At 37.9% G+C, this 62,617-nt stretch overlaps 1 protein-coding gene across 2 annotated transcripts; it reads left to right on the top strand.

The window, feature by feature from the left end:
- The first annotated feature begins 17,213 nt into the window (after positions 1-17,213).
- On the top strand, positions 17,214-41,507 carry SLC13A1 (solute carrier family 13 member 1). 2 transcript variants are annotated; one of them, XM_010706336.2, is made up of 15 exons: positions 17,214-17,358; positions 18,283-18,411; positions 19,059-19,195; positions 22,397-22,584; positions 23,159-23,216; positions 23,536-23,602; positions 24,092-24,255; positions 29,423-29,542; positions 30,766-30,864; positions 30,954-31,055; positions 37,891-37,994; positions 38,837-38,946; positions 39,588-39,749; positions 41,053-41,190; positions 41,323-41,507. In XM_010706336.2, exons 1-15 carry the CDS (start codon positions 17,260-17,262, stop codon positions 41,464-41,466), a joined length of 1,821 nt encoding a protein of 606 aa, XP_010704638.1. In that variant the 5' UTR covers positions 17,214-17,259; the 3' UTR covers positions 41,467-41,507. The 2 variants fall into 2 exon arrangements, with proteins under 2 accessions (XP_010704638.1, XP_010704646.1); XM_010706344.2 differs by having other exon boundaries at positions 24,095-24,255.
- The last annotated feature ends 21,110 nt before the right edge of the window (positions 41,508-62,617 follow it).

A 62,617-nucleotide genomic window follows, 5' to 3' on the forward strand; every position in this document is an offset into this window, starting at 1 on the left:
ATCTTATGTTATGCACCTCCAGTAAATAAATCAAAAATTGCTACTACAGGATGATGTGCCTAATATTAATAATAGTAATAATAATAAAAAGACACAAGAGGCAACTGGGTTTGTGTTTAACTTCAAATACAAATGATAGCATTTGAGTCAATTATGATGGGTAAGTAGCTCCATAAGTGAAGCCTGAACTTTTAAAACTTTAATTAAGTCTATTGCTGGAAGTGTGCCACTTCGATAAACCAATTATTCGTGAAGAGTATTTCTGTCATATCTCTGACAGTGTAGCCTTCGCCCTGAGGAGCACAAGAAAGTCTGTGAGGTTTGGTCATTTTTTAGCAAACAATGGAGAGGACTGTCAGATTTCACTGTGACTTTCAATTTTTGAACCTGCTGGCAAAAATGAAGCGCTTGTCAGCCCCGTTAGCCTAATCATTTTCAGTTTTTCTCTCACTCGATGGCTGCAAATCAATGGAGAGGACTGACAGCCAGACATCTCAGCTCAAAGGTTTACCCTTCCTTGCTTTCTCTTGCCCAGCCCTTGCATGCACTGGGTACTCGTGCCACAAGCCTTGTCTAAGGCAGCCTTGGGAGTAGAGAAGGGAACCTGCTGCTCCTCAAAGCTTTCAGTACATGTAATTTTATACTCTGCCTTCAGTAACTTCAGCTTATACAGCAGAAGACACAATAAGGTGATTGTAGGAGCTGTGATCTCATCCTGGTTGCTAGAGTATCGCAGAAGTCTGTACTGCAGAGTAGTGTTTGGTCCAGCATGAAAGTAGGTGTCCCTGGCAGCGTGGTTCGTATGTCACATATTTATTTGTCAGCATGGTTTTAAGCTCATTCCTTTGCATTGTTATTTCATATTGTTTTTCATATTTACTTGATACAAAGCAGACACTTGAGGTCAGATGCTTCCTTCTCACTTCCCTTTAGGTCTTGAAACATTATGCTCCTAAATACGGTTCCTCAAAGCAGAATGCTGTGAGCACATCAGGAAGACTTGTAGTAGGGAAGCGAAATTACCTGGAGGTTAGAACTGAGGAAATCTGTTGTCTTCTGACTGACATTTGGTCTACTGATAATCTACAACATGTCATTCTGTGCTAAATCCTCAGTCTCCAATTTTGGGCACAATTTTTTAATATCTGCACTTGGAACAGCGATGAAGAGCTGAGCTGAAAGCCTCAGACATCAGGCAGGTTAATGCAAGCAGAAGTTGCCCAATGTGGCTGAATATTGTGACAGCTGAACCTAAACTTTCAGGTTTTGACTAGAAATGAGCCTTGTTGAAGATGAGCCTGTGACACAGGAGCTTTCCCAATGACAGGCTGCTTTAGAAAATTCAGACCTTCCTCTCTGTGTGCCATGATTTCTGCTTCAGTAAAACAGAACCACTGAGATGTGCCTTGAGATGCTCAGGTAGATGATACTGCGCCACTGCAAAAGATTTTATGTTTCTTTTGATAGCCAAACATCTACTTTTGCAGGTGAATGACCTGAATAATTATTTCTTTTGTGTCAGAAAAACAGCATTCTTTTAAAATAAATTGGAAAAGGAGACATTTTTAGTTCAGATTACATTGTAGATTAAATGGTGCTTAGACTCTTGACAGCAGTCCTAATTTTCCCTTCACTTAGTGTAGTGGTAAAGTCAGTTTTGTTTTGTCTAAGTCAACAAAAAAGAACATCTAATGTTATTTTGGTTATTTTCTTGCATTTTTCCCCTTTCTTTTGAAGAAAAAGGCAATTTACAAGCTATAGAGAAATTAGGCATTAAACTCTCAATGCAGTGCACCCTCAGTTTTTGGATTGAGCCTTGTAGGCCTGACTGCAATATAAATAATTTAGCACAAGGATAAGGCTGATTTCAAAAACATACCCCTGCCCCCCAAACTGAAACTTTGATCCAAGTTCATTTACTTAGATGATTTAATAACATATCCTGTTCTGTAGTGTAAATTGAGCATTTCTCTGGAGGCATGAGGCTTTCCTGCCTCTTTCACTGTTGAAAATTAAATAACTGAGAAAAAAGAAATGATTTCCAGAATTCAAAGGAATTTATAGCAAATTGCATCCTGGTTTGTGTTTCAGAGTGGAGCAATGTGAAAGCACTTGGAAGTCATGGATCTTCATTGTTTCTGCTGTTGATGCCATCCCCTCCCCCAGCATATTTTACCTGCTCCTGAGAAACAGAGCAAGGGTTGCCAGTTCTTCAAAAAATTACAATTCTGTCTGCCTTTGTTCATGAAAGTTTGTGTCCAGCTGGTCCTAGAAGGCATCAGGAAAGGCCAAGTGCACTGACATCCCAATGTTTGCCAAATACAGCTAGGAGAACAAGGATTATTCAGTCTGGAGGCTCAGGAGAGACCTTATCGCAGTCTACAACTGCCTGAAGGAAGGTTGTGGAGAGGTGGGGCTTGGCCTCTTCTCCCATACCCAGTGATAAAACTAGAGGGAATGGCCTCAAGTTGCACCAGGGGAGGTTCAGATTGGATGTTGGGAAAAACTTCTTTTCTGAAAGAGTGGTGAGGTATTGACACAGGCTACCTGGGGAGGTGCTGGAGTCACCGTCCCTGGAGGCGTTCAAGAAATTTGTATGTGGTACTAAGTGACGTGGTTTAGTGGACAACACTGGTGGTAAGTGCACAGTTGTCTTATAAGATCTTAGAGGTCTTTTTCAATCTTGATGATTCTATGATTCTATACTAATGTTTTATTCTCTTATTTTATAATTTCAGTATATTTTGCATCATGATTGCACAGTTTACTGAACCTAAAACAAAAATGCCAAATTCATTTTCTTCTGTTGTCTCTCTCTGCTTTCAGTTCATGTGCAGTTTTCTTTTACAGTTAATTCCAGGAATTTTAGGAATTCCTAAAAAGGAATGTGATTTCACAGCAGAAAGACAAGGACACCAAGCTGCAGTCCTATTGAGGAGCCCAGGTCCTCTTAGGCATAAGCTAATTGCATACATTCATTGTGTTGGACTCAAAACAAAGTGCTGTGGAAAGCTAGGCTCTGAGTCAGTATTTATTCAGTTAAAGACATAAGCTGTTTTATAGAAATTTGGGAACCCAGCTGCTGTTCTGGATGCTGATGCTCAGCAGTTGAGCAACTTGCTGTTGCTTGGAGGAAATGAGAAGTACTGCCCTGGGAACCATGCAGCAGCACTGCCTTTGCTGGGCACGGTCGCGCACTGAGCTCCACAACAGCTCCTTGTGTCACTGACAGTTACATCACTTCGACAGTCCTTGGACCTTGCGTCACTGCTTCCACCCAGCACTTCCATGAACTTCCTTCAGTATCTGCTCTGTTATATAATTGGGTTTGGTATCGGGAACATTTTTCATACTGTCAGATCTTCAGAGCATTTTAATTTCTTCAACGCTGTCTGCCTGGCTTTTCTTGTCCTTTTAACCCCTGTGTCAGCGACTATCTGTAATGGTGCCAGATCATCGGATATCTAACACACGCTGCTTCATCGTGATTTGCTGAGAGAAGAGAAACATTCCAACTTTTTAATTGTGAATGAGAGGGGAAAAAAGTGAGGAGAATCTATATGAACCATCTTTTATTCAGAGGATTTTTAAAAGCTGCAAGTGGGAGAAGTGAGCCCCTCTTAATTTCTTACTCTTCCTGCAGGAAGAATCAGACCTCTCTCAGCCCACCTTTGGGTAGGAAATAACCCTTAAACCAGTAAACCTCAGGAACATGATGTTACCTTTTATTTCTCATTATCCAAGGAATGAATGAAGATTAATAGGACTTTTTTAAAAGTTACCTATATTAGAGACAAATGACCCAGAGGGTTTGATTCCTTGTGAAAGCTCTGTTCAGCTGCAGAGATTAGGCATCATTAACTAGTATTAGGTGAGAGTGTTAGTGCCTAATCATTACTTCTATCATTGTGCTGCTTTCAGTATCGGTATCAGAGGGCACAGATGAAAGATGAACATTGTTTTGCAATGATTCAATCCGCAGCACTGAATGATTCTGCAGGTCTGCATCTGGCTCTCTCCAAAGTATGGTGATGCCTTTCAGATCTGGGATTTAATTTGGGGTAAAATATCTCCTTTTGGAATTTATTCACAGAGAACAAGGCTGAAGTGCATTACCTCTGTGTATGCATAGGCGTGGGGAGTCCTGTACACCTGCCTGCGTGGACATGTCCCTGCAGTCTATGTCCTAAGCTCCTGCTGTCTGTGCTGAGTCCTGCAGAGCCAGGGCAGGACCTGATCCAGGAGTAGACTGCTATCGTGACCAAAGCATGGTAGTGATGGGACAGCCCAGGTGATACTGAGTGGACCAAGGCATGAGCCCAAGTGTTGCTGCCTGCTCTTTCTGTGCAACTGTCTTCAGAGCTGGCTTTACTATTTGGCCTGTTAACGAAGGGGATATTAGCAGGCTGTATGGCTTTTAATGGGGCTGTGGCTGTTCACAGTGCAATTGATTTTGCCTCCAAGGCTGAGTAGCAGGATCTAGCTAATCTTCTGAGTACTGGACACCAAAAAGCACAAAAGGTAACTTCAGACAGACTTGAGGTTTGAACTGTTGGTACTAATGTTTTCATGCTGTTTTTTTAAACAGAAACTAGATCAGCTGCAGCCAATTGGAAAGAAAGAAAGGTAGGGAAACTGCTTCTAAGCAGATGTGCTTCAGGACAGGGAGAGCTGGCAGGGAATTGTCACTGGGGAGCTGGGTGCAGAGCTGGGAACCTGCAGCTGAGATGGAAACTGCTGTGGGAAAGGGAGCAAGTCCTACAAGGCTGGAGAGAAGCCTCCAGATCGTTGGAGTCCGTGCAAAGCTTCCTATAGTCAGGAAGTCATGAACATTTCTAAATCAATATATTTAGTTATATATTATATAGGAATATATATTTATATATTTAATTATATATTTAATTTTAGTATTGTCTTACCTAGCTGGTTTTTTGTTTGTTTGTTTTTTGTTTGGTTTGATTGCTTTTGAGGCTCCCATTCTATGGAATTCTCTAGGGAGAGGACTGCAGAGCTGAACTGAAAGCAGACAGCTTTCAGTCTCATCACCCAGCCGTAGTCAGCTATTCCTTCAGCCCCAGCAACACAAATTTGAGTTTAGCTGAAGACCAAAGTTGTAAAATAGACAGTATTTCTCTCCCTGGTTGCTCTGCAACCAGCAGCAGCAGGTTTCTTGTTGTTAGATCACCCTGACACTTTGCAAAGGAATGTGGAAGCACTGGACCTTGTGACAGAGGAATTTACAGGTTGCTTGATTTGCCAGGAGAGTTTTCCAGAATCTGACAAGAACACTTGTGAACACCTCATTATCAGTTTTTTGAATACCTTGGGAAATGGGTGCATGTCTGCATGCACACACTACATATATATCCTGTAAGTGAGAGCTGCTACCACTACCCTCAGAAGTCAGAAGGGATGGATCTGTTTTTGGAAACCATGTTTCAGGCTGCCCTACAATCTCCTGGCTGGGAGGAGTGCCTACAGGTGGAGTAATTTTGTTGTTTAAGCACTGACTGCTGCTAACCAGCAGTTCTCCTCTTCTGGTAAAAGCAGCAAGCCCAGGGTAGGTTTCTCATTGAAAAAACCTATGTGTGAGATGAGCCAGTGCACAACTGTGCCAGTCTCAGTAGAGGAGATATATGGGAGGTGTATTGACTGCTGAGGGATGGGACCAGGTGAGCCTGAATAGTTGGTACAGCATCAGACTGGTGCAGAGTGCCGGAGCTGGGAATGTCATTCTTGTTCTCCAGAAGCATTTTTGTATACTGAACATATAAGTGTGTTATAATGAGACTTTGAACTATTGACTCAAGTAGGACACAAATTTTTTTGTATATAAGAGAAATTGACCAGGGATAATATAGTATTCTCTTCCCGTGAAAATTACTGTCTCATAAATAGGAAAGAGGGAGAGAAAGAGTTAATTTCATTGAAATACTGACAATGTGTTTAAAATTTATCCAACAGTTGGCCAAGAATTTCATTTAAGCTACTACTCTTCAGTTTGCTTTTTAAGAGCATAGCCCTTGAGAGCCCAGGGCTGCTGCTACGTGCTCTCCAGCAGCACACACAGTTATAGTCTTTTTTCCTGAAGTACTTGCTGCTGGCCCTTCACAGGTAAAGTAGCAATCACTCAGGACATGCCATAGAAAAAAATGACCCTCTTCTGAAAAAGTCTTACTGATAATTTGTTATTGTTATTCCGTGATAGCTGGATGAAAAATTTGTTGAGTACGAAGAGAAAGAGAGCACACACAGTTGAGAATTTAATTTGGAAGAGCCAGAAAGACGGGAAGCTTGCAGGGATATCTGAAGCTCATTCCTACAACCTCAGTCTGTAAATCTTTTACATGTGAGTTGGCAGAATGTTAATCTTTGCAAAGATTAAGAATAAAGGTAGTGACCTGAGGCCAAGGTGGAGGGCACAGTGATTAATGTCTCTCCATAACTAATTTCATTAAGGAATTTCAGAGTGCCACATTTTAAATATATTTGAAGCTGTATATAATCCTGCTCCTGCATATTTTCTTGGGAATAGAAAATATATGACAAAGGAAGTCATTCATATAAAATATTTATTATTATATTAAAACACTATATTATAATATTATCATCATATTATAAATAAATTACTATTGATTTAAAATATATTTTGAAAGAAATTTGCATCCCTTCCTTCCTGATTCACAGCCATTGGATCTGAATGATCTGATGTGAATTTTCTGGCCCAAGCAGATCCTCTGGGCCAGCAGGTCATTGGAGTGGGCCAAGGCAACATATTTCCAGTTCATAGGAGAAGTTTGTAGCCTGGCTACCTGAGCAAGTTTCTGTGTTACTGTTATTGATACTGCAAGATCTAGCATGGGCACCTTCCATTGCCTAATAGCTGATGTGTATACCCACCTCTAGGCTTTGTTGCAATGGCTTTTTGGAGGGGTCTGGCCTAGCACTGAGGTAAATCTGTGAGGCCATTGACTCTGCTCCGGAGGCCTGGTCTCACCTGGCTGAGCTGGAGGGAGCTGGGAGCCCCAAAATTCATCACCAGGACTGAGAGTCATCTGCAGAATGTTTCTAGTCTTTGGATGGAGGGTGTCTGATTAAAGAGCACATTTCAAACATCCTGACCATGCTCAAATAGCTTTTCTTACACTTAGCCATTTATGAGGGGAATCAGTATGTCTTCTGTCCTCCCTCCATCGTAATGAACTGCTGGGGTACTGTGAATACCCTTCAGTGCAGTACTATAATTGATGAACAGATTTTTTATTTCTTAGGTGCCCACTGTATACTCAGAACTCCTGTTGGCTTCAAAGGATGATACAGATAGGCTGTAAATGAACAATTGCTGAAGATGTGAAATGCAAGCCTAGGGAAAGAGAAACATATAAAATATCTTAAGATATTTAGTACAGGCTCAAAATTACTTTTAACAGCAAAGTAATAGCATTTTTCTGTGTTTTTCATGTATCCTCTTAGGTATAATTAAGAAGAATTCTGATTCTTTCCAGAAAAACAGCATGGCCTTGCAATCTTAATTTACAGCTTGTTTGAACTTGAAATAAGTAATTATTTCAGAAAAAGGGAAAAGGGATCGTTGTTAACCAAACCTCATGATTAGTATTCCCCAATCTTTCCGTCTGTTAGAATTCAATACCGATTCAAATTCAAATGATGAAAATTGGAAGAGCTTTAAGATATGGTTTGATGTCATTCTGGACCTGATTTCTATATATGGGCTATTTTAGAAGAAAATATTAATGGTTAAGCAATTACTGATTGATAGTTTTCTCTTCTGATTACATTAATAAACACATTACAGGATTCAGAGGGAGATTTATGGGGAGGTTTTTCGGTTTTTTTTTGCATCTGGATTTTAATCTTTAATCATGGAAATTTGTTTTCTTAGAAATACATGTTTCCATTGAAACGTGATTTTCTTCTTTGTTGCTCAAATAACATTGATATAAATGTGCTCTCTTGTTGTATGACTGCTCCTGTATCCCTCAAGAAATGGTTTTCTTGGAAGGAAAAAACACTTAGAGCATGGCACAGAAGCCTCCTGATGCACATTATGGTGATTGGCCTCAGATTTAGTGAAATAGTAAATTGCAAACACTTTGTTTATCTAAGTTAAGTTAAAACTTGAAGTTGGAGTTAAAAGTTGGTAATTCCACCAACTCCACCAAGCCAAGCCTCTATGGAGCTTACTGGGTATTGACAGAGATCCCAGAGCAAATTTTGAAAACAAATATATTCAGATAGCTCTGAGACTGCACATGCCAATTTTATTGAAAGTCTAATTTGCATGGGAAGATGGGAGTACTTGTCTACTTTGTTTTGCAACTAGATTTTTTTTGAGAGACTCTAGATTACTGAGAATCCCTGAGTAAATATGTCTGCAGTTATTGTCCAAAATCAGTGAAAGATTAGGAAGTAAAAGCTTGATCAAGATAAACCCAGCTTTGATCTAGCTATGAAAGAGAAATATTCTCAGGATGTATAAACTAAATGACTGCTACAATTTTATTGATTATAATCTAGTCACAGGAAGACAAAGGATGACTGAAAGTTGAAGGAAAGAATAAGAGAACTGAAGATTAGCTAACATATCTGCTTGTCAATGAGAAAATTTTGGATGAGCACATGTAGCAGTTTTATAAGCACTGTAATGAAAAGTAAATAAGATTATTGACAGAGAAAGATATACTTCCAAATTCAGAAATAATATAAAGTCCAAACTTTATACATAGCTAACCATAACATAAAAAGTATTTTTTTCACATGATTTTGCATGTAAAAGTTTATGAAGAATAAAGTATTAGTTTTAAGACTGGGGCCAAGGCAGGAGAAGATCTAATGAAGAATTCCAAAAATCTGCACTAAGAAGAGAAAATGGTATTATAATCCTATGACTTGAATGTAGAGAGCACGCAGGTAATATAGTGATACATGAAAACTGATCAAGGAAATACCTCTTGGGAAAGTCAATCATCTGAAAAAACCACCAACATTTCTTTTCTCACAAGTGGGAAAACATGACGAAGAAATATTAAATAAATTTAATGCCTTTTAAAGTATATTAAAGAATGGAATAAAAAAAGTACTTTTTTCAGAAAATGACAAACTTGAAATCATTAGTGACTATAAAATGAAAAAAAAATAGATAAAATTTAGGAATTATCAGTTTAGAATAATCACTCCACCAAAGCAAATTAATCAGTGACACTGATTGGTTAAAACTTCCTCTATACTGCTTTTTACAGAATATCTCGATCCTGTTTTGTGTTTCACCAGAATAAATGTAGTACTCTTGTTTGCAGTAATTTATCCTCCGTTCTTCCGAGGAAGTGGAAGCTCAACATTTTTTTGAGGATAAATCAAACATAATAGTCAATGATTTTGCCTGATTAAATTCTTTCCTCGAGAATAACACAAACTGATCAATCATCTCAGACAAAAGTCAGCATGGTTGATGACATTACCCTGCCATCAACACACAGACAACATCAATTGCAGAAAGTATAATTATACCACTTCTAGTTAGCTGTCATCTCTTGAAATAATTAAACAACAAAAAGCTCTTAAGCTAGCAAACAACTGATGAAATGATTTAAATATTTTCCCCTCTCATATTGCTTTCTCAACACATATCATTATGGTACAATATTATAGACTCAAATTTTAGTTGATGGAAGACCACATAAAGTAGATTTTGCTGTCATAAAGGAAAGCTCCCTGCAAACAAGACCACATTTTACAGTCAGCAGTACCATGCTAGGCAGACTTATTTTCCTGCTTATTTTGCAGTTCAGTGAGATGAAACATGCAAACTTCCAAAAGAGAAAACCCTTTTCTGAGAGTCATAACATGCCATTAATTTTGAAGTAAAATTCATCTTCCAAAATGACATAGATTGAAAGCGTGCTTAATTAGGTGAAACCTGAGTTTTTATAGGTCAGATTATCTGCTGAAAAATTGTGAACTATTTTCACAAACATATTTTGAAATTCATTGCCAAACTTGTTATGTATAAGTTAGGAGAGTTTTATTAGCAATTAATGAGATGAAGGGGCTTCCAAATTTATATTTACAGTAGCACACTGATACAAAAGAAATGTATACCTTTGAGTGAGGAGAAGCCTGAAATGTGTCTGTAAACATTCTAGCAGAGCATTAGACAACACACTCAGCTGCACTGTGATACCGAGACTTGACCCGACATCGGGAGTGCCTGTTCTGGTAAAAAGACTTGCCCAAGAAGATACACTCTATGTTAAAGAGTCTCATGCACACAACAGTCTTAGATTCACACATCATCAACTACATGGCCATCATTTAACAAGAATAAACATGGGCATCATATTTTCTCGTGGTTCCCTCATAAAAAGGACAATACTGAGCTCGAAAGATTGGTCTTAAACAAGTAAATAATGTATGATGTGGAAGTTGCATGTCAGTTTTCTCAGGCAGGTTTCCAGAATGGGTTCCAGTACGTGGGATTGATCTCACCTGGTTAGTGTCATGCTGCAGCCAGGAAATACTCTCAGCAAAACTAATATAGCAGAGGCACAGAATTGCCATGATGAAGCTAATTTGCTTCCAGTTCTGAAGCTAACTTGTCTGCTGCTAGTTCAGAGGTGAAGAGACACATTATTGAGTTGTTTGAGCTTCAGCTAAGCTCTTAGGGTGTTCTTTATGTATGAGAGAGATCATTATTTAACCCATTATTACTTTAGAATCATTTATTTAATTCATTTGTATTTTACATTTTTTATAAGCAGATATGGATGTAGTTTACATGTAAATTGCATTTCAGAAATGCTACTCTGTGACACTATATTAGATCCTGGGCAGTGACCCTGGTGCAAATCCTGGAGTCCACAGGAATAGAGCCTACTTGGGATGAGTATAGCAGAGAGTTCAGCACTATTTGGCATCACTAGAAGAGAGGATTTAGCTTCATAAGGAATTGCAGAAGAACTTGAATTGATTCAAGGAACTAGTCTGTGAGTACAGGTCACTTTGCAAAATCATGGCAATAATGTCCTTCTAGGCACAGTGGGTTTCTACTGAAAACTAAAAGGAGTGATACACTGGATTTACAGTGAAAAGTGTTTCAATAGGTTTTAGTCTTTAAAATTTTTAAAGTCAAAAAGTTTCAAGTCACTGGGTTTTGCTTCTTCTTATTTGTTTGCTTTTACAGAGTAAAGAATCTGAAAATCTACTCAGCGCATATCACATTCTATCCATTCAGAAGTACAGCCTGAATGTACATATGAAATGTCTCTTCTTCTCTCACCACATGATGAAAACAGATGTCATTTGGTTTCTATGAACTGCTTCTCCAAAAGTTGTCAGTAATCTCTTCCAAACAGCTCTCACTTTCCCAGCAGTTCTGTAACTTTGGAGCAGAAATGCAAGGAAAATTGGAAGGAGAACAGTGCTTTGTAGGTATTTTTTAACTGCTACTCTTTTGCAAATCAAGCTGAGATCATAGGAATACATTATCAAAATTATTTCAGAAGCTTCCATCCTCTGACTGGAGATAAAGTCACATGTTGTCCAGAGTGTTGAATATCATAATGTTAGAATTCTGTGAAAATATTTTCCCCTCATCGCTCTGCATGTTGGTTTACATCCTTTTCCATACAAATATCATTGTCCCTGATAGCATCCTGCTAAGCTTAAAAGATAATGTTCCTTAGAAGACAGTTTAAAAAAAGACCAATGGGAGAATTAAAAAAAAAGTTTTACATGCAACATATCACATTTCCAGAAGGATTTATGAAATTTGAGAGTTTTTAGGGCATGTAGTTTGTTGGAGCAGTTGTCTGCCATCGTGTTGGGTGCTCACTTGGAAAAGGGAGCACTTCAGCATGTAATTTCATCCTACCATCACACCTAAGTGCTAAATCTTAGATGTACTATTACATTTCCCCAACATCTGGTGCTTTGATTCCCTTGAGTGTTTTTTATAAAAGGGAATCTTGACCAAGGCCCAGTACATTCATATCGTCATTTCTTCTCACCACTGATTTGATGGGAGGCCCTGTGTGGTGGGAGACATCTGTAACTGCATACTCGATTCTGCCACTGATCCTTGACATAATACTGATTGTTTTCACTTCCCTACTTTCCCCTCTCTAACAGGGAGAAAGGGAGGGAAGAGAGTTTCTTTCCTCTCAAATGTACTTTCTGGGGATGTGAATTAAATGTTCAATCCCAGAAGTTGTTATGCTTTTGAGGAAAGTTAACGAGATGTAAAAATAGGAAACAGCTAGGCAAAATTTCCTGAGACTTTTGATAGTTTTGCTGAATATGTAAGATTTTGGGAAATTAGTTCTTGTGATTTAATTTCCATGCTTTCCATTTAGTAAACATATATCCTCAATGGCATCTTTCAAAAGGTGGCAATTGGTATTGGGTTTGTACTAAATGTAGTTAGATTTCTCCAGCAAAAAAGAAACACCTTGATCCCAGATGTTAGTGAATAAATACACAATTGGTAGAGGTGTGCAAAATTCTGTTTACAAGAACTCTGAAAACCCAGCCAAAGACAGTATTACTTTCTGCAATATCCCAGGTCTCTTGCAGCCATTCTTGATTTCATAAAGGTTGTTTTTTTGTTTTGTCAAATAGGCAAAGAATAATACATATCTGTCCTAGCATAGAAATATTAAATTTTGTGCTTGCAGTGCACTTGCCTAGGGCTTTTTATAATCAGTGAGGAGAAACAGCCATCTTTAGAGTGCAATTCACTTCAGTCTGGTGCAAGCAGCTCTGTTAAGCAGGCTGAGAGTACTAATATCTCACTGCAAACTGTGAAAAAAATAGGTTACTGTAACTAATATTGACAGGTCCATGTAAAATTAGAAGTGAACTCCACCACAGTGCTAACTCAGACTACTTCTAGAGCTTTCTTCTCTGCCCATTAAATTTCTCAGAATGTGGTAACTTTAGAATTAAAGCTCACAATTCCTTGTATTAAAATGTTTACTTTGTTGACAGTGCCTCTTGATTTTATCATCAATGATTATCACCTTGACGATTATCAATAATTTTTTTTAAAAGCATAAATCATACAAAATCTTTCAGAAGCTGTTTTTCTAATGTTATTTTGCCTGTGTTTTTCTTCCACTTCACTTTGGCCCATACTTTGTCCCACTTTACAGCTGTTGTAAAGCTATATAGCATTCCTGTTACAACGATGAGTTATGTAGTAATATAACAGATACTTTGCTTCTAGATATATGTATACGTATACATATATTAGATGTGCTGCTGAAAAATATTGCTTACCATCTCATTCCATAGAGGTATCCTGCTAAATCCAGATGGTCAACATTTAATAATGAGATGCTGATCTTTTTCCTGATTTCTATCCCCACATTTCCAAGGATACTGCCCTGCTGAACCATGTACTACAATTTTGTATGGTTTTGAAAATCTTTGGGATCAACGTGTAACTGGAGTGTTCCTCTTAGTTTCGTAGTGTTGCCATTAGGTATGTAATGCCCAAAGACAAAAGTAAGATAGAGAGTAGCAGTGTAGCTTACAAGGCTGTTGACAAGATAGAGTTGATTGACTTGACTCAGCAGCTAAGCACCCCCACCTGTTCACTCTACCACCCACAGGAGAGAAAAGGAAGAGCAAAAATGAGAAAACTCATACATGGAGAGAGGTTAGTAAGCAAAGGAAAGAGGAAGAAAGAACAGAAAATCCAAGTGATGCAAAGGCTATCGTTGTCTACCTCCCATAAGCAGACCTGTCCCCAGCTAGATAATGCAATACCTCAATATCTCAAAACATCCCTCTCCTCAGTTTTTATTCCTGAGCATGACAACTTGTAACATGGAATGTCCTTTTTGCTGTGTCCCTTCCCAACTTCCTCCACATCCCTAGTCTATGCTCTGAGGGGGCAGAGTGGGAAGAGGTAGAAAGTCTTGATGCTCTACAAGTACTTCTCAGTTATAACACTGGTATGCTATCACCACTGTTTTAGTCACAAATCCAAAACATATCACCATATAGACTGCTAGAAAGAAAACTCCAACCCAATCAGAGCCAGTACAATCTACACTCCTTATTCCATATCACCTGCATCAAATCCTACAGTATCCAGTGAATCCTTGTTAATAACCACTCTCTTTCCTGTCTTCCTTTGATATGTATGCAAATATTGCTCTCTCTAAGGTTAAGATTTTCTTAATATGTGCATTGACTTTATGCAGTCCATGACTTGGGCATATATTTTGATGATATTTCTTGCCAAATAGCTTTTTCAACTCACTTGATAGAGAAGACTCACAAGCTGACTATAACCTAGAATATGCATTCTCCAGAATCCCACAATGTCTAGAAAAGTTGGAGTTTCTTTTTTGTTAATTAGTTAATTGGTTATTATGTTATTGATCATATCTATTGAAAAGTGCAAATGCCATTTTTGCCATATTTTTTTTTTTCCCCAAACTCTTTGTTATGTAGGTCCTTTGACCCTACTTTGTTTTATGGCAAAACCAGCTTTCAGAAAAATCTGGATTACTCTTTTCCCCTTTTTCAAAAACCTCATCTGCTGTGTTGCCTCAGACAATGTGTCATTAAGAATGAAGGAGAAATATTGGTCCTCAGCTGAGCTGCAAATACAGCTAACTTGGACAAAGCTTTGGCATAAAAGTATCAGCCTCACAGGCCTTCTCAAAGTGGAGAAAGATAAACTGCAAAAGTCAAACTGGTTACTGAGAAAACACAAGGAAATTGTCCACATAGCAGATGTAAATAAAGTATACAAGAAGGATAGGGAGTGAAGGATCAGTACCGACACAGATTATAGTGTGGCTGGTGTGATGACAAATATTCTTTCTCTCCCCAAAGTTCATCTTTTTTTTTTTTTTTCATTGCTCCTAACAATAATATCTCAGATCACATTAGAACCTCTTTCCTCACCCTATGCACAGATGTATGTTTAAAGTCCTTTTAATCAGCTTTCAACATCCTTATTTGTTTCTGGATCCTGGCAACAGGGAAAGTTTTTGTACACTCCTAAGTACTCTTCTAGAAGAACTTTTTTTTACCAGTTGTTCTCCCAAATGTGATTTTCCCTTGAACATTTTTTCTGTGCTCGTTTGTGGATTTCTTGGTTTCTCTAAAAAGCGTACTAAAATGAAATTAAATGCATATATTTGATGTTTTATTGCTAAGCTAGTTATCCCATAAGAGAAGAAAGTTTTGCATGACATATTTTAGCCAAATTTCAGTTCCATGTATGCCTGACCAATTTTCTAGGAACTTGTAAACCTCCACAGTTTTTCAAATATATGGCACTTCAGAATGTATTAAAATATATTCCAAAACAGTTCTCAGATTACTGCATGAATTCTCACCAATGAATTATGGGTGAATTTTTTCTGGAACTGTTGACTTAAATACATATCTAAAGTCTAAATGTTCAGCTCTCTCACCAGCACCATACTCATAGTGCATTCCTTTTTCCATATCAAAATTAATTTCATGGAAGAATTGACTGTCATTTACTTTTGCAGATACTCAAACAAAAAACGGCACTTTTTGCAGTTTGCCTTCCCTTCTTTTTCCTAAATCCCTCTCCACTGTTTTCTTCTTCTGACATTTCTACAGAATTTTTCCTTGATATCTACAATTGAAATATATCGCAATCTACCCAAATTTATTCTCCCATATTTATGTTGTTCCGTTACAGTTGTTCTCAGACACAAATCATTTTTTTCCCAAATCTCAAACAATTCATTTTAAATTTCTGGATATTTTAAGGTTTCGTGATGCTGGTACCATAGTTTACCTCTGTGCTCACTGTCTTTGAACTCTTTAAATTACGATAGTTTACAACTATGTACTTAGAATAGAGCCTTTCAAGAACTACTGATTACCAGAACTTCTTTATCCCTTACATTATCTTCTCAAGATGTCTCAGTCTCAGTTCTTTGAGTTGTGCCAAGCCTATCTTCCCAATTTTTACTTTCTGTGAATTAGCAAAGGCTGTCATTTCATGATTGCTTTCACCTCCAAATTATTTTCCATCTTTGGGTTTTCAATTTCTTACCGCCGGGCTTGAAATACTGCTTTCTTAGCAAAAACAAAGTCCTATTTCAGAAACTAAAACTTTGTCCCTAACACTAGTAATCTCAGCATGTGATACAATAGATCCATATAATCAAAAGTTACATGGATAGCAAAAATCTACCTTATTAACTGGCCTTTTCGTGTTTCAGAAGGTAGCTCAAGGACTCCTTCATGCCTCCACTTTCAGTCTTCTACTTCACTTTAGATCCTGAGCATGAAACAGTGTGTTTTTCCCCTTTTGATCTTCACCCACAGACAGTGTGTGCAAACCTCTTTCCTATCTTTTCTTCTATATTTGATGTTATTCTGTTGTATAACAAACACTGTACCATGTTTCTTTTATTGAAAACAGGAAAACCAAGTAATAGGTTGTATTCATTTTTTATTGTCTTGAAAATTCTACCATTCTCAGAATTCTTCAAAGTTTTATGTGATATACATGGAACGTTTTATCCTATTTTTCCCCAAATAAAAGAAGATGAAAAAACAAACAATCACATGCCTCTTGACAGGCAAGACAGAGAGAAGCTATTGTTCTCATGTATTTCAAATTCTGAAACGATAGGATCAATAGAAAGATTAAGGCTGAAATGTGCATCTGGGGCTCATACAATCCAAGCATTTTTTCAAAGCAAAACCAAGTTCAAAGTGAGGTCAGGATGCTTAGGACCTTGTCCTCTCAAGTTCTGAAAACCTCCAGACATGGAGGTGAATATTCTTAATTCTGTCCAGCAAAATTATCTTACATGTGAAGTTTTCACATCATGACACAATTGCTCCTGAACACATATTCTATATATATTAGGTGTTTTGATTTCCCAAAGAAGCCAGCATTGACTCTGAGAACACCTGAAATGTTTAGTTATATAGTTGCCTAAGACCTGTTCCAATTAAATAGACTTGTTATGAGGAAGGGCACAGGGAGAAAGTCATGAGGAGAGAGGCAACTAGCCTTGGTTTATGATGAACACTTATCTTATCAACCTACTGTTAATAAAGTCACTAAGACCATCAAGAGCAAGATTTAATTTTAACTTGTTTTACTGGTCCACTTTAGCAATGGCTAAAGGTGGTAGTTTGGAAAAATATTAATCAGAGTTAGCTATTTAAAGTCAGACCTATCTTTTCAGCAGTTTCTTCAGGAAAGTTCAGCACCAGCCATCAGCCATGAAGATTCTTAAATACCTCCTTGTCTACCGAAGGTTTCTGCTCATTGTCCTCACCCCACTGCTTTTACTTCCACTCCCACTTATCATCAAAACCAAAGTAAGTGACCTGCTGCGAGAGGTAATTATTTTGCACTGCTATGTAAACCTGAGTTTGTCAGATCTTTTCAGAATTACTTCATTGTGTTTGCATTGTGGAGTTCTTGTTTTGTTTTGTTTTGTTTGTTTGTTTCTTTGGTCAGCTCAGAGTGTTTTCATAGAAATATACAGAAGGCAACAGGTTTAATCTAGGACTCCATACTGGTTGTATGAAGTTCTGAATTATTATTTTTTTCTTGTTTAGGAAATGCTTTTCTTATTTAACAACACCTAGATTCCCTTGACAATCTTGTCCTTACCATTAGGTTTTGTCCACTTTTAAACAGCTCTGTATGTTTGACAGTGGAGTTGAATTGACAGATGCAATTACCTTTTCATTTCATTATGTATTTTGTTAAGTTGATCATATATTGTGTTTCATGATAGCAAATGACTGGAATGAATGATCTGAGAAATTGTCTCTGATTTTCATATTAGATGCTATCCTCACATTATTGATACTGATGACAAAATCTCATTGATTACAGTAGAGCCAAAATTTGACCTATTATTGACTGCAAATATTCCAAGAGATTTAAATGTGGCATTCTGCATGCAACTTTAATTCAGAGAAGACACCAGAATTACCTACATAGTTAATTAGGCTTGAAGGAAAAGAAGGAAAAAGCAGCTGTCTTTTGCTCTTTCATAAGAGGTGGAATTTAAGTAATTTTACTGTCTCTCAAGATATTCTTTAAAACTAGTTACATACAGTTTCATACCTTAGCAAGATTACCAATAGCAAGAATGTACCCTGAATCCAACTCCCTTAAGTCATACCCATTACAGATCTAGGTAACCTTTCAGCTGACATAGCCAGACTTATTGCAATTGTGATTTTTTTTCCTGGGTGAATTTGCTCTTATTGGTGCTTTTTGTATTCTAGGAAGCAGAATGTGCATACACACTGTTTATAGTTGCCATCTTCTGGCTTACAGAAGCTTTGCCTCTGGCTGTTTCAGCTCTGCTCCCTGCCTTTATGTTCCCATTGTTTGGTATAATGGGATCCAAGGAGGTAACCTTTTTTTTTTTCCCCTGTCATACTAAAGATTTCAATGTCAAAATGTCTGAAGAAAGAACCTGATGGGTTAATCCATGGATTTGATAAGTGCCAGTCTCAGTAGGCCTACCTCAAGCTCACATACTTTGTCCTCAGGACTTGTTCATCTTTGTTTTTAATATTTTTTTCTAGATTGTTATTCTTAGATGCCAGTCAGTAGAAAATGCTAGATAGAAGTAAAATATCTTTAATGCTACAGAAGTGATAGGATACAATAAAGACTCCAAGTTCAAAATGCTGAGTATCCATCTTCATGTCAAAGAGATGACACCACAGATGATCATATTGTAAATTTCTACGTTTAAAACTGTTCTTTTATCTGTTGGATTGGCAGCACTTCATTGGCTGGATTGTATGTTAGATGTGACTGACAATCTTAGGATGTTTAGCACAAGTCTTGCTTTTCATTAGGTTTTAACATTATGCATCTTAACGCACCATTATTTAGATTAAATGAAATTAAGAGCTTTAATGAAATCTAACCATCTAAGTTTAAACCAGTAATCCTTTTTCCATATGCATGCATACATGCATACCAAATACTAATAGAAGGTCATCATTTAATTTACAGTTTTTATTTATTTATTTATTTATTTTTTCAGGTGGCATCTGCTTATTTTAAAGACTTTCATCTATTGCTGATGGGAGTAATTTGTTTGGCAACATCAATAGAAAAATGGAATTTCCACAAAAGAGTGGCTTTAAAAATGGTGATGTTGGTGGGTGTGAACCCTGCATGGTACGTGCTGTCCTGAAGGACAATTCTTGTTGAAAGCTGTGAATTCCAGAAATAATTGCATATTGCTCATTCTGCAGTAGTAATCCAGCCTCTCCTTTCTATTGAAACAATGTAGATATTTGAAATGATATGATTGATTTGTAGGTGACATTTTTATTATTTCACTGAAGTATTAATTGCAACACTGAAAGTTCCCTATTGTGATTTTGTTTGTTGTAAGGATCTTTCTGAACAAAAACCTGATGAGTCTGTGAATAATGTAAGGGTTCTGTGTCTTAATGATGGTTTGTGCATACCTGATGCCTACAACCAAATATCTGTGCTACGATTATTATTCATCTATATTTAAGTACTGTTTGCAAAATCTGGAAGCTTCACAAATACACAAAAATCATTCAAGAAATGAAAAAAAAAATCATGAAAGTCAAGGTGGCAAATGAATAATGCACCCAATGCAATGTCTCTATGGTTTTTTTGTTGTTGTTTTTGTTTTTGTTTTGTTTTGTTTTTGTCTACTTGTGAAGACAATATCAAAGGAATAGGAACTTTCTCTGCTGGATGAGGTGATGAGGGAGATGAAATTACACACTCTACTGACTTGCTATCAGCATATATATATCTTATGAAGTGAAAAGTTTTCTTGCTTTACAAGCACCCAGGAAAGCTTTAGACACCCTAACTCATCTGGCAGCACATCAGTGAGGCTTTGGAGAAGATCTTTAGAACAAAGATGGCTTCCCAGAGCAAACAATGCTTATGATTCCTTGTCAGGAAACAGAAAGTGATGGGAAGTAAAAAGTCAGAAAAGTAGAAAGCTGGGTCTAAAACATGAAGTGCCACTTGGGTGATGTAATAACACTTCTTAAATATACTGGAGTATTTCTATTCCACTGTGACATAGTCTCTCCTAATTTTAACTATCACATGTGTTTTGATTTTCCCCACATCTTTGGACAGATAGTACCTTTGTGTTTTGTTTCGTTGTTTTTTTCTCTCAATAATTTTTACATTCTTATTCAACTGTATGACACTGGTTCTATTCTTGAGCTATTCTGGTTTAATTACTTTGCACTCTCTTTTTGATCAATCCTAAATTCCCACCTTTCAGTTCAAATCTTGAAAAGGAGAACACAAGTAAATGGTGTGCTGAGCACTGCTGATGATCTTGCTGTGGACCCTGAAATCTGTGTCCAGCTGCTAAGGAAACCTGCAGCAGTTCCAGATTGTAGCCCTGAGAAAGCAGCATCCTTCCTATCTCAGGTTTCCTAATTATAAAGATCATAAAGATTATGATAAGGTGATTGCTAAAGGAGAGGATCTTCCTGTCTCCTGGCATCTGTTGCTTGTTAGCAGTGTGCCTATGCAAAGTGCTGCATGCTCTTCTTTTTGCACTGCCACAAGAAAGAAGCCCCACCCAGCCTGTGCTCACTGGTGCATCCAGCCCAGGATGGAGATGTCATTGCAGGAGGCTTCTATAGCAGAGGATATGGAGGATGCAGTGTTGGGTGTAGGGCAGCAGGAGTCCCTGAAGGCTTCTCATCATGTGAGCTATGCTATCTGGTCAGCAGATTAACAGGTAATATGCTTCTGCAACCCTTTGGGGATTAGCACTAGCACACTGGTTGTGCATTGTACAGCACAGTTGAGTGAAGTTATTATCTAAGGTTTTGTGCAGAATGTCTTTTATAAACTCTCAGCAAGACTAATCTGGAAAAAATGTGAGTTAACAGGTTAAGATATATTTTGTTATTTTTAAATCTGTTTCAGTGTGCACCACACTGCTAAACAAAATGGTTGCTTGACCATCAATCCATCAGATATTGGAAATTTATGATGTTTTGAAAACATGTCTTCAAAACCAGATGTTAGTGAATGCTTTGTTTGCTTTTCTTTTAAAATGTTTTTCAAGTTGTTCTAAAATCGTATTCATCCCCACTATACTTATCCTGACCAGTGCTTTTTACACAGATGTTTCTCCTGAAAACAAAATTCTTACCCAGTTTTCATCTGAGGACCTAACTGAAAGCTGAATAAAGTTAGTAGAATTCACATTATCGCTGACAGTCTGTTAATTAGGTCCACCACTTGGAGATCTGCAGCTTATTTCATCATTAAACAACTAAAAGTGCATGGAGAAAAGACAGGGTGTAAAGGTATTGAACTTTTTGTACCCTTATTGAGGAACAAACAAGTTTAATAGCTGAAATGGAGAGTTATGAGAGCATTTTGAAAACTGTTTTTATGTAATAATGCGTTGCTTACATTATTTTTGTACAAAATCCTGTACAGACAGCCTTTGGGAAGGTTTTTGATCTAGCAAGGAGCTTTGCAAATTGCACAGATTTCTCAGAAACTGCTGTGATACCACAGTCCCTCACTACTGGTTGCTGTCTTACTGTGGTGATTCGTGGCAGGATTCTAATGACACTGCCAACACTTGGGGATGGAAAATCAGGAGAAGTACTCTCATTTACAACTCCAGGAGATGCATTAAAAATGACAATGTGGTCTGTATTTTAAATTTAACCAAACTTCACCAGATATGACATGGAATATTTGTTTTTGCTTTTGGTATAAAACTAGAGCCACTCTAGTAAAATGCAGTTCTTATTTTGAAATTTATTTAGCATAAGCTGAGCCAAGACAAGACTGAGACTTAAAATGACCTTTGCTTCCTTCTTTAATACAACATTTATTGAAACACAAATAATCCCTATAGCTGTCTTGGGACTGGATTAAGAACTAAGTACCACCTACTTAGTTGCTAATACTTCTCCCTACAACACCTGTACTGGTATCCAGAGGGCTGACACTAAGGGATAAGCTCAGAGTTTTAAGCCAGCCTGTACAATACAGCACTAATAGCACTAATTTAGCCATTTTAACTTTCATTTGAGCTTGTGATATGCATGATGATCTTTCTTTGGAGATGATTTGTACAGATATCATTCTGTGAATAAACATTATTGCTTCCATTTCCTTTTATAAGTGTCTTTGACTCATATTACTAAATATGTTTCAGAGAAAAAATGCATTTGATCAAAATCATTCTAATTTATCAGTTTCCACAGAGGTCAATTACAAGATGCTTACTGTTTCATAAACTCAAGCTTTCTGTTGAAAAAGATTTCCATTTACATAAACAGAGCGGTGATAGGAGATGTTGCTGTAACGGTAACAGACTCTTCTCTCCTCTTCCAGGCTTACTCTGGGCTTCATGGTTAGCTGTGGTTTCTTGTCAATGTGGCTCAGCAACACTTCGGCTGCTGCCATGGTGATGCCAATTGTGGAGGCTGTAGCTCAGCAGATCACCCGAGCTGAAGCAGAAGCTGACCTGCTGGAGATGTCCTGCTCCAATGGATCCACTAACCTGGCACTGGAGCTAGACGGTAGACATGCAGGGCAGGTTTTGTTTGCCCACTCTCACTCTGCAGCATGCTAAAACACCTTTTAACATGAAGTTGAATGGCTAGGGAAGTAATAGCATCATTATGTGTTTTGTTGAGAGACATGTCTTTGACTGCTGTTCTCCCGTTCTTTGACTGACCCTCTCCCGTTCACCAAGCTGAATTCAGACTGACCAAGTGCAGAATACAGCAGGAGAGGAGGAGACAAGAGGGTGGCTTTCCCAGACTAGTAAAACTAAGTCTGGTAAAAAATATGACTACAGAATATAAATACACTGGAGGTTAAGTGTTTGCAAGAGCAAAGGGCTCTTTCAACTTGAGGATAATGTTGAAAGAACAAATAAATCTAAACTAAACAGATGAATTAAAATTTAGGAGAATATTTCTCATCATTAGATTGAGACTCTAGGGTAATAGGAGTCATGTAGGAAATGTTTTGCACTTGAAATTTATTCATGTGATGATAAAAAGTTTCATGGAGTGAGACATGCTGATGGAGATGTTCCAGTTTTGTATCCTTAAGCACTTATTTGTTTTTCCTGTCAATGTCTTACAGAAAATATAGGACAAAGTGAAAACAGTGACTGGAAAGAGAAAAGAAAACAAGTGAATGGGTAGGTTATTCATTTCCTAAATTCTCTTTTAAGAATTCTTCTAAGTACATTGATTAGACTGAAAGTAATACCTCCTATTTATTTCCATGGGAACTACAACAGATACAAAAAGCGTAGTGACACTGTTTGATAGAGCAAATTCTCAGCTACTAAAAATTGTTTTCAATGTAGTGACCATTACTATAACTTTCACCACTGATGAACAAGAGCCTGTATGCCAACATCCGCCTCTGATGTTGCGAGCTGAATAGGAGGCATTACTTTCAAAGTAACCATCATAGAATATCTGTTTATTACAATTAATACCTTTGTTTTCCAGATATGACAATGATATGGGGAGCACTGTGTGCACAATTGAAAAGGAAAATGAAAAAGAAAAGGAACAGGTACTTAAATTGTCTTTATTTTTATGCTGCTAATGTGTATAAATTGGTTTTAACCCAAATCTCATTCCATCTAACGTAGCACTGCTATCGATTAAGTTAATTTTATGTGAACAATATATATGTGTGTAGATACTCATATACATTCAGTTGCTTATTTATTTATTTCATTAGTGATTTTGTGCTCCAGATGTATTTTGCCTAATTAAATCAATCAGTAAACAGACTCTATATATCACTTGCTATATATAAAAGAAGTACAAATTTTATATAAAAGAAGTTCCTGCACAAAAGAGTGAGGCAGATCATGCAAAAGACTTGAGGATTTGACTCTCCTTTCTATTTCTTTGCATGAATAACTGTAGTAGAGTGCTTTGGTAATAGCAAACCAAACCACATAGCATATGGCTATATTACCAGGAAATATACTGTTCTGGGACATCTTTGAGTCCTATTTTTGTGCTTGATTATTATTATTATATTCTTACTAAGCAGAACCTACCACCTGCTGAAACAGGGAGAAAAAGCAGAGAGGACAAATACAGTGGGATTTTCAAAGTGATGTGCTTATGTATTGCTTATTCTGCTACCATTGGAGGGTTGACAACAATCACAGGAACATCGACTAATTTGATTTTTGCTGAGCACTTCAATACGTAAGAGACTATATTAAATTATTTGTATTCTTCTTAATCCAGAATTTTAACTATTCTTTAAGCTCTCACATGGCTTCCCTAAAATGCATTAGAAACTTTTCCCTTTGATTTCATAGTACTTTATCCTATTACTTTCTTTTCATTATTTTTGTTAAAGAGATTGCATGGTTGTATTTAACTTACACTGGGAAAGCCTGTAAGTGATCACCCAATACAGGCACAAAAAAGATGGCCATTCTTTGGTTGAGTGGTACTCTGCTCTTTGAATAGCTGTCTGCAAAAAAGATGAAGGCATTACCTTAACATGAGTATGACAGACACTAAGAATGTTATTCATTTCTAAGTAGAGCAGGAGCTAAGTTCAGGTCGACTTAGCAAAACATATTAGGAGACTTTCAGAAGGCCATGCTCAGTGCATTGCTGAAATGAGGAATTTAGGTCTGTCAATCAAAGAAAAAGTAAATGATTTCAAACCAATCTGAGACTTGATATTCAATTGGACATCTTGATTTTAGATTCTTTTTTAACATTCCTTTTCTCTGTGAAACTACTTTGAAATTACAATTGCCAGATGTTTTGAAAAAACAATAGATCTTATTTAACTGCTTTTTTTAATTATTATTATTCCACTACTTATTGTCAGAAGCATTACAACTCTAACATAGGGGAAAAAAAAAGGAGGAAACAACAATATTATTATTAACCTCTGCCCAATTTTTGTATTAAGGACAGCAAAACATTGAAAGACAAGTCATTGACAGGTTTTCTTCCTATCTGTGTTCTGTGAATTGATTAAATTTGGCTTCAGCAAACTTCTGAAGAGAGCTGAAGTATGGTCTGTAAATCTGTCTGTGCTATGAGAAGGTCTGGTGCAGACAGCAACAAGAGAAACAATATGGAAATTGTCTGTTTGGGGAGGGGGCAAAGAAACAGGGCAGTCTGTGTCATTATAAGTCTTCAGACTTAAACTTTTAAACATACAGTCATTTCTGGTTCAAGCTGGCTTCATACTCACCAGCCCAGCAGAATCCAGAATTGATTACTAGGGTTAAGAACTGCTCTTGTTCATTTGCCCAGAGTCATAGGGAACTTGACACAAACTGGCTTACAGCTGTTATTTTTCCAGTTTGTCTTAACTGTTAACAAACTCTCCAAGAAAAAATAAGCAGATTGTTGTTCTCTGCCTGGGTCTTCATCCTCTTCTAGGAATATAGGGCGTACATGGAGCACTGTGTGTAATCCAGTGTCACACACCCCCAGGTTTTTGTTTAATCTTTACACAATCACTGAGCCTTATCCTTAACTGTTTCTACCATCTCACTGTGCAAATATTTTTTCTATTTAACTGTCTTGCACTCCTCTCCTACGAGGTCTCAGTTGTATTTATGTCCTGAGTGAAGTGGGAATTGACCCATTAGTGTGACTTGGACACATTTGCAGTCCATTTTTATCCATCATAAGCACAATATCCAACATAAGGACAATAATTCATAAGTATCATAAGGAGCATCATAAGGAAGACAATTCAGCAAGAGAGCTGTACATATCAAGGATGCTCTCACATATTCTATTCAGTGACAAAACACTAAGAAATTCTATATTCCCTCTATATACCTGATTTTAGTACGAAGTAGGCTACAATCAGTGCTCACTGTTCTCCCCCCTCCCTCACTTTCATTAATCACATGAAAAGATGAAGAGGAAGCTAGTATATCTGTGTAAGGGCTGAAACCCATTCTTTGCTGAGAACTCTCAGCCTGATCTTACTTAGGACATGCTATTAAGCCATTTTCTACAGGGCAGAAGCACACAGTGGCAATGTTGATGCAATACTAAGCATCTCTGACAGTGAGACCAACTCCATAAGGCAGGCATCTCCAACCTGCAGACCATGGGCCGCCTGCAGCCTGGCAAGGCTCACACTGCGGCCTGCCCTCTGCTGCCACTTCATCATGGCAGCAGCTCAGCACCAACCGAACGTCGGTGTGCTGTTAGCTCCATCTGGGCCGAAACCAGGGCACAGAGTGCCGTGCAGTGCTAACTCAACTAATGGCAAACAAGTTTATGGATTTTGTTACGCTGAGTAAACAGAGTCCTGTTAACAGTGACAAATATGCAGCCATCCTTTAGGTTTCGATAAAGGAATTGGAGAATAGGTTTCAAGCTTGAAAAAAATATATCTATTTTTGGTTTATTTGTGACTCCATTTTCAGTTGACATAAATACATCACTTGCAATTTTCAAATGAAACATATAGAGTTGCAGTCCGAAATCTGGCTATATCTCTTTACCAGATTTTCATAATCTCTCTCTTACCAGAGAGAAGTAGCCCTTGCTTCACAGTCACCCCTTACACATGTCATGGATTTTGGCTGGATGTACTTTTTGAATGAGTATTTTCCAGAATGAAGTATAGGAAGAGTAAAATTTCATGGAAAATCTTTGATGAACAATTTGAGAGCTCACTGAGAATGGCAATCACTGCCATCAAACCAGCCCAGTGCAGTAGTTTCACAAAAACAGGCTCACATATCTCACTGGTTTTATGGTTTTGTTGTTCTCTTTTGTATACATTTGAACAACAAGCATTAAAATTAAAATATGATTTGTTTCTTTTGTACACTTACTATAGTATATATTTTATGAATGCTTCTCCAAAAGTAATGCTTCCTGTTGTATGATGTCAGCCCAGCATATCTGAGGTGGATGTTGGTGGTACAGCAGTAGAGACTGAACCTTCCCACCAGTATCCCATTATATGTTGTTTCTGTGTGAGAGATGGCAGCAGAGGGGCAGTCTGACAAAATGGTGTTTAAAGTGGAAGTGCATATAAAACAAAGGTGTGTCATTAAACTGCTCCATGCAGAAAATACGGTGCCCACTGATACTCATTGATGCTTCCTGAATGTTGATGGAGACTAAACAGTGGATGTGAGCACAGTGAGGTGGTGGGTGGTGCATTTCAGCAGTGGTGACAGCAACAGTCGGTTGCCTCCTCTGCTTCAGAACATTATGAGTGCAGCATGCAGACTCTTATTTATCACTAATGAAAATGCTCAGCTGATGGTGATGACTATACTGAAAAAGAACATTTTGTGGCTGAGAAATCGCTCTATTAGATAGTGTTATTGTGCTCTTTGTATATGTTGTAGTTTCCATGGAAATAAATAGGAAGCAGTACCTTCAGAGCAGCTTTTGTAGATGCAGCCCTAGATAATTCCTCTTCACACAGTGTGGCCCATACAAGCCAAAAGGTTGGACACGCATACCATAAGGGCTCCCTTTCAAGAAAGAATTGTTACTGATGCTCACAGGGTCACTCTATTCATTCTTTAATTGCCTGCATAGAGACACACAATATTTACTCCGATACTGAGAAGATGCCCATTAAACAGTTAAGCATTAGTCTGCTCATCACTTCCATAAGACACCCAGAAGCTTCTATTTGCCAGGAGAATGAGATAGGTTGGACCTCATTGCTTTCTGAACAGATCTTTTGTCCCTTTTTCTGACTCCATATTTTAATGCTGTTTATTATTTTATCCTTTTCCCTAGAGGTGTTTTTCCTCTGGAGTCCTTCAGGTTGCTGCAGTCTGTCAGATTGCTCATAGCTGCAGTTTTATCTATCTTATCTTGCTGTACAGACTTTCTCACAGCTCTTTTACATGACCAAGCAGTTTTTCCTGAACTACAAGTCAAGGTGTGCAGCTGGGCCATATCAGAGTGGCGCCAGGGATCCTAGAAGCAGAAGCAGAGTAAGACTGAGGGAAGGTTTCAGAGGGAAATGGTCACCAGAACATATAGCATCACAGAGAAAACTACTTTTTCCTGTGCTTGAAGAAGAGCAATTTCTACAATGAAATGACTTCAGTGTGTCTTCTCCATCCTTACCTCAAGCAAGACCTGTAATCTAACTGTAACAGATAATCCAGCCAGTGCTATGTAATATATATATTTTTAACCAACCTACCCCAGGAATATTTGCTATCAAAATGAAGATTAGATAACTTAATTAAGATTACTATAAATGCTTAAAGACATTCAGTTATTGTGAAATCTGACCACTGTAAATTAACTTTTTATAAAGAAATTAACTTGTTAGGATAAAATTTTCAAGAGCTTGTTGTTCTGTAAGTTAATATTATACATAACTGAGGACATTAGATCATGAAACTTAACAAGTGCTTAAATGCTAGGACACTGCAGTGCTGATGTCAATATTTTCCTATCTTGGAATTCGTACATTCAGAAATAGATGTGGCTAATTATGTAATAAAAGCTAAATCTCCATGTAATCAGTAAATTGTATATATGTACAGTTGGAATTTAGAACATCCATCTCAAGAAGTTCATAGGACTTTTACTTCTGTCTCAACTGCCACTTTAATTGCAGTGTATGCGAACATCATAAAAATATAGATAAGTCTTAAGAATTGTGCAACACATAAGGTAACATTTGTAATAAGTCTTTATCACCTCAGTGACTTCTGTGCCCATCACAATTCCTTTTCTTCTGGCAAGGCATGAAATACAAAAGATGGGATAATAATTGGAAATAGTCATTGCAGCCTCCTTCTGGACATTGTTTTTTCCCTTTCATCCAATTTTTGCACCAAGGAAGAAGGTTAGAATTTTCTTACTTTTAGCAGAAAACTCTGTCAGCAGAGCTGGGGGGGCTCAAAGATGGAGAAAACTCTGTTCAAAGAGTAAATTGATCAACTAAAGCACAATTCATTTAACTGCCCTTTTTGCCTATCTGGAATCTATCTCTTTAAAGAGTAAATGTATTTATTTCAGAAAACTTTCTTTTTAAATACACATGGCAGGAAGATATCTGGTTGTTAGATTAACATCTATAAACAGTAGATGATGACAGCCTCATAGAGACAACGCAAGCTGAGAAACAATCCACCTGACAAATCAACAGTCTCCACCTCTCCTGGAAAGTAGTAGAAATAAATTTGTAATTTGTCCTGTAATACTTATGATGATCAGGAACAGAATGGGAGGGTGAAGGAAGACGACACCAGAGGCCACCTCATGCTAAAAGCATGAGCACAAAAAGCAATCTACTGCAGCAGGGCTTTCTGGTACTTCTCACAGGTCTTTATTTATTGCCAAATTGAACTAAATGTGGTTTGGGTTTTTCTTTTTCACTTTAATCCAGACGTTATCCAGGTTGCCAGTGCATCAATTTTGGATCTTGGTTTGTCTTTTCTATCCCCATCGCAGTTGTTATTCTGCTGCTGTGCTGGGTCTGGCTCCAGTGGCTTTTCCTTGGATTTGAGTAAGTAGATGTTGTAATCAATAAACCTGAAAGTGTATGATATAAAATATCTTGTACCAGGATCAAATATTGTATCTAAGCTTAACTGGCTTATAGAAAGATAACTCAGCAACGGTGATTTTGTATTTCTGATTAATATAGCTGAGTCTCTGGAGGAAACAAGAATTCTCTAAAATAAAGATCCTTGACTACTCAGCCCAGTATGAAAAATCCATATTGCAAATTATATCTCTTCCCGTCAAGCATACACACGTCATCATTAAGTAGTGCATGCATGCAAGCTTAAAGAATATGGAAATTACATGAATTTTAGCCTAAGATCTGAAAATGGTAAAGACATCCAGAACGTTGCTCTTCACTGGAATCAGGGAAGTATTCATTGACTTGAATACTTGAGTAATACCAGCTTTATAAGCTGGATGACTACAATTCTGAATGTAAATTAAGAAAGTTCTTTTTTTTCCCAAAATGGTGGTGGAATGCTTTTTCTTCCCATGGAAGTTTGTGCTTTCAAAGTTTGGTAGAGGACTATTCCTTTCTGGCTGATTCTTCAAAGCCTTATTCTACATGATTTCACTCACACCTGCAGAGTTAATGATAGGGACCTTGTCTTCCACAGCTTCACGGCTACGTATGCTACAAGAGATGAAGACTGAGATTGCCTGCTCTTAAGCAGATGTAATATCATCTCAAGCTTACCACTCCATACCTGAACATTTATGTGTTCATTTTTCTTGACAGGTTTGATAGTGTTCTTGTTAACACTGTGAGAATGAAAACCTAGCTTGTAGCAACTATTCTTCTGATCAGTATGCAGGCTACTCACACATTACTAACTTTTTCATCAAAAAACAGAGTAAAGCAAAATCATGGATGAATTTCATTACATAGATACGTTATGCATTTGATTGATTCAATTAGTTCCCATGATTAAGGCTTCATTCTTCCTGTGTGCTATATCTGAAATGTCCTAGACATTGCAGGAAAAAACAAATGAGCTAGTCAATAGCAGGACACAATTGCTGCCTCTTTCAAGTTCCCAGTGGACTTTGTCTATTAATTCCAATATATTCAGTTTGGTATGTGATAACTAAATGGGAGAAACTGCATTGTAAAGTGAAAAACTTATTTGTAAAGTGCTAATACTAGCTGAAAAGAGTGGACATTTTTTCTTCTGTATACACTGTTAATTCTTCCTCCAATATTGTTGATTAACATTCCAGTTTTAAAAATATGTTCAAGTGTGGCAAGAAAAGAACAGCCAGAGAAGAGGCTTCAGCAAAGGTGATTCAGGATGAATACAAGAAGCTTGGACCAATGAGGTATGTCACACTATAAATTAGCAAACAAGAACGAGTAAATCCAAATGTGAGCTCAAGAAAATATATAACACATTGTTTTTCTGCTATAGCTACCCAGAAATCGTTACATTTGTCCTATTCATCTTAATGACCTTGCTGTGGTTTACCAGAGATCCAGGCTTTTTTCCAGGATGGTCTTCACTTTTCCCAAAGTAAGTAATCTTTTTAATACACTAACATGAGCAGCACTGTGTTTTAAATGCATACCTTACTTTCTTGACAATATATTAAAAATAATGCTTTTAATATTTTGGAAAGATTCCAATTTTTAAAAAACCTTACTAGTATATACTGGAGGTACAACTCCAGTGATTTCTTAGATGTATGTGTGCAACATCTGAAATATCCCAAACACATTGCAAGTTGAAACAAAATATCTACTAAAAGTAATTATGCCTACCTTTTAGACTTAATCTGGTGATGGAGAAGGCATAATGATTGATGTTATTGTTTCCTATATCCTCATCAAATCTACAGTTACAAGAACATTACCTTTGGTTAGGATTTTTTGATCTACTGCCATTACTGGCAGTCCAACTTCTGTGAGTACAGGCAAACATCCTCTACTTTGATAGCTCTCTAGCTTTTAATATAAATTTCTGTTTGTTCATACATAACTTGTGAAAAGTCACAGTTAAATCATTGCCAAAAAGCAGGAGCTATTTAGGAGCTATTACTTTTCTCTTTTTCCCTCTGCTGCAGCTTGTTTATGCTGTCCCTTTCTCAGGATCACTTAGACATTTTTTTTCCTCTAAGAAATTGCTTGGTCTTACATAAATCTATAATGCTCTGATGACTGTAATAGTTCCTGATCTCTTGCTGTAATTACTGTAATTTTGATTTTGTCCTTCTTTTTCAAAGGTCTGAATTTTGCTCTAGAGTAACGGAAAGTAGTTGGAGGCCTGGGAGGAGCAGGACTTTGTGCTGCTTAGGGCTTTACAGAGTCAGCATTTATTACTGAGTCAAAGGCCAGAATTAGACTTGGATGGTAATCTTCCATTTTGTGTTTCTTTGTCTCCACCACAAATGACGTGCACATGTGTCCATCATTCCTTTTCTCTTCAAGTATTCTGCCATCATTCAGGATCTCTCTCTTATTACAAGGAATAATTGTAGCCCTTTTAAGATTTAAAATGAAGTGAAAAAATATCTTAGTGTAAAAATTGCACTAAGAAGTGCATAAAAACTAAGATTGTTTTAAAATGATTTACTTTTTAGTTACGCCCAGAGTTGCAAAGGAACAGGTTTTCCATCATCTCAACATCATGACAATAGAACTGATGATCAGTGTCCCATATGAATCACAGTATTCTTAAAGGGTTTTTAGTGTTGACCTAATCAAGCAATCTGTCAGCTAGGCAATCAGGCTGGTTTTGCCTCCCTTTCTGCTTCACATTAACATTCAGTGCTCGTTGAGCACCATTTAGTGAAATACTCCTGATACTGAAAAACTGACCTTGTAAACAACCTCTCAGGTTTGGGGCTTATTACTCAAATGGATTATTCCAGTCCAGAGATCTACACTTTCCCTATTTGAAGTTGTCTGTTTACCTCTGTTCACTGAAAGGGAAAAAGCGGACTATATATTTAATAAGTGTGGTTACTGCATGGGGATGTTACTTTGTGGATGCCTGTAATGTTTTCCTTGAGAGGGAATGCAAGTACATGCCAAGTCACATAAGGCTGAATCATCTTATAATTTCCGTGAAGTAACCTGAGGAGAAACAAGACCTGTGTTAATCTCTAACAAAACATTTAAGAGGAAAAAAAAAAAGAATTATTTCTTACTATTCAGGCCTTTCCTATTTCTAGATAGCTTGGAATTATCAATCATTTGCATTAATAGGCATCATATCTGGAATTTATGATTTTACTTTTCTGATCAACAGACAACTTCCCAGTTAGGATACAGAGAGCCAACAAAGGTATAGTTAGAGTGAGCCATCATGTTTCAACAAAGCAAAAAAGAGGCAAAAGACCTGTATCAATGGATTAGGGCCTTGCAGAGTCAGCACTCATCTCTGTAATGTCCAAGGGGCTTCTACAGTGCATGAGCTGTGGCTTACATGTCTCATGCATTTGTTCACTAATGCCTCTGCACAAAAAAACTTCTGCATTTCAGTATAGTGACAAGCATGTGCACAACTTCCTTAATTACATGCTAAAGAAAGCAACTGTAACAAAATGTTTTCTTCTCTTATGTTTGTTACAGTGCTTATTTTCCACAGGATTTTATCCCAGTCTAGAACCTGTCTCAGGGAAATTCTGTCACCTGCAGAGATGAGCTTTGGCCTTATTATGAGATTGTTTATTAGACTGGAGGAACAAAGCTGCAATGTCAGAGCTAAAATACCCTCTGGGCCAATGGGTGGGACATAAGTAGTATCCACCACACTCCCAGGGTCTTGAACCAAAGAGTACTGTCACCTCTATTGTAATAGCATGCTGAAGATCAGAAGCAGCTATATTGTTCTGTGTGTCAAGCCTGGTAGAGATTTATTTTATTAGAACATGAATTCCCGGAAAATAACCAGGCTTGATTTCCAGATGGAAAAATATAGGTTCCTCATATTGTGAAGTTTACTGCTTTCTTTGAGTTTGGTCTTGTGGATAATCATCTCTGTTGCCAAAATAAACAAGACAAATTTACACCTTGTTTTATGTCTCAATATAGCTTCCAGCCATCTGTTCTTGTCTTTCTCTGCTAGATCAAAAACTTCTTCTGATAGGTACTTTAGGGATATACCTACCTGGTTTAATTATGTCACATTACAAGTTTTTTGACAAACTACATGGAATGCTCTAAGTTTTGCTTTAAGAAACAAAATCACTCCAATCTTATCACCCTTGTTCATGTTTTCAGCCCCTTCTGTTCATCCTCACAAGTTAGTGAGTACCCCTTTTTCAAATAAGACTGATTTCTTTGAACCTAGCAGAAAGATTGATATTTAATGACGTCATCATTTTTAAGGTCTAGTTTTTGAAACATTAGACATTTCTTATCCATGATTATGCTATATCAGTACTGAGTAGAGCTCATTTTTAAGAAGCATTGTTGGTCATACTATGTCAGTGCCTTTCCAACTTATGTTACATTTATAAGTTAATTTTTCTCGTGGAAATTTTGTAAGTCTGTCAAAGACATTGCTGTGCCCTGAGACCCAGTTACCTCCCTTTGGAGGAAGATAGCAGGATGATTTAATCAATGTTTAGAATATTACAGAGGGAAGTGCAGGGTAAAAATACCTGTTTTCTCTCCATCTGTTGACAGCCAAGGGTCACATATTACTTCTGCTACAGCAGTTTCCAACCGTGTCCTGGCTTGATTCCAGGCTGTGGGATACTGGCTTCAATTAGATGAATTTCAAGTTGGCCCTTGGCTAACACTTTACAAACATCATCAGAATTAAAAATTTCGACAGTGGGCTGCACCTGATGCATACAAGTTGGTCTTCTTTCACTCTTCCTCACATTAGTGCCTGCGGGTATATACATTTTTTCTATGGGTCTTTTCTGCTAATACAAGGCCACTATGTACTTTTGCCAACAGTTCTTTTCTCTACAGTGATATCAGTTAGAGTAGCATTGAATTTTCACCAACCAGTGGATTTTTTACTTACAGGGCAAACAGATTTGCAGTTTTACAAGCAGGTAGATGTTGTATACGCAATTGTTTTACATTTTGGAAAAACTGGACTTTGAAAAATGTTTACCTCAAAATTCAATTACCATAGAAGAGCTGCTGTCTGCTGTCACTTGTGTCTCCATAAAAAGTAAGATTGAAGGTTAGGATATTGTGTTTGTGTCCTAAGCAGGCTTTCTCAGAACTGTATGGCATGAGGAACAATTAATTTTTGTGAACAAAATTGCACAAGGAGCAGGCAAAGTCCTGCACGTGAGGAGAAATGACCCCATACACCAATATATGCTGGGGGATGCCCAGCTGGAAGGTGGTTCCACAGAAAAGGGCCTGGAGGTCCTTGCAAAGGCCAATAGTATCTTGGGCTGTGTATGGGGCTACTGAATCACAGCCTGAACCTTTGATTGATCACCTGAGGCGAGCAGTGAGTCAGCCACGGGAGCACAGGTGAGGGCAGTTCACCAGTGGGAAAGGATCTCTCTGGAGATCTGCTCCATCAGAAGTTAATCTCATGAGCCCAGGACAGGGTGAGTGACTTTCTCTCATTTCTCCAATATAAATTATATTAGCCAAGCTCCTGGATATATATATATACACACCCCATCTGTATATCCACTGATTATACAGGCTGCATTAGGCAAAGTATTGTCAGAGGTTGAGGGAGGTGATCCTTGTCCTCTATTGCTGAGGCCAACCCTGGAGCACTGTGTCCAGTTCTGGGCCTCCCAGTACAAGACAGACATCAAGCTACTAGACAGAGTCCAGCAAAGGGCACGAATACAGAGAGACTGAATCTTTTTTTCTTTGGTGAAGATCTGAGAAGGCTGTAAAGGCTCCAGGGTATCTTATCAATGCTTATATGTTCTGGGCAGCCTGGTTGAGTGGTTGGTGATGCTGCCCACAACAGAGGGGTTGAAATTAGATGATCTTTGAGGTCCTTTTTACCCAAGGCCATTCTATGATTCTATGATATGATCTGAAGTGCAAGTGCAAAGAGGATGGGGCCAGGCTTTTTCCAGTGATACTGACCAACAGAGCTAGAGACAATAGGCACAAAGTGAAACACAAAAGTGTCTAGATATTAGAAACACTGTAAACAGTGAGAATAAGTGACTAAGGCATAGGTTGTCCAGAGATGTTGTGAAGTCTACTGCCTTCAAAATGTACCTGGACATGGATCTGAGTACCCTGCTCTGGGTGTCCCTGATGGAGAAGGGTTTGAAGCAGATGGACTCAGAGGTTCTTTCCCTCAACTGTTCTGTGATTTTATGAGTAATGGAACTATGCAGAGAGAATAAAGCTGCAGAGGAGAATGTAGCACATGATTTGTGTCTATGTCTAAATCCTATTTTCTTTCATAACTCCAACAAAGAATGCAGGATAGGATGCCAGAAGAAGAATTTTCTGCTTTTTAGCCCCACCCAGTGCACCTGGACCTAGGCTAAAGGTGTCATATCAGCAGAACCCTCTTCCTTAAGATACCGTTACAAAATAATAAATTGTTTTTCTTAAAAGCATCTTCAGTGCTAGCAGGCAATAGAAAACAGGAGACAAAATGTATTAGAGAGCCACTTCACCTTCATGGCAGTTACCGTTTTATCTAAAGCTATACTGGCTGTGATCTCATATACTCACAGAATCATAGAATGGCTTGGGTTGGAAGGCACCTCAAAGATCATCCAGTTCCAACCCCCCTGCTGTGGGTGTCACCCTTGAGCACCTCCGGGGATAGGGCATCCACAGCTTCTCTGGGCAGCCTTTGCTGGTGCCTCACCAGACTCTGAGTCAGTGTGCTATGCACATTAAGGTTCTGTGAATCTCCCTAACACTGTTGAAGCAAAAGGAACTATTAGATTATACATTTGTAACTTGTAATAGGGGGTGATCGTTTCTATTCAATGAAAAGCCTGAAATCCTCTGGGAAGCTATGCTTATACCCATTACAGCTGCATGTGCAGGAAGGTGCATGATATGAGACTGAGAGGACAAATATATTGGTTCTGGAAAAGTAATAATTTACAGAAAGTATATACAAATACAGAACTTAAGAAGTGTTGGGTTTAAATTTCTTCAGCGAAGTTCGTATTTCATTGAATAACTATCTTGACTAAATAAGATGGGATTTGTTACCATCTATCAATTTGTAACAGAATCACATGGAGGTGCTAAAACAGCCCTAGATGTCAGCTCTTCACTTTGCCTGATCTTGTGGCTACTCTGTACAAGTTTGAAGGAAATTGTGTCAATTTAAGAACTGGCACAATGAGTTTTCATGCACAGGAAGTTATCAAAGTAAATATGGTGCTTGTGTCTATGATCCCAGAGGTGACAGACAAGGGAGGATGATAATAAAGCTCTGCTGTCTTTTCTTAGCTACAGGAACATCATCCTCCGTGGGTAGACACAGTGCTCCAGGCCTATTGGACTGGATCTACTACAGAGCATATTAAAATTATTAAATTTACCACTGAGCTATGAAAATGAGTTTGAACACCAGCTATTACCAAACATTTCCCTCCTCCAGCTTATTTCTGTATGACAAAATAAAACACATTTCCTCAGGACACAAACAGATTGATTTAGAGGTCTGACATGATAATTCTGTGGATGTGGTAGGTTGACCTTGACCTGCTTGCAGATACCCACCTAGCTGCTCTCTCAGCCCCTCTCCTCAACAAGAGAGGGGGGGGGGAAATGCCATGGAAGAGTTCATGAGTGCAGATAATGACAAGGATACCCCTTACCAGTTACCACCATGGGTATAATAGACTCAAGATGTAGATAAATAATTTAATTTACTACAAATTAAAACAGATTTGGATAATGAGAAACAACGACGACTTAAAACACCTTCCTCCTTCCCTTTCCCAAGGCTCAAATTTACTCTTTCATCCCTGACAACATTACCTCCCACTCTGAATGGCACAGGGGGGTGAGGGAAATGAGGTTGTAGTAAGTCCATAAGAGCTCCTTTCTGCTCATCTTTCCTCATATTTTTTTCCTCTGCTCCACCATGCTTTTCTCCATGGGCTGCAGGGGAATCTGTGCTGCAGCACCTCCTCCTTTTCTGACATTGACTATTGCAGGGCTGTATCTCACACCTTTTTTTTTCCCTTCACATCTCACTCCCTGAGGTGCTTTCCCTTCCTTAAATCTACTTGCACAGAGTTGCCACCATCTTGGCTGCTGGGCCCATGTGTCTGGCATGGGGCAGCCCCACCCTCTCCTCAGATAGACCCTTGCAGGCCCACTGCCTGCACCTGGGCATGAACACGCAATATAACAGACTATCATCCTGGCTATATCTACTTATATGTATTTTTCTTGTGTTACTCTTGTTAACTTAGATATAAAGGCTATGCTACGGATTCAACAACCGCCTTAGTGATTGGCCTCCTCTTCTTTATTATTCCAGCAAAAACATTGACTAAGACTTCGAATGGTGAAAGCAGTTAAGTATATTTTGATGTGGATTCTATTACAATAAGGTAACAGTAAATGTAATTAATTGCATTATATCAAGGAATGTTCTTAAATACTAATGTTACAGCTTCAATGCAGAATAATGCCTTACTGAGCTGTAAAGCATCCCTGTCCTAGAAGAAGCCCAAAGCAACGCTCGGGCAATGTGAGCAGCAAGAGCTGGTGCTGCCAGAAGAGCATCCTGCTGCCTACACATCTCCAAACCCAGTGGAAACCAGTTTTCCATTGACTACTATGAGCTTTGAATAGGGCTACACAGGGCAGGGCTGGGTTTATTTTGAAAGTGTTACGCTTATTTTATGTACCCTATGAAATTCAAAGTGGAAAAAAGAGTCAGTTCCTATTTTTATCTCCTTAAATGGAACTTACTTCCATTAAGGTATACTTCTGGATTGTTCTTTTTATGCATTCAGTTCTAAAGCTGACATCAATGAAACCTGGGGAAAGTAAGGTCAGACCCTAACTGTGACTAAATGAAAGAGAGTTTGCTCAATAATCTGTCCGAACAGTATAATATTATTAAATAAGTTAATCTTATTGATATCCCATAGCTGTCTTCCAGGTAGAAGTGCCAATGCTCTACTGGTAGAAACTGTTGTAATTGTCATTGTCAAGCTGAGATAGTTTAGAGCAGGTACCAGGAGGTATCTGTTTTTCTTCTCAAAGATTTTCTTCAAGTTACAATAATTAGAGTTTGCCTCAGAATATTTCCCAAGTATTTCTTTGGAGAAATTATTTCAAGATATTTTTTCAAGATGTCTTTAAATGTTGGTGTTTTATTTTGTTTTGTTTTGTTTTTTTCTTCTCTAGCTGCTTTTGGTTATACTCCACTGATTACTTGGAAGGAATTTCAGTCATGCATGCCCTGGGAAATTGCTATTCTTGTTGGTGGCGGGTTTGCATTGGCAGACGGCTGTGAGGTAATGCAATTTATAGATGATACTGAGCAATTAGCATGACCCACATCAGAAGGAATTCAGTCATGCTGTGGATTCAAGATTATAGGCTTATTTTAGCAAACTGTTCAGAAGTGATATTGAACAGGATAATTGTGAATATGCAAGATGTTCAGAAAGCAGAGTTAAAAATAAAAAAGTATTCTTTGTCTTCAAACACTACACACAGTGATGATTACTATTTATTATTTGCTTAATTTAAATCCTGATAGTGGTAGGAGTTGTCCAGAGTTTTCTGAGGTGATTCCTATGTGGAGCACTGCTGTTTTTTCCAATAAATCAAGCATATTTCTTCCCAGGCTCTGGTTATGAGGCCCAGTGTATACACATTACAAATCTTCTGAGTACATCTCTTCTAATCTTCTGAAAGGTGCAAATATAAATAAATGGGAAGTAGTTTGCTTGAGTATTTACACAGCAGTGACTTAAGAAATAAAATAAAGTTATAAACATGTGGTAGGAACCTGGGAAATATTTTAGATTTTTTTCTCTTTTATACAAATACATCACAATTAGTAGATGAGTAAATTCTTGTTATATACATTTTAACTGTAATTTTCTGTTCATTGTTTTATAAAACAAACACTGTCATATTCCTTGTGCAGGTTTCAAAACTTTCTGCCTGGGTAGCAAATAAATTGACCCCTCTAGGATCATTACCCTTGTGGCTGGTTATCCTGATATCATGTCTTATTGTCACTTCAGTGACAGAAGTGGCCAGCAATCCAGCCACCATTACAATATTTTTGCCCATACTGTCTCCTTTGGTGAGTATAATAGAGGCTGTTTTTAACCAGAATGTGCTTTATCATCCATGTAATAACATAGCTGCTCAAAGAATCAGTTTTTAAGAAGTCTCTATAAAATAGTTCATGCTTTTTTTTTGTTTATTTTGTTTTGTGAGGTTTTTTGTTGCTGTGTTTTGTTATGTGTTGAAGTATGCATTGAGTAGCTTGTTGAGGATTCATCACAAGAGATGCTGTAAATTCAGGAAAAAGAATTTACACTCAAAAATGTTAACACTCAAAAATAGAAGCTGTTATTCCTATTTGAGAATAATGGAAAGACTTAAAAGACTAGTTCTGTCAGTGTTAATTCAGGATCACATCTTTGACAAAAATGGCTAACACCACAACATTCAAGCTATCATCAAAGAGAGGAGAGGGCTAATAGATCTACTTTAGATGTACTCCATTTCTTCTCTCCTTTTCTTTTTTTTTATCATCATTTTTATCAAAACACCCAGTTCTTCCACTTCAAATCTTACCATGGTCATCTTCTAGTCTATAACGTTGCCTCCTGGCCAGCCTAGACACATACTAATCCTCTTTTGCACTCATAAAAGAAAATTATCTCTTCACTGAATCTCTCCAACCCATTACATACTAATTCAATATAATTGTCTTTCTTGTACTGTTTTGTTTTTAGTGCTTATGCTATGCTCAAAATCTTTGCAAGAGTCTTTCATCTTAGTGATTTAACTGCAGTTAGAGAAAAATTGTGCATGAATTTAGAGTTGCAGAATCACAGAACTCTAGGGGTTGGAAGGAACCTCTGGAGATCATCTTGTCCAACCCCCCAACAAAAATAGATTCCCTACAGTCAGTTATACAGGAAGGCGTCCAGGTAAGTTTTGAATATCTCAAAAGAAGAAGACCCCACAACCTCTGTGGGCAGCCTGTGCCCTGTCACCCTCACAGTAAATAAGTTTTTTCTCATGTTCAGTTGGAACATCCTGTGTTCCAGTTTGTACCCCTTGCCTATTGTCCTGTTGCTGGGCACCACTGAAAAGAGCCAGGCCCCATTTGCTTGACTCCCACCCTTTATATATTTATAAACATTGATAAGATCCCCTTCTCTTCTCCAGGCTGAACAGCCCTAGGTCTCTCAGCCTTTCATCATATCATTATAGTTTTACAAAGGAATTACCAGAAAAAGTTTATTTTTCACTATTTGATCTGTCAGTTCACGGTTTGCTTGTGCTAATATGAAAAGTTTGTATTTATGTATTTCACTTAGCAAATATATCCTCTGACAGCACTTCTCTCTCTTTTATTTTACTTTCTGCAGGCTGAAGCCATTCATGTGAACCCACTTTTCATTTTGATACCTGCCACACTATGTACTTCCTTTGCATTTCTTCTTCCTGTAGCAAACCCAGCCAATGCCATTGTATTTTCATATGGTCATTTAACTATAATGGACATGGTGAGTTTTAAGCAAGACACCCTTAAGGGTTCTGATAATCATTCTGCAACATTATTATCTGATTTTTACTATTTAAAAAACTTTCTTCACAGTCTTGATATCAGTCTTTGCTTTCTTTTTCCTCTCCTTTAGGTGAAAGCTGGTTTGGGTATTAACATCATTGGAGTTGCTGTAGTTATGCTTGCAATTATGACGTGGATAGTGCCTCTATTTGATCTCTACACTTATCCAAGTTGGGCACCGAACATTTCTATTTCAAATAGCACTGGGCTGTAAACAAACAAACAAACAAAAAACAACAAAAACCCCCAACAATAACAAAAACAACAACAACAAAAAACTTGGGAATTGGCTTGAACTGTTTTTGTTTCTTTTCTTTTCCACTGACATGTGGTGAGTCAGATAAAATGCTTTTTGTCACCACAACAATAGAGAACCACATTATTGTAAATGCTGTATTTCACAGACCAGAGGACCGATGATCTGGTCTGAGTATAATCAATCAGGAAGAGTGCTAGACTTGTTAAATATCGTGAAGTATATCTAGTTGAGCTAGTCTGAATGTTTATAGCTTCATCTTATGAAGGAAACACTGGCAGTTTGCCCCCATGCTCAGGGTAGAGAAATAATGAGATTTAGATTTTATTATTTCATATATCTATCCTTATTATTATCTTTGGTGACATTTGGGTATGGTTTTGTTTTCTAGATTCAAATGTTGTTTGAAAAGGTGTTGATCATAAACAAAAGATAAAAAGATAACTTTGGGGGTTGAACTGAACATATGGTTTACAGAATAGTCAAATATGCAAAAAAAAAAAAATGGAGAAAAGCAGTGTAGCCATTAACAAAGCACTTTATCTGTTAAGCACCTTGTAATCTGGAAGGAAAATATATACTTAAGCATATATTTAATATCTATCTCCTTCCAGGATGTCATTGAAGCATGTAGTTGTACATGTTGTCTAGAATTTTCCTGGATAAACATGACTTGATAGACCAGAGTTGATCTGTATGAATGAAGACTAAATTATCATTATATTTCTCTGCTAAAAGTGGAGACATACTCTTAATGAATAAAAGCACAAGATGGAGTGCTGAAAATGTAATGCTCAATCTATCAAGCAAGACTGTAGCTCATCTTTTGCAAGAGATATAGTGGATCCCCGGCCCCTGGAGACGTTCAAGGTTATATTGGGCTGTGCTCTGAGCACCCTGATCAAGCCATAGATGTCCCTTTTGCAGGGGAGTTGGACTAGATGGCCTTTAACAGTCCCTTCCGACTCAAACAATACTGTGATTCTATGATCTACATCAGGAGGTGCATGATCTCTACAAGGCAGGTGGTAGTTTAAGTTTGCTAGAGTGTATTAATTTTAGAAAAACATGTAATAGAGTCAGAAGAACTTTGCAGTTCAAAGATATCTTTGAATAATAATGTTTTATATCACTGTTATACATTTTTTACAGTAAGGACTTTGTCACTGTTTTTTTCACCTCTTAGGAGGACCCATGGCAATTAATAAAGAGTGTTTACTTAATAGCCTGAACCAAATCTCCGTATCTCCACATATTGATTTGAGTCATCCCTTGGGGTACATCAGTGATGGATGTAAACCTTAATCTGTCTTTTACAGATAATATAAATTATCCATTTTTACTACATTTATTTTTGATAGTGCATTTTTAGGATAGAGAGATCAGTTATGAAATCTATAAGGCCAGAATACAGTGCATAGAATTATGTTTTCTATAGTTTTTTTCCATTAGCTACTAGTTGCAGATTTACTGCGATGGATTATTAGAGTAAGGAAATACTTTTTATTAATGATAATAGTTCTACATAATAATTGCTATCTGTACGTGGCACCACACTTTGTCAACCTGACTGAGGCTGCAGTTTCTTTAGGATGGCTATCTTCTTCCTTTTCCTTTTTTTTTGTATTCTTTGTACGGTGTCTAGCAAAAATGGAGCTATGTCAGTGATTAGACCAATCAGGAACTATGACTATACAAATGTTAACTGATCCACTGCAGTAATGATTATGGTTACAGATATGCAACACTTGGCTAAATGACATACATAACTCAGCAGATACTATAGGAGAATGTGCATACAAATAGCTTATCCAAGACAGAGGCCTTACTTTGTCTGTGCAGAAGGAAGTGAAGCACAGAAACAAGGAGCTCTTAGATTATGTCCTTGATTCTCCAGGCACAGAGAGGAAAACCAGCTGGGAGAGTGCCCTTACTTAGAGGTTCCAGTTGTGTCAATTTCCAGATTATTCAAGAGCATTGGAACAATGCATCAGATTATTTCCAGTGGAAGGGATCTCAGACAACCATCTCCTCCAGCCTCTTGCCCAAAGCAAGATGAGCACTGAATTCGGACCATTTTGTTTGGGGATTTTTTTCGTTACAACTTGAAAATGGATGGATAGTGCACAGCTTCCCTGGGTAATGTCCTCCAGTGCTTTTCTGTCCCTTTGGTGACTTTTTTTTCTATAAACAAATGAACAAACATGTTGTATTCATTTTAGTAGACTATATTTAAATTCCTACTTTTTATTTGGGAAAGATTATGTTCTATGTGAAAAACTGTTTTTTTTATTTTTAATGAAATATGAACATAGAGGAAAGTCCTCCTTGTGGCTTTACATTTACTACTCTCATTGTGATGTGGTCTTCTATGAAAATGATGGAATTTTAATCTTGTGACAACTGTTACTCAGCAAGAGGAAATTTGTTAAATGATTATGAGCTATCCCTGTTTTTATTAATGTTCACAGCACAGAACCGACAGTTGTACCCTTAGCCTCAAATATGACATTGAGGCTCACAGAGACCCATGAATGCACTGCACAGTGAAATCCTGCTTTGATGTCAATATAGCTCTTCAAGTTGAATATCCTTATAGATGAAAATATTAATTTTGAACTATTTTCAAAAACCCTGTAGAATTTGTCAACTCTGTAAGTGACACAGTTATCAACATAAACTGAAACTGGATAATTCTCAGCTTTTCCTTTGCTGTAATTTTTGGCTTATTCAGAGGACCATAGACAATATGTTAAGAAAAGCTCATGTGAGAAACTGAATTCCCACATACTGCGGATCACAGAATTTCCCCCAATCTAAGTTTTTTTTTTTTTTCAGAATCAGACAAAAACTGAAGTAGCGTAGTAAACAAGAAAGTAAGATTTAAATTATTTAATGAAGAACTCACTTTAAAAACTTTTCAGTACAGTTTGTGTAAGCAGTGAATGATATGCAAAGAGAGAAGGAAGGAATTTATAAAGAAAGTTAAATCTTTTTGTTGCATCATATGTGTTTATAATTTACCAAAATTAAATGCAGAGTTATACACCAACTGTCAGTGACCAGCATATAGCTGTCACAATATGACAAACTAGTGACAGAAATGAAATGAGCAAGAATTAGTTTTTACATTGTATGCTGTAGGCAGAGCAGTCATGAATAAATTAGTTGGCAGTAGTGGAAAGGTAGTCTTTCACTCGGATTTTTCTTGTTTTTCCAGAAGTGTAAGGAAAAGGTAAGACAATCTTTGAACTGAGCTGTCATTATTGCTAACTATTTTTCAACCTTTAAGAATCTGTTTTAATCAAAATTATTATCTCTGTAGCGCAGAGATTAATATTGATAGAAATTCCTCACTGGAGAGAGTGTTGAGATGGAGGAATAAGAGATGCTCAGAGTGGTTGGCTGTCTGGGTACCCAGTGGGTGGATTTGGCTCTGAGTGCAGGCACAGAGCACCGTGCTGGCTGCAAGTAGAAAAGAAGCTCTTTGTTAGTTGCTTTTAGATTCACTGCTTGGTCCAGACTTTGTCAGTGTTGCAGCAAGTGTTAGAAATTAATCTATAATTATTTTAAGCGTTGATTAATATATGATGACTATATCAACTATTTGTAAATTGCTTTGCACATAATTATCATATTAATTTATGTATTTTTCTATGTCTTAGATTAGTCTAATTAGGCTACTGTATTAGTATATAAGTAATATTTATGACTTACTATTTATTTATAGTTTCATTCCTGCTAAACTAAATGGAGCCTTTGTTATGTGCTTCATTAGGGAAGTTGTCTCTGTTCTCCTTTTCTATAGGTGTGTTTTATCTAATATAGTTTCACTTCACTTTTGGAAGATGTGTTTTTAGATCATCAGCAAGCACAGAACACACACACTTTGGAAAAAGCTTCTGCACTGTTCAGTTACTACGGACATCGGACAATCTTGCAGTGTAAACTCCCTTATGTACTTTTAAAATGAAGTACCTGGGCTTGTTTACTGTAAGGGTCTTGCTAGTTTAAAGACAAACAGCCTAGCCTGAGGCCTGACTAAGGAGCAAAGCAGCTCAGCAGCTCAGGAAAAGTGGAGTGAAAAAAAACCACCATATAACCTGGCTGCTTCTTTCAACTTTTTTTATTAGGTGTAGATACCAGTTCCCATACTAATGACAACAATCTAAAGACAGTTGTATCTTTTGTGAAGTTTGGCATGACCTAAAGGCTGCTTCCACGGTCAGCGATCCCTTACCCTTAGACAAACAGAAATCCCCTCTCCTATCCCATGTGCTAGCAGCCTGCATTTGGGAACTAGCTGCCTATGGTAACACACTGCTGCCACAGAGCTCCTTGGGGCTGGGGAAGTGCCTTGGTGGTCAGGTCTGCACAGATTTCACATTGCTGTGCCACTCTTGGTGATAAATAATAAAGTTATCAGCTTAGTTCTTTATCTGTGCAAAGTTAATTTGATTATCTCTGTTTTTTAACAATTGCCAAACTCTTCATAAGTGCTATTCCTTAATACATTTGCCTTGTGTTCTAGGAAGCTGTTGTATGTTACTGTTCTTTTGCAATGTTCAATTACTGTATGACATTTCTTTACAAGAATGATTCACTATTTTTGAAAGAAATATTTCCCAAATGCTGAACAGTCCATCATGTTTTTAGTGATAAATTAACAGGATACGAAACTGCAGTGTGTGAAAAAAGGTTGTCTTGCAATAAAAGTGCCTGAGATTTCTAAACCTTTTCTTGTTGTTGCTGTTGTTACAATATCTCAACGTCTGATAAATACTGTGCAGAAGGGTGCTTGGTGAGGATAATTTAACAAACCTCTAAAAGAATTTAAAAATGGGGAAAATCTTTTAGCGTTATTAAAGCAATTAAGATAAATTCTCCTTTCTGATAAATTCTTCTAGCAGTTTCTAAATGCTTGATCCATCATTAGAAAATCAAAAAGTGATGCACATACCTATGCAAAACAGCCCCTGGTTGCAGCAGTACTTGATTCAGTTCTTCTTGAAGTCAGAGTGTATCAATTTAGGTCAGGGTGCTGGAGCAGACCCACCAGGATGGCTGGCAGAATCACTTCTAGCCATTTCATGTATTCATTCTTTGATGAATAGCCTCAGGTTCTGCCACATCCCTGAGACAGGTGTAGAAACTTGAGTCTAAAGCTCATGTGTTGCTGTTATAAGTTCTTAAAGCTCTTCAAAGCATGAGGATAAAATACTTACCACGTGAGGACTGGAGAACCAGCAAGCTAATACAACAAAACCACCCAAAAGAAAGAATTGAGCAAAGCATGTGCCTGGAATTCTGTTCTTAGGCATCAACCCAAGAGTGCTGCAGGGCATTTTTGTGAAACCTGCTTCATTCACTTAGCGATTTCTGTCTCCATTCTCCAATATACTCTAACAAGACAGGATGCAAGAAAACTTCTCTTATGCTGAGTGGTTTGAACCCACAGTTTTTACATCCCAGAAGAGAGCCAGAAGTTACCAGACTACATGATGTATTTTCCCCCTGACAAACTGTGTAGGCAGGAAAGAAAAATTAATGAGCCCAAAAAGGATAGCTGTAAATCACTACCAAGGACAGTGAGCTGTGAGGGGAATGCCTGGGTCTGGCAGCTGGCACCAGATCACTCTTCTGCCTTCTCCCACTTTTAACCCTCCAAGGAGTGGGGAGAGACCTTTGCCCCCGGCGAGTTAAGGGTTAGGGCATCTTGCTGTAGCAGAATTTTGGTCCCACGCCCCAGAGAAGATCAGAGACATAGGGACGTTCAGAGATGTCTTAATTATGAACCAATCTAAATAGATTAAGAGAATAATATTTCCAGCACTAAGCAGGCAAGCAGATTCTAGAGATTCCTTTGACCTTTGGATGCATAAACACGTTAAAAATAATAATAAAAAAATATAAAAATAAAAAAATCAAGTCCATAGCTTACATTAAAATACAGAAGTTGGACTTCTAGGACCAAAACTTCTTTATTGTAGGTGCCTTTTTAACATGTGATGCACTGGGATTTATCAGACTAAGAGGCTTGGCCTAGACCCTGCATCACTGAGATGAATTGTGCTTCACCCTGAATATATAATTCATACTATGTGATATCCATCTTCATCTGTGCACATCATGAGTGTAGCCAGCAAGGCAGATACAGAGTGGCAAGCTTATGTACTAAAGCTACACAACATAAGCATTCCAAGCATGTGTAGCTAAGCCTCAAACATTTGATAGCTTTTAATATTTAGCTCAGCAGAGGTAAACAGAATAAAAGTACTTTGTTTATCATAGTACTTGCTTGAATGCATAACAAATGGCAAAATAATGTTCCACTCTTCTAGATAACTTCTCTGAACAATTGTCCTTTGTCAAACACTGTTAATGGGCGGGGGGGGGGAGGGGAGGGAGGGAGTGGGAAAGGAAGAAGAGAGGGAAAGGAAGAAAAAAGAAGGGAAAAGAAGAAAAAAAGAAGAAATGAGAAAGGAAAATTAAAAAAAAAAAAAAGGAAAAAAGGAGCAGGGAAGAAGTAAAGGAAGGAATGGGGAGAGACAGAGAGAGAAGAAGGTAACCTACAATTTGCAAGTTCGGAGTCTCACCTTTCAAAACTGGTAATGATCCGTGTACAAGACTGACAACTTTTGCTGACATCCTTCTTGGATTTGAAAAGTTCAGTTTGCGTAATATAGAAAACCATGTGCTGGCTTGTGCTTTCTTTAGATGCTATTTTAGTGCATCAGAGGAGAAGGAAATGGGTAGGATAGATAGATAGTTCCATAATTTTCTCTGTTCACAGTGTGAAAGCAGATGGAGTTTTGCACCCATTAAGAACAATTCTTCAACTCCAGTAAGCTATTAACCCTTTCATGGTTGCACAACACAATTTCTGTGTAGCAGTTATAAAATTTGTGGCTTATGCAATATCTCACTGATAGTGTTTTTATACAAAACTCTTGAAATTCTCCAGTGTGGAACACACTTCATATAATCATAGATTATGAATAAAGTATTTTAATTAGAGTCAAACTTCTCGGTCCCTTCCTGCAGCTGCCTCAGTGTCAAGCAGTGTTGCATTTTCAGGGTGTTTTTACAGACCACATGCATAGAGCAGTTTGTATTATGCATAACGCAGACAACATCAATAAAAGACATTATATGAAGTTACTGTGAGTATGGCAGTTTTCTGCTTCTGCTGTACAGCCATGTGCAGACTAAATCACAGGAAATCTAAACCTTCTCCTTTGCTAATGGGAGATAGAAATTCCCACCTGCTCTCTGAGTCCCCTTCAGAGCTGGCAAAGTATGGGACAGCAGATTTCTATTCAGCTAAGCATCTTGTCTATAAGCTCCCTCAAACTATGTTACGATCAAAGGTAGCCAGAGCTGGCCCCTAGCCAAGCCTCTCCCAAAGACTTTAACTTGCTCTGTCACCTGGGAGCACAGCTCTTGAAAGAACTCTGGAAGCAATCTTCTGATAGTGGATACCAGTACTAGCAGTCTATAGTCCAAGGGTGTGTCCTCAACTAGATTCAACATCTTCAGCAATCTCCAGAGCGAATCTCCCATAAATACATCTTGACTCTTGACATCTGACATCTTCCTCATTGACATGACAAATGCAAAGCTATCTCTGATTTTAAACCAATGGAGTGTTGTCCTGGCAAGGAGATGGTGTTAACTTAAATGTAAAAAATACTTGAAGAAAACAATAGTAATAATTATTTCTGTTCTGCTGCGTTATGTAGGACCTTAGCAAAATTAGAAAGGTGTTTTAGGTTAGCAAAGCAAGTGAGAATAAAAAACCTTTTGAGAAACTTGTGGCAGACAACATTAATGAAGGATGTGAACTAGTTAGCAGGGGATCAGAGCTGCAGGAAATACCTTTCATTTTACTCTTAAGAATAGTTAAGCCCTTTCAGTATGATTACCCAATGCTGAGAGCCACATCCTGCAGAAGATCATTTGTAAATAAAATACATACACTTTGCCTACATAAATAAAATCACATCACTTGATTATGGTTGCAAATTATATAGAACTTTTTCCCAAGATACGTGCTCCCCTAAGATAAAACTACACATCACAGCAGGATTGTGCAATTCATTGCCAACATTATATTGCCTTCTTTCTTAATTGTGAAAATAGCTAAAGATTTATTAGAATGAGGAACTGGTTTGGTTTGGTTGTTTGTTTTCCACGTTTTTTTCCCGTCTGGCTACTAAGACTTCAAAGGACTGAAGCAGAGAAGATGTTTTTGTAGCTATTTATTACAACAAATATAAAAGGGAAATAATGCTTTGTAACTTTGATTATAGCCAAGACAGCATTTAGACTACATTAGCAATACTCATAAGTGCAAAAAGTATCATAAAATAATTAGGTGGTTTGAATTTGGTTAACATTTTAGCATTTGCAGGTGATAATGCCACTGCTAAGCTCCGGGGGAGCCACTACCCCTAGAGATAAATGAGAAAGGAGATCTGACTTCACCTAAGTTCATCTACAGAAGCACTGAGTTATGAGAAGTTGTGTAATACAGATTCTATTTCCTGATATGTAATATAAATCTTCCTCACATAAAGTCATCACATCTCAGCTAGTCCCAGACGACATGGTGGCCAATTGATCATTGCTCTCCACACAGGTTGCTTTTTTGTCTCTTTTTGATACATAGAGCTGTCATTTTGTCCCTTATTCAGCCTTTTATTACTTTTTAATCTAACTAAGCTGTACCTATATTTTTATGGGCATAATGTCAATGGTCAGTCATGGGTAGAGAAAATTTATACAGCACAACTGTGTGTGAGTCTGATGGTCCATACTACTAACGTCATTATGTATGGTGGCAGTAACATTTTTTGAAATTCGCTAGTCTGAAGCACCTGGGAAAACTGCCATAAACATGTGGGTAAACCCATGTACATTTAAAGCAAAGTGTAAGTACATAATTGGTAGGGAAAATCTCTCAGTAATCTGGCTGGTGGATTTTTCAACAGTTGGCCATTTTGCATTGATAAATTACCTTAGGAATTCTGTTTTTGTTTGTTTATTTGTTTGTTTGTTGTTTGTTTTTTGTTTTTTGTTGGTGAATGTTTTTAACCTATACAGTAAATGTTTTCTAAACTATTTTGTTCCTTTTTTCTTTTTTTTTTTTTTTTGGTCATGTTCTTCACACTTTTTGGTAAAATCACACCCCATGGGGGTGCCCACAGAGGTGGGATCTGTGTAGATACACCATAGAACCAATAACATAGGCAAATGTATCAGGTAAGTCTGGATAAGGCCCCAGCAATTCTGACTGCAATGAAATAAGTTCTTTAGGCTTCAATTTTCTGTTCATAAATGACAAAATGAAGACTTTCTGTCTTTCTTCGTTTTGGAGAAACATCTCAATCTGTTTCTGATCCAAAGACATTGACTTTAAACTTACTGCCCAGTTAAGAGGAAGTTAAGAAGTCTTCATTTTTCATTTGTTTGGCTAAATTTGCATTGCTAAATTGGGTACCCTGCACTTACCTTAACTAAATCAATCTTGTTTTTTTTTAATTGTTGCTCATTTATCAAATGAGTTCTAAACCTGTCCCCAGTGAGATCGCAACCCATACGACATTCCTCCTATTATCAAATTTTATTATAGCTTTTCCTTATATATGAACTAAATTAGAGAATAAAAAAGCTACCCCTGCCCCACCTAGAGGTTTAGGGATGCAGGGCTCAGGGACGTGAGAAATACTGGAATCCTGGCTGCCAGTGAAGACTGAGGCAAAGAACTCATTCAGTACCTCAGCCTTCTCTTCGTCTGTTGAAGCCAGTTCTCCTTTTACACTTACCAAAGGAGGTACACTCGCTTTGGCCTGTCTCTTCTGGCCAATGTACCTGTAGAATGTCTTCCTATTGTTTTTCACATCCCTCGCCGAGTTCAATTCTTCCTGCTTCTTGGCTTTCCTGATCCCACATCTGCAAGTCCAGATGGCATCCCTGTATTCTTCCCAGGTGACATGCCCTTGTTTTCCTGAGCTTGTACGCACCTTTCTTCGCCCTCAGTGTGCCCAGCAGGTCCTTACTGAGCCACATCGGTTTCCTACCTCCTCTGCCTGCTTTCTTATTCAGAGGGATGGAGAGTTCTTGTGCTCTCAGGAAGGCATCCTTGAAGATTAGCCAGCTCTCCTCAACATCTTTGTCTTTAAGGACAGCATCCAAGAGGATCTTGGCCAACAGTCCATTGAACAGCTTAAAGTTCGCTATTCCAAAGTTCAGGGTCCTGACCCCACTCTTTGCCAGGCCCACATTCTTCAAGATCATGAACTTGACCAGGGTGTGGTCACTGCAGCCCAGGCTGCCTCCAACCTTATCGCCTTTAATGATTTCCTCCACATTGATGAGCAGCAGGTCCAGCAACCATGGATACATGTTGCCAAATTTATAGCAAGCAACCACTGCTTTATGAGTGCCCACACCATACTCTTTTCTCGTAGGTCACAACCCCCTAAATTTGGGGAGGATTTATTGGAACCAAAGCCTTTCCAAAACCAAGATATAATCTTTCATTGCTTCTCAACCACTCACAGCCACTGAGTGTTCACAGAAGGAAATTTACTTCTTTGACATGGCTTGCTCTTGACAAATTAGTGCTGGCTGTTTCTTATCAAGTTATTATACTCTAGATATTTAACACTGATTATTTAATTATATGTTTTGGTAGTTTGTGGATATCAGAGTGAATTAGGAATAGTAGATTGATCTTTCTTTACTCCTGCTAGATCTCATCAACTGCTATAAGGTCTCACAAACAAGTAGTAATTATTCAGAAATTGTTTCATGTAAATTCCATAAGTACTTAAAAGGGCAAATTTAATCGCTTGTCACTGATCTGAGCACATCCTATCTATCTAAATATTATTTCAATCATTCTTTAATCCTTAATAATTTCAGTCTATTGAGCATCATTCACAATTGGCCTTTCGCATTGAAATTAAAACAAAAGTAAAATGACTGAAAATTTCATCTCCTCAGTGTCATCGCTAATTGCTCCTCTTTCCGTGTGACTATGTCCCATGCTTTCTTTAGACTCCTTCCAATGTATTAAACAATTTTTTGTCTTATGTGCTTTGCTACTCATAATGCATTTTGAATATTGGTTGGGAAATATTTGGAGTAGGCAGGTGCGAGTAAGCAGGTAGCTAACAGTGAGTAGTCCAAGCCCATGGCTTCTGCTTACCTTGATGGCTCTGTGCATGTCAGACAGAAGAATTGTGGAATTATCAGAGATCTAAACTCCTGGACCCTAACATTGCAAAAGCCAAGGGAGTCCTAACCCATAAGGAAATATTGTACTTAGGTCCCATGTAAGAGCTTCAAGTGCATACAGCCATGAAATGGATGTGATTTGTCACCAATTTTTCAAAGGAAACAGGAGATACTTCAGCTCAGTTTACCTGAAAATAGAAATTTCACTCTCTAAAGTTTAGGGAGTCTTTTTCTATATTTTACATGAAGTTCTACCCATTCTACTTAGTTTGGTTTTGTTTCTTTTTACTTCACATATAGCAACTATAGTGCTTGAGCTATAGCTTTGAGAGTTCCTTCCTCATTGGGACAACAATGCTAAAGAAATTTTGCTAAAAAGAAAATAGAAGAAACATTCTCAGAATGATGCTACACATAGATGGGCTTTTCCCCATTTCATGTTTTTCTTCAGAATCTACACAATTTTCTAATTAATTATTTGAGAGCACGTTGGAAGTTCTTTAAAGCAGGTGAGCAAAAACATATGTTCTGGTTTTAGCTGGGACAGAGTTGATTTTTCCTTCATCGTGTCTGGTACTATGCTATGTTGTGGCTTCAGGAGAAAAACAATGTTGATAACATAACCAACGTTGGTGAGCAGGACTGCATATATCCAGGGACATTTCAGCTTCTGGTACTGTCCTGACTGGGGGTTGTGGGGGCACAAGGAGCTGAGTGGGTCAGAACCAGGACAGCTGACCTAAACTTGTCAAAGGGCTATTCCATACCATATGACATCATGCCAAAAAAAACACTTGAAAAATGGTGTGGAGTTGGCCAGGCAAGCAGCTGCTGCTCAGGGACTGGCTGGGTATTGGTCAATATGTGGTGAGCAATTGCTTCTGCATCACCTGTTCATTACTATTATCTCATTTTCCCCTTCCTTTTCTATCTTAGAAAATAGTTTTTATCTCAGCCCTCTAGTTCTAGTTGTTGTTATTTTTTTTCCCCTTTCTATACTCTGGCCCTCCCCACTGGGAGAGGGGGGTGAGTGAATAACTGTGAGGTGCTAAGCTGCCTGCCAGGTTAAACCAGAACAACTTAAAAGTAATATAGAAGCAGGAGAGCAACAATTTTGTCTATTGTATTTTTGAGGAGTTGCAACATTCATCCATGCTTTGCTGGCTTTGTGGAACCCTGATGAAGTGCCCCCGATAAGCAACCAATGGCATCTAAATAATTTAAGGGAACATTCACAGCATTATGATGACTACTAACCCATATGAAGAATAAAGGTCAGTAAACCTATTAGGGTTCTTGTGCTTTGCCTTGCTTATATTTCCAATTCTGTTAGATCATTTCCCTTTTATTTTTAAGAAAGGTTGTACAATTTGACCTTGAATTGATTAATGGCTTACACCTTTGATTGTACTGCAAGCAGCAGTTACAAAAACACAAGAAAGATGAGACTACACAAACACTGACAAACTTTTTTAGTTCAGTTTTAATTAGCATTTCTTCAGATAACTCTGGTCCAGTAGACTACGCAACATCACATAATCAGCTATAATTGTATTCACATCAGGAATTGTTTAACAGGTTTGTGACCCATTAATAAATTAAATTCATTTAGCAACATGGCACTCATCGCCCAACTTTCACTGAAAGCATTCAATTGCAGGAGTTCAGTGTACTGGCTAAAAGGTAAGAGGCACAGACTTCCCTTCATTGTTTTGATACTGCCTCATGCTAACCACAAACTCAGCCTTCCTGTGTCATTTGTTTTCAGTCTGTATCAATGCTATTGAAAATAACAGGAAAAAAAGCCACTTTCTTCTCTGAAGATTGCTAGCAGTGAAAATAAATTGCTCAATATTACTAGATTAGAATTAATATTTCTCTTGGATCAAGGACAAAAGTCAAAGAAAATTGAGATTTATGAACCTCATAATAAGGTACGTGGTATGTTGAAAATTTCTCTCCATCTTTTTGTGAAATCTGAATGCAAAATATAAATTCTCCCCTGTTTGGGTAATACAGTGTGGTGCATCACACCATTGTCCAGCTTTAAGAGCATCCAACTTCAGGGTGGAATGTGGAAGCTTTTCAGAAGTACACAATAGATGAACAAAACCTCAAATCTCCTTTTAGCACCTAAAATAAGAAATTATGTGAGCTTCTCTGCTGACTGCCTTTCCTAGCTAGTTCATTTTGCAACCTAATATTTTCTTCATAAAAACAAACCTGTCCTCTGTACTATCTCACTTTCTTTATTTCAAAGGCAATGTTCATACACATGCACAAAGAAAGAAGCAATTGTCCAGACATCCCTCCAGAGGCTGGTTTGGCGTTTGACCCATCTTTTTCAAATGTCTGCAAGACTGGAGTGCTACATTATACACAAATACCATACAGTTCCTAATTCCCAATTTCCAATATTCATAATAACAACTAATTTGGTCATCACTACTTTTCCATTCATGTGACCCCCAGCCGTGCCAGCTGGTATCAGGACAAACCCCCATACACAGAATTGCTAGCATGTGGAGATTAAAAAAGAGTTATGACTTACTGAAGATACTGTCCTCCTGAAACAACTCTTGAAGGCATGGTACCAAATGAAATTGGCCATTGAAAAAATAATCATCCAAAAAGATCTCAGAAGTGACCAACTAGAAGACTGTTGTAAATAAATGCAGTTTATCCGCAGAATCCAGTTTAAATGAATAGTTTCATTTTGTAACAAAACAGTGACTTGTGTACCAGAAAGGATGATTGCTTTCTGAGAATTTAAGCTTGTGCTGCTTGATCAGCATCTGAATGGAAGTGCTGTTAAGGTGACTTACAGAATTTAAGGCTAAAAGGTGATTTCTAGTAAATATGTCTCACCTGCCCTCACAGATTTTGGAGATCGGAGTTTATACTTTAGTGCACGTAATGCTTGCAACACTTATCAATCATGAGAAAGGCATGGCTCTTTCACTGTTCTGTAAAGATAAAGGAAGATCTTGTAAATCATGAGTTTTGCAGGACATAAATTCAAATGCTGCAACAAGATGCATTTTTGTTGTTATTCTATCTTTTGTATTGAAGCTGGAAGAGCAAAATATCCTTTTGCTAAAAAAGAAAAAGTTGGGGGAGGAAAAGCAACTGCTGGCATTTGTGGTAAGTAAATGACAGATATGAAAGTCTAATAATACGTTCATAACAAGGTGAAAGAATTAAACATGTATTCACAGACAGAATCTCCAGGAATCCTAATTTGACAAGATGTGGCTATATTTCAGCAAGAACAGCAAGGAGAAATTGACAACTCAGAAATGCGCATTAGCCCTCCATTTTATGCTGTTCTCTTTATCAAATACAGATTCAAAAGAAGCGAATTATTATTTATCGTGATTTTAAACTGTAAACAATTCTGCTAAATATTCTTAGCACTAAGGAGAAAAAAGAAAAAAAAGGAATATTCTAAGTGTATCTTCAACACATACAAAATAATGCCTTTAAATCAACTGCATGTAGGTGTCTTTAAGAAGCAGCAGGTTCATATTTGTTGAAAAGCTTTTCAAAATGCTTATCACTGAATTATTCCAGTATGATGCTGGGTACTATGGCTTGAAACCAGGGCATCATGTCCTTAAAATTAAGCCATGTGTAAGTGCTTTACTGGACAGCTGCCAATGATACCAGACAAGATAAAGTCTATTGAGCTTTTAGTGCTGCAGTTGTACCATTCAAGTTTACAGATAACATAAATTAGACATACTCAAGAGTAACTTAATTTTTTCATCGTATTTGAGAACCTATCCAAGTGTTTTCCTCACAATTTATAATGAATAGATTTACTTTGAAGAGCATTATATTTGTTCCTTTAAAACTGTTCTGTAGGAGAGCCAACTGCCAGACAGGCTTTTTTTTAAAAAAAGCCACTCAACAGGTAACTGTAAAATGGTATGTTCTCTTTCAGTAGTATTGGTAACATTTTAAAACTCCAAGACTATATCAATCAGTTGTGTTCCCTTTCCACACAGTCACAGAGACTGCAGCCACATAAGTATGGGGGAAAATGAGTTAATGCATTTTCAAAACTTACATAAAATTATGTCCAGAGGCACTAGTTCTCCTCTTTTCCCATTTCTTCTATTCCCTGTCTCTCATGTGTGTTTTGATCTTGCTTCTGCTCTTCGCCAGCCTCTGGGCTGCTTACACACTTATTACAAATAATATGCTTAATAATAAGAAACAATAACACCCCATCCTGAATTAATATGTAAATATTTAATTATCTGGAGCCATAGGCAGATATACCCTGCTGAGTGTTTCTCTCCCTCCAACCACTACATTTCATAGTAGGGATTTCAGGAAAGAAATTTGAAATAAAGAGGGGAATTCATGTAAAATCATGAAATATCCCCCAAAGGTGTATTCTTGCAGATTCAAACTGGAGGCTAGGGTGGCACTTCTTTTCAGCTGAATTTCAAAGAGAAACAAATGGCTCTGCACACGCACATTACATTTTAAAAATTTCAAAGTCCAGAATCCTTCCCATTAGAAAACTCAGAAAAGTGGCTAATGTTTGCCAAGGAGCATTTTCCACATGATTTCATAAATACTGTGGATGTTTTTTAAAGAAAAAATCAATATCTGTGGGAATAGACTATTGGGAACTCCTCTCCAAGCTCTGTTAGACATCAGTAATGAGTGATGTAATTAAAGGGGCACTCCTCCAGTATCCAGGCTCCCACAGGCACCTCACTTAGCCTCAGAGACAACAGCACTCAGCTTCAGCTCCATACACCTCCTCAACCTCCAAAGCCATTCATTTTTTGCTCCACATTCCCTGTATAGCAGTACCAGGGCTCTTTTTCCTTTCCCCTTTTTGTTCTGTCTGCACACTTTGAGAGCAGAGCTCGACATATCCTCTTCTCCCCTCATCATGGCCCTACAGGGTCTGAACTTCCTCCTGCAGCCCTCAGCAGCAAGGAGCATTATCTCTGAGCTGCTGTTGATACAATGCAGTGAAAGATCACACATTTGAGTACGTGCTTAGATAACCATGGTGTGGCCCTGCTTTGCAGTTGCAGTTGTGATGTCTCCAGGTTCCTACCTGAGCTTTCAATCACAAAGAAATTAATCAAGAACAGTCCATCCATATGAAAATAAGCATTATCCCTGCCATGCAGCAAGGAACCATGCTGTCTGCAATATAGCAATCAGTTGAATTGTCTCTTCCATTGCAAAGTAAAACTGCCTGAAGGCAGGTTTATTTCATCTAATTTTTTTTTCATGTCTTCACGTAAAATTATATAGACAGACTACAAGCATGCTGTTAGTTTCAGCTGACTTGATTAAGAAGAGTTTTGTAGTTGCTTTCGAACACTGTCTCCTTCTTTTCATGTGCAAGGTAAATACATCCCCTTGAAAGCCATGGTCACTGTTCAAAGGAAATAAAAATGTAAGGTTCATCAATCAAAATTACAGGCTGAAGTAGGAGCTGAGATATTTCAAAGTCTTGTTTTGAAAATGAGTGAAGATTTTCTCTGCACTAAATTCTTCTCACTACATTTCAGCCAGCTACAGTGTAGGTGTTACAACTAATTCACTTGCCAGGTGAATTAGAAAGCATTTCAGAAAGGCAGAGAAGGAAGGTTCCCCAGAAGGTTCATTTGACCTTGCAGCTTCAACCTTCTGAAATGGCTCCTTCCAGAGGAAAGGGGGAGAGACTGGCAAAAGGATGGTTCAGCTTATCTAGCAGCAAGATGGCCGAAGGTTTAGCCTGCTTCAAAATAGTGCACCGAGTTATTTATTACAAAGAACCAAGAAACATCAGCTCATTAAACCTGGTGGCAAATGTCATGGACCCAAAGTTTCCCTCAGGGACCAGTAGGTTGCAGAGGTTGTGCAGACAATGACCCATCAGTACTGACAGTCATGGCTGTGGTCTGGGAGCAAGTATGAATAGCCTGATAGCTACTGGTTATTAACTTCTCCTTTTTTGGCTATAAATACTCTCCTGGCAATTCTGCAGTGATATAGAGCTTATCACTCAGTCTTTATGCTTCTCTTTCTGCAATTCCTTTAGGGCATTTTGCAGTTGAAGACAGATAGGAGAAGCAACTGTCAGTCAGTAATCTATGGCGATTTTCAAAGAGCCTAGGCTCCTGAAGTGATCATTGTCATCTGGTTCAAATTGCGAAGATCTTCAGGGTGTTCTATCAGTGCCTGAATTGTGCAAGTTTATGGAAAAAAAAGCCTAGGATATTTTCTCTTCTGCTCAGTAAAAGAGAATTTCTCCCTGCATGTTAACTTGAAACAAAACAAAACCAAAACAAACAAACAAAAAAGAAAACACTCATTAATTTTGTTTGTGTGAGCAAGACATCAAAATCTAAAGTGTTGTCATTAGCCTTTTCAATCTGGTCTCTGTCACTGTGGAGAGAAAACACAGACCATGTACAGCCTCATGCAGCTCTTGTGGTCCAAACTTGTTCTGAACAGTTCCATCAGTTTTGATTCACGAAAGCAACTCAACAAAATGAAGGTATTTATGACTGATTTTTCAGTGTTTCATCCTAACTCACATTTATTTTCTCAGAAATAACTTTTCAAACTATAATGAGCCCACTCAAAGGCACTAATAGAAACAAACAAAAAAAGTTGAAAGAACTTTTGATTCATCTGACTTCATTGTACTTCTCTAACATTCACTACGCAATTTTTTATTCACATATAACCATGAATTGCATACCTGTCAGCTGAAAAACTCTTAATAAATGGAAGTGACACAAAGACAGAAAGTCTGAGATTAGCTGACCAGTTCTTTTCTCCACAGAACTCAGAGCCCTAATTTTAAGTCATATCATATCAATTTGCTTTTCTTTCACCAATTATTTTTAGTCTCAGCCCTTTCAGATTGGCATACATGGATATAGAACAAGGCAGGTGCATGAACTCCCTCCTTTTCATTTCTCAGTGCTTCATCTGAGTATTTGCCAGTGGAGAAAGCAACAGCCAACAATGAGATTTCAGTGAAGGATTTTGCAGTGTTTGCTGTGGAAAGATATTTGTGTGATTAATAATGGTTGTTGGAAGTACATGATATGATTCAGCCTCTGTGTTCAGAAGACTGGCTCTGAGAAAGAAGAAAAACTCATCATACAAGAGGAGAAAAAGTATTTATGAAAAATTATTAGAAATGATTTCAAGTAATCTCCTTGCTGTCTTGCTTGGCTACGTGATTGCTACAGCTATGGCGCAAGGAAAATTGGCCTGATTTGGGCTGAAAAAAATGAATTGATACCTCAAAACAAGACTCCTGAGCTGGTCACTTCTGCTTCTTATACGCCAGGCAATTTAAATGATTTGTGAAAGGTATAATTGCTCTAAATGCAATGTGCCTGGCATAAAAAGAAAGACAAAACCTCATTGCATAAGTGTGAAAATGGGTACAAATGCAGACCTAACTGAAAAAAACCGAACACCCACCAACAACAAAATAGAGATGCTGTCTTTCAATTATCTTGGATCAATAAGTGAGTCTGACTATACACTACAAAATAGGTATTCCTTGGCATTCTGTAATACAGCAATTTCTGTTTGCTTTTCCTTTGGTAATAGGACTTATCTAGTGAAAGCTAGGGATGAACATATTCAATTAGTCTCCTGAAATATAGTGTCATTGTTTCTTTCTCTTACCTTTTTATCCATGGACATTTTCCCAGTCATTTTTAGTTACTGCCTCCTGTGTGCTTGTGTAGCAGACATGCTGACTCCTTAATTAAAATTGCATGCCAGGAAGTAAGTAACTGCCAGCTGAATGCTTGCCTCCTACTGTTGCATTCTGTCAGCTCAGGGATGGTTTTCTTTCTCCTCTCCCCTTTTTATTTTTTTAAAGAAATGTCATTTGCTGTTTCTGAAAGAAAATCTTGGAAACTCTGGAAAATGCACTTAATCTGGTTACAAAATCTAGAAAATTATTTTGGTGACATGCTTTTTTATGATTATTAAAAAAGAAAAGAAAAGCATGACCACATGAATAACTCCAAACTCACACCATTTGATAATTTGGGATAATAATAATAATAATAATAAAAAAACAACTGCGGACAATCCAGGATGGCTTATGTTGCAGATTAGTACTTGAGCAGGAACATACATACCTGTACACACTCCCAGACTTACGCAAGCATCTCCCACTTGTAATGTGGGACAAGGCAGCTGATCCCGAAGAGCACATAGATGTGGACAATGTGTCCCCACAAAGCAAGCAGCCTTGCATGTTAGCAACATCTCTGCAGACTGCTGGCAAAGTGACAGTGGCTGAGAGGCATGCAGGAGGTTGGGTGCCCTGTGCTAGTAATCTTTTGGAGGCTGCTCCTTCAAAGTGCTGCACGTGGAGCTTCATCTAGGAGGTCTTCCTTTGAAAAAACATCAAACAACCTTTGCCCTGAAGAAAAGATGAGATGGAGAGTTAGAAGCCATTTCTAGAGTAGAATCACAAAATCACAGAATTGTAGGGGTTGGAACTGTGGAGATCATCTAAATCTGCTAAAGCAGGATCCCTAAAGCAGGTCAGACAGGAAAGCATTCAGGCAGGTTTTGAATATCTCCAGAGAAGGAGACCCCACAACCTCTGTGGGCAGCCTGTGCCAGTGCTTTGTCACTGTTTTTTCTCATGTTCAGCTGGAACATCTTCTGTTCCAGTTTGTACCCGCTGCCTTTTGTCCTATCACTGGGCACTACTGAAGAGATCTTGGCCTCATCCACTTGACTCCCATCCTTCAGATATTTATAAGCACGATAAGATCCTATCTCAACTTTCTCTTCTGCAGGCTGAGCAGTCGCAGGTCTCTCAAATGGAGATGCTCCAAGCACCTCATCATTTTTGGGGCCCTCTGCTGGACTTCCTTTAGAACTTCCCTGTCTTTCTTGAACTGAGGAACCCTGAACTGCACACAGCACTCCAAATGTGACCTCACCAGGGCAGAGTAGGAGGATGACCTCCCTTGACTTGCTGGCCATGTTTCTTTTTAACGCACCCCAGGATACCATTGGAAGATGGACGACACAATTATTAGAGCCAGAATTAGGCTCCTCAAGGCCTTGGATAGAGGCCAAGATATACTCTTCTCTGTTTACACCACAATTTGTTAATTTTCACCATTGCTTCCCATGATGTCAGGCTCAGTTAGCTGCACTTGCTATTTATTGAAGACTAGGAATGAACAGAAACCTCCAAAAGAAAGGCAAATAAAAAGTGTTTGGTCTTGTCCTTCTAGTTCTACCTTTCTTTATATTCATCATGTGAATGTAAACTCACTATTCCAAACCTTTCCAGGTATGTAGAGGGGTTTGAAACAGGATTGTTTGTTAGCCCTAATAATCCATTTCCTGTTGGCTGCCTGGGAGTCTGAAAATTCATCCTCCATTCCAGCACAGACCAAGACCCGGTGTACACACCAGAGTGCTTAAACACTTCCACTCCTTAGCTCCCAGTATTTATTCAGGCTCATCTCACTGCTTTGAGAAGAAATTGTGTTGTCAGTACAGTAAAAATAAGCATCTGCTTCACAGTGCCTTTGCAACAGCTTGTGCAATTCTGCATTGACAATCATTATTGAACACCACTGATGTTGAAAAAGACAAATAATGAAAACTGTCAACTTGGAGGTAACTTCTGATCTATCCCCAAGAACAGAGCTCCTGCACAGCCAGAGGCCTCAAACAGTTTGTTGTTCACATGCATGCTGTGCTGCATAGCTTCCAGGAAGAGACAGCAGCTTAGCAGCTGTGATGGCTGGCTACTTTTGACTACTTCATCATTTTGTATTTTCAAGTGATGGGTTTTTTTTTGTTTGTTCATTTGTGTTTTGTTGTTGTTGTTGTT

Source organism: Meleagris gallopavo, chromosome 1, assembly GCF_000146605.3.
Source record: "Meleagris gallopavo isolate NT-WF06-2002-E0010 breed Aviagen turkey brand Nicholas breeding stock chromosome 1, Turkey_5.1, whole genome shotgun sequence".
In the NCBI taxonomy this organism is placed as follows: Eukaryota; Metazoa; Chordata; class Aves; order Galliformes; family Phasianidae; genus Meleagris; species Meleagris gallopavo.

Coding starts and splice junctions, on each gene's coding strand:
- SLC13A1 (XM_010706336.2), top strand. CDS start 17,260: ATGAAGATTCTTAAATACCTCCTTGTCTACCGAAGGTTTCTGCTCATT. Junction 17,359..18,282: donor CACTTATCATCAAAACCAAA/GTAAGTGACCTG, acceptor TTTGTATTCTAG/GAAGCAGAATGTGCATACAC. Junction 29,543..30,765: donor TGGCTTTTCCTTGGATTTGA/GTAAGTAGATGT, acceptor TTAACATTCCAG/TTTTAAAAATATGTTCAAGT.